Below are 72,089 nucleotides of genomic sequence, written 5' to 3'. Positions count from 1 at the left end.
GTGGATTTCATTTTATCGTTGAAAGAAAAACAAAATAATCACTGCTCCGGCTGTAACTGTATTATGATTTGGACGTATCAAAAGAATGATTCAAGACAGTTTAACGCAGACAGAATAAACAACAATCTGGGACATAACAGAAAAAATGTCACTCTAGCCTGTTTAGAGTGTAACAGACGCGGAATTGATTATTTGAGTGACTGAGGAGGTAATTGAGTATCAGCCGGAATTACTTGTAATTCTTCTCGCGTAAAACCGCGTTGAGGAGCGAAAACATCAAGCATATAAATTGCTGGTCTACCTGATGATCTTGTTACAGATACTATTTTGTGTGTCGTCACACTCCAGATAGGATCCGTCGCTCTTTTTCTGCCTCCCTCAGCCTCACCGTGTTTATATAGATACCTAACGATGACATCACCGAGGACCGGTCGAATTGAAAAATCTTTTCGACGAATAGGTATAAAAAATTTTGTATAGCTATTGCTGGTTTCATGTTTATCGATCTTGTTATCTCGTTATTTATTGCTGATATAACGCTCGGTATCCTAATGACCCAGTCGCTGGATCTTTTATCCTGAATGAATTCTCTCGCGTATTGATAACCAAATAGTTTTTCAGCTAGTGTTTTGTTAAATCGCTCAGCAATAGCCTGATCGTTGTGGATGTTGACTTTACCACGTCGTATTGCAACATTCTTTTTATTCATCAAATGAGTAACAGCACCAAGGAATTCTCTCCAAGGATCAACCTGAAGCAATCTTGGCCACGTTAATGGACCTCGTTGATATATTTTCTCAAATGCGTTAGCAACCTCAGTTGTTGTTTTCGTTATCAGCGGCTCGGCTTCTTTGTATCTGCTGGCAATATCTACCACGGTTAATACGTATTTGTTTGTTTTATCGTTAACGGTATCGTGTGGTAGAAACATTATATCAGCTTGATGAACCTCATTTGGAACGCTGACATCAAAATGTGCGTATTCGATTCGTTTTGGTGGTGGTAGATAAATATGCCATATAGCCTGTTTAGATAACCACGTGGCAGCTACTGATGGTTTTATTTTAGCAGCTTTTGCTAGTTTCTTGATTGCTGATTTACCTTTCCAGAATCCAACAGGAGAATAATAAATTTCTTCCATATAATATTAACCAGCACCTAGAACTAATATACTTTTCATAGCAGCATTAATTATCCAGCTGGCCAATTTTTCTCTGAGAGTTTTATTTTTTATGGAATTTAATGCATGAATTAATTTAATGTCAGCTTGATGTCGCTGTTGTAGATCCTTACTTCGATATGCGATATCATGAATATAACATGTCCGATCGATTGCGTTTACAGGATCCTCACCAGGATTCGGTTGATCTTGATCATTTAATCTGATATCGAGTCTGGTACCCGGTCCGCAGTAATTATATCCTGGTAGATGTTTTTCTCCGGAGTATTTAGACCAAAAGAATCCCGGTAACGATGATAATCCTGAGGTAATATCACCTCCGTATTTTCTTCTTTTGTTAATGGTTTTTACTTTAACCGGTTTTTCGCCCGATGAAAAGAATCTAAATTTTTTTGTGCCACATATTTCGCATCTGCCAGTGACGGCTGATCTATTATTTTTTGTAACGACATTCGCTACATCCACAGTTGGTGTTCGTGTTCTACACCGCACACGATATAAATTCATAATATAATTATATCATGAATGTAATTGATTTTCCAGCTACAAAGAAATCTGTTCCGGTGAAACATCATGCTGCGTTACCTAATTCGATTAGAATGATTATAATAGGACCATCAGGGTCGGGTAAAACACAGTTATTGTTGAATCTGATTATGAGGTGGTTGAAATGGGATAAGCTATATTTAGTTGCACCATCCGTAGATGATCAACGATGCTATCAGGTTCTTAAAGAATTTAATGAGAACGCAGCGTTGTTGAATAACGGTGAGAATATAATCGATTTTATCACCGACGTGGAAGAAGCTCCTTCGGTTGATGCTCTAGATGGTTCAATTAACAATTTGGTTGTTTACGATGATGTCATGCTAGATAAACAAACGAACCCTGCTAGAATATTCTCTCGTGGACGTCATAAAAATACTGATGTTATTTATGTAACTCAGAGATATACACAAATACCTAAAGTAATCAGAGATAACTGCAACATGTTGGCGATCTTCAACGGTGTAGATACACATACGCTGAGAAATATTCATCAAACGTGGTGTAGCGGCTACATAGATATAAATAAATTTAAAAATTTCTTTGGACAAGCTCAGTCTACACCATATGGATTTGTTACTGTGAATTTATGTGATCCACGAACCAGATATCGAGTAGGCCTAGATAGAATATTTTAATACAATCTGAGAATCTTAAAATTCATTTAAACACGACAGCAGCAGGGAGGGCGCCTACCAACAGTCGGTCGACAAAAATATAATCAATAAATCAAAAAAATCATGAACAGTTTATTCTGCAGCTAGATCTTCGAACCGAGGTTTTATTTCCAGATTGAGGGTCAATAAAGATATAACTCGTCCAGGAAGCCTTTATTCGATAAATAGAACCTTTCTCCGGATTAGATTTCTCTGGAAGGTTTATTTTTTGCTCAGCTGCATTGCAGAGTTGATTTCCTGAAAGCGCATGGCCCAAGGCGGTTGCCTCGTTCGCCTTGCCTTTGGGCCGGGCTTGTGCATGATACGCCAACAACATTAGTTACCATTATTTCTAAGGTGAAGTCCACGTTGTTTCTAAAAACCGTTTTGATGGTTCCTCAACTATCTCTGGATTCTGCAATATGATATATGTGATGTAATACTCCTGCGGCATTTTTTGATATCATTATCATTAAAATAATAATGGATTTATATCAACAACTCAACAAATTTTTTTCAAAATACCGCGTGAAATGAAAATCTCCTGAATAGTATGACAACAAATATTGGTGGATCAGAATTAGCCATGGTCATAAGCTGTTGTCCTTGGGGGATAGTGATTCGGTTGTGGATAAAACAAAAATTATCCGAAAATTTTTTCTGCGACATTTCCGTGCTTATCGTTATCTTTGTTTGAGCCTGTATTGAGTTACACCGAAAAGTATTTTTAGGTTAAAATTGTGGTTTATGATATTTGCTTCGATGATATCCCCAGTTTAGATATTCGCCAGACAGTTATATCTTTGCCCGACGTACCGGTACGATGACTGCATATTATTATCCTCAAGTGTTATCAGTTATTGCCGTCTCCCCAGTTGCTTCTAAAGGTATCCTGCTCGATGTTGTTTTTAAAAAATGTTCTTTTGGTAAAATCCATTCTTCTCTTCATGATGTTAAAATATTCCATAACCGCGATTTTGGTTGGAATAATGGTACGTCTTTGATTGAAGGGATAATTTTTTTCGGGGGGGGGGGGGCGGGGGATAAGACAGAGTGGAATATGGTTGTGTTGATGAGAAAATCTTGATTGGTTTTACTAAATCAGAATTTGGGGACTGATAATTTGGTTTAAAAATTAGAGCAGCAAATTATGTGCTATGATCAATTGCAACTGATTTTCCCTGACCGAAATGTGACCGCTTATATTCCGTTTACATTAAAGGTGCTGCACAAATACCATGTGGATCGCCAAAAACATTATCGCAGTGTCGTTGATTAGGCCTTCCTGAAGGTTACTAAAATGTGCGGACAATTAATCAAACCTAATGGAAAAACATTTATATAGCATTGAAAAATTGGAGAGTGCATCCCGTGTTTATTAATTACGAAGCGAACGAGCCAAGAAAAGTTCATCACGTGCGAGCGAAAACTCCTATTATCACTAAACGTCACCAACACGGGTTACAGCAACATTGGCGTATCAGGAAATGGCATCAGAGCATGGGTTTGCAGATAAAAAGTTGTGTTCGAGGCTCACTGAGGAATCATTCATGTAGGTTATAATGTAGAGCATTTTTATGGGAACAGGCGGGAAAATCGCATTAAAAATATGAAGGTTGTGACGTAACGTGAGAAGGGTCGTCTTGGTTGTGCTAGATATACAAGAAGTTTTAATCGGCCGTACCCTATCGTCACCACCAATATTGAAACCGGAGATTTGTGTGAACATTTGTCCATGAAGGAATTGATCACGTATCTTGAGATTAATAGACAGATAATACATTTTGTCGCTGATTGCACAAGACTATCAGCTTTGTCCAAACATTTTAATACCCGATTCCGTATCTGTTACATTTAATTCTCCGAAATGTTCTTATTATAGGATTTTTCAAATTGTAGTGTCGATATTGGAATCAAAATCAACATGCTGTCATCGACCGATCTGAATTCTCTGATTACACGGCTAATATCAAATTTAACTCCTTTCAAATGCGATCTGATTGTATTTAAAACTTTTTGTTTACTTGATGATGGCTGATCTGGCGCTAATATTTAGGCCTCGGATCAAGGTTCAGTCCTTTTCAGCATGGTCCGCAGTATGCGTCCGTATCCGGACAAAATGAAAGGATGCACCTTGCCTCCTTTAGGTACAATCCCTGCTGTCATCACAATTATTGGTTCTGCTGATAACATCATCAAAAGACACCGATAATATCGATGAGCGCGTTTAAAAGCAAACACCTTTTGGTGGTAATAGTGGTAATAAGATTCTAATTCTTTCCTGCCCTCCGACGAATGATTTTCATCCACGTGACTAAAATTTAACGCTGGCCGCATTTTGTATATTATCGATGAAGCATTTTTGAAAATGATGAAGACAGCTTGGTAATATTTTTTGCTGACATCTAAATTTTGGTCATCAGTGATTTTCTGTCGCTTTGGTGTTGCAGGTGGAATATACTCGATTTTTTCTCTGATTTGAAGCCACTTTCTAGAGCAACTGCGCATATGCGACCGTCCCTATCTGCACGCCCAACAATTTTGAAAAACTGACTGCAGCTGCGACCATATCCAGATGCAAAGGTTTGGCTAACAATTTTAACAATAAAATGTAGTAAGATTAGCCGATTTATTGTGCTTCTCTTTATAGCTGAGGTGAAACCTTACGCTGAGGTTTCATCACCCAAACCAGAACCTGATGTCTTATCCCAAAGGACCATCACCTCGAAGATGACGTCCATATCTTCGTAATAAAAAAAAATTCTTTCATTCACATGAGCACGTAATTTTCTGTTTTCACTAAAATATTTTAGTGACAACATTGTCCATGTAATCATGATCCTTCTCTGCGTCTTTTGACATATCCCGTTTTAACGAAATAAAATTGAAAATTAAAATACGGTGAAATATTTGTCGATGACTTCTTGTAATAGCTGATGTCACATCTCCTTTACCGATTTTAACGTTATTTTGAAACTCCGAGTGGGTAGCTCACCAACGACGAATTAGCCACAAATGATCGTATGCCTCATCGGTTGATTTTAACACGTGTTTATTATTTCCAGCGTAACAATAGTATAACTCGATAGTAATCCTGAAAATTTCGGCCATCTTATATTAAATCATCTAAAGGAAAATGTTGGAAATATCGAGCTGGAGGTGGTGCTGGATAACCCTAGTATCGTGTAATTTTGATTCATATTAATCGACCCTGTCATTGTATCACCCGTTTTATTAAGTTCTTTCTCCAGACCAACCTGGACAAGGCTCCACAATGCAGCTTTAGAAGAGACTAATTGCGGTTTAATTGAGGCAGTGTGCAAACCGTATAATGATCTTTCTTTTATATTGATATTCCATACCATAGTGTCCCCGATTAAAGCTAATTAAGTATTAGTTTTTGCTTCCACTGGTGACCATATGGCAGCGTAATCCGCCGAAGGAGGATATTGATTTTGTAATATGCTAATTACGTAATCTCCCATATTTAAATTTCCGGCCATGGTATCCCTTGTCCGGCTTTTCTTTTTCAATTTCTAGCTACAACGTCAAATCATCAGTGTACGACATTATTTATGAAGAATGAAAATCATTAATTTTTATTATTGTGAAATAATTAAAAGACACACAGACATTAATTTTATTACCCGACTGTCATTACATGATCGTAATCAGAACCGTCTTAGGTCAGATGCCAGAAAAGTTTTGAGAATGTTACATTACACCTCCGTAAAATATGTATATTTTGTATTTATTATAGAAAGAAGTCCTTTTAAACAAATTAAACCTCTACTCAGCTTGACGATGTGTTTAGAACATTTGTGGAACAGCACGCGGTTTTACGTCAACAATTGCCTGAAGATAAAGTGGGTAAACAAGAATTTCAGCTATGTTGCTCAAGAACTTTGTAAACTGGTAATGGCAGTCCATGACGTACCTCAGACGATTCATGATGCCAAACAAGACAAAAATTATCGAAATGTTAACGACGACACAACAATCTCAAGAGCGAGACCTCGAGAAAATTGTGGGTCAAGGTCGCAATCCTGGAAGAAGATGTGGCTCATTTATATGATCGTGAGGGAGCCCGTCGTGAGGGTGTTCAACTTGATAAACAACATGGGACATCTGAAGCGGCTAAAGCAGAAGGTGATGCTATCCTAGAAGCATCGGAGGCACAGCTGAAAGCATGTCGAGAGCAAAGAGAATAATATCTGAGTGAAAAAGCGAACGAAGATTGGATAACCACAATGAAATGCAACCCTCTGATAAAACCAAAACCTGGACAAAGGATTTTTTCTTCAAAGAAACTAAGCTTCTTAAACTGATGTCGGTGATAAATCAATAAGACCAAAATCCGTAGGAAAGCTACTATTATAACATGTAGGCAGCGCATGCTATTTTAAGCAAAGTAAACAGTCATTACTTCAACCTGAATGTTAATCTGCCCGATGGCGATAATACAAACAAGATTGTCTCATTAATCGATGAGATGTAATCGTGATTTCTTTGCACGTCACATCGATCTTATGCGCTCGAATTATAAACTCCTGTTAGTGAAATTTAATAACACAAAGCCTATTTTGAACAGACGCAGATTTACATGCAGCAAAGTACTGTGACTCAGGTCATCATCAAGTGGAGAGTGGTCACACATGCGGGCAGTTTACTTCCAAGGCATGATTTGATAGTGTTTCAGCTCGAGCCACTGCGTGCTGACAAACCAGAAACATGCATATTTTGATAACATCGCTGTAAGCCGAATTTACGTCCGAGTTCGAGGCAATATCCCGAACGAGAACTCGAATGTAATTTCGATATCGCTAATATAAATGATACTGTGGCGAACATGATGCTGATGGAAGTATTGCAAAAATATCAGGGAATACGCAAACATGTCAGGACCTGATACAGGCATTAAATTTATTTTTCCATTTCGATGCTTTAAAACGTCTCCAGTGGCTCAAATATTACCCAACGGATATTTAATACCGGTGGACAGCATCCCTAGCTGAGGATTTTACTTGTTACGCTTGAAGTACCTCTTACATGTTCATAACATTAGACGCCCTTAACTGAAAATTGAATGTAATCATCTGAAAGACCATCATTTTGTAAAAGGAAACGCAATTTTTAGGTCAATGACGTGCAAAATACATATCTCATTTATTTTGTATAAAATTCCACAGCACCTCGCAATAACAAGCTTTTTTTCCGGTAAGAAACAAAAGCTAAAAAGAGAGCGAATCCATTGCTTCGGCTATCATTCATTTTATCAGGAGTCTCGTACGTAAACTGCTAGCATCGGTATTATTAAAAGTAGGTAAAAGTAGCTTCAGCAGGAGTGGTCTCATGAGCTGCAGATAACTCGATTCTGGGTAATGACTTAATGCGAAAAAAGAGAATGAACATCATGTCGCCAAGTGGCTACTGTAACGAAGTTATTTCCAGAAACAGAAATGTTCAGCATTTTCCAAAACGTTAGCCTTCGTTCGAAATAACAGAAGTTATGTTTTTGGAAAATACCGTACATTTCATAAAAAAGATTGCCTTAGCTGCACAATGTAAAAACCAACTTGGATTAAACGCGCTGCGCGCTGCGGAAAGTTCTGCCCCAAAACGTCTTAATACACATGCTGACCACTCGACAGCAGGCTGTGATGTGGCTAAAGAAACGCGGTTAATCCTTAAATTCTCCGCAGTGCAATTACCCAAACAAGGAAGTCTTTGCTAGTTGATATTTCTGAATCTTTTATTACCAAGGCTTTTAGGCAATGTTTTCGGTAGAAGAGGACTCCAACTTCCTGGGACGGCAATAGGACGTCGTTTCATGAAAACAGCTCAAAACCTGCAGAGAAAGGGGACGAGGTAAAACCCCTTCTAAATTTTGGCATTGACAAAAATCACGTACTGCTATTAAACAATTCAGAGGATGATTTTTTCAAAGGATCGACTCCCGAAAAATATTCATCCGGAAGACATTTGTGTGATTAATATTTATATCATTATGGCTTCAACGGGACGCACTGGCTCGCGGTATTCAACAATCCTGCCTAAATGACGTGGAACGCTTTGATTCTTTTGACTTACCCACTCCAGGGGATGTGATACAGTATTTAAAAACAGGTGCCCAAAAATAGCCATGTACAGTTCGCTTCAGACTGAGGACGTGGACGACAGCACTTGCGGTTGGTATTGTGTTGGTTATATCTGAGAGCTGCAAAGAGGAAAATAATAAGGGATAACAGAGCTCGTAACGATAATAACAAGTATTTGCTCACCATCATCAATGTTTCAGTAAATTCATTTCTGGTTATACCTTTGCAAAAAAAAAAACGAGCCTTTATCGTCGACGCGTTCAATGTAATAGAGAGAAAACCAAGAAAATAATGTGCGGACCATAGAGGCGAATTTTTGATAAAACGGTGTCTGATTAGTTCGACAAGATAACATCACGTTATACAGCACAGGAAACCAAGGTAAAGCTGTAGTTATCTAGCGTTTTAAGTCGATAAAAATAAAACGCAAGTGGAAAAACTTCACTAGTGACAACAGTCACCGATACTTGGAATATTTGCCAGATAAATCGTAGACAAATATAATCACACGAAACGTATCAGTATCAGAATGACATCCATAGAAGTGGTAGAAAAAAAAAACGTGACAGGCGCTTTAATTTTCACGCCTACAAATCTAATATTGGGATCATGTAAGAATCAGCAGTTAAATGGCACGTTTGAAGAAGAATACATAAACAACTGGACTGAAGAAGTGTTTCTGGAAGATGAAGTTCAGAAACATTGCCTGTCGCGAACACGCTTAAAGAAGCAGTAGGAGAACCTATCGAAGTTTCCTTCTACAAGCATGAACTACAAAAAACTGACCAGGAATTGTTCAGGATAGAAAAAAGAAATAAATTACGTGTCATATGGTTTGATTATACCGACACATTTAAGTCGTGGATTACGACAGCGGCACTGTACACACTAACATGGTCAGATGCGTAAGCGAAACGGTAATTATTTGATGAGAAGCGGGTGTAAAGGTTTTGTCTGATACTGCCCGACATCTCTCCGCCCATTCTGGTCATCCCATCACATCAAAATACGTTTAAACAAATAATAAAATTTAATAATTGTCATTTGACAAGGGAGTGGAGTGCGTATGATGCTGTTAAGAAAAAAATGTAAAATGGTTTTGGAAGGTTATGGTTTTCACTGTTTATTCAAATGTCTGAATGTGTATGTTTGTGTGTTTCTTTTTGTATTTTTAACGTAGTTTTAACAATTTTTCAGTCATATCTCAACGAATCTGCATTGTGGCAGTTTATGTTGATGTCTAGCACTGGGGAATAATGTTGCATGTGGTATGATGTCCCCCACCCAGTTACGTTATCCTGACACCAGGCCGTCCAGTCCTAACACTAACCTCGTAATGCTGAGCGCCTACCGATGTTGCTGTTAGTATCATTTTTGTAAATCGTTTTGCATGATTCTGCCGGGTTCTAACCCGCGACCTACCGTATCCGATGCGGACTTTCTAACCACTGGGCCATCGGAGCGGTGCGATCGTTGTTTATACTGTAATTACTTTATATTATTGATGAACAATTAATTGAAGAAATCCAGTACTGTATAAGCAGTGAAATTCAGACAACAGTACAAAGCTTTCGCAGGTTTCGATCTTTCATACTTTTTTAAGACCTAATTCTGATCGATGATATCGCTGCTAGGTAGAAAACAGATACATATTTTCAGCATTTCAGGTAGAGGAACACTGCAGCATTACATTGAAGCGTAACAATTACCCACTGGCACCAAAATATTTCACGGTGACAGAAGACATGATGAGCCCTCGTTCGTTGTGGTTAAAAAAATACATGATAATGCAGAGAACAAAAATCTAAATTAGTGCCTAATCTGATGAGAAACAATCTTTATGTCATTCATTACAAAATCTCGGGCAGTGTTTGCCCATTAAGGCACATCAAATCACATTACGTCAATAACGCCACATTGGTGTTTACCGACAAGGACATCTTATGTTACGAAATTAAAACCGAGGATGTGTACTGTGCTCAGACAAACATTTATTTGCTGTTTCAGTGTATCTTAACACGAGTAAATTTCACGATAATTCCAATAAAAATATCGGAAAATATAAGGCTGAGGCTAACTTTGTGCCTATATCAAAATTTGTCTGGTTTAAAATTAAATGTATTCAGTTAAATTAGCAGCAGGAATATAAAACATGATATACGATCACTATATGACACTGTTAGGATGATTTAATATGCTTTCTCATATGAAAACGATCAGATCGAATTGACATACTCGCTCAACAAAGTGAGTTGTTTCTGTTACGATGATAAACGATATGTTATGGAAGGGGGTATTTCAGCTTTGGCGTATGGCGATAAAGATAGCAAAGATCATTTATATTTGGTCTCAGATTGATGTCAACATAATCACGGGAAAAAAAGCAGGTCGGGTTTTGTGGGTCGTTGGTACAAAATACAAAATACGATTACAGGTTATTTTTATACACCATGCCACCAGTGTAAAACATAAAGAAAATGAACATGCTTATAAGATATCATGTTTTTGTTACATACTACTCAGAGCGCCATGTTCCAAAACTTATTTCTATATTCAATATATTTCTATTATCTAATAATGGTCCTCATTCTCAGTGCACAGTCCTCTTATTCAGATGTAAATCGATCAAAAATGTGTTTATATTGTATTATTACCTTTACCCTGAACGATTGCATTAATTCATGTGCATGCTATGCTATTTCTGGCGGAATATATATATATATATATATATATATATATATATATATATATATATATATATATATATATGTTATTGTTAGATCTCGTCTATCACAAACCTTTAATTCAGTTAGATGGCTATTCTAGCAGAAGGTTGAAGGGTTTGTGTAGTACTGCTGTACTCTTCCACCACTACCAGGTTGTAGTACACACGGTACTAATTTTAACAAAACATGGGAACCAGCCTGGAAATGGGTGAACATAAAATAAAGTGCAGGAAAAATAATCTTTCGAGAGCTTATCGTAATTAAAACATAACAGATAGTGACTTTGATTTATTGATGGAATTTCAGTCCTTTAACAATCTTGAGTTTGGAACACTCATTACAGAAATTAGAATCTGACTCTTGAACAATTAAAAACATATGATTCAAACACAAGTAGGGTAAGAAAATGTTGCGGCTCATATCCGTTTTACTACACAGTGAGCTGACTTTCATGTTCACCATTTTTCTGAATACCCGGTACTTGCTAGTAAGAATCAGCTGATGCGATTGTTAGAATCCAAGATGTAAGTGTCTGCAGTTACTATAATGTATCTGTCCAAGAATATTATAGATGAGTACTTTGTATTTCCAGAAAATACTAATTTTAACAACTAGTTCCAGTCAAATGAAATACTGAATAAAACAATAAGATTGATTTCTGCTTCAGATATTTATGTACGAATAAATTTTATTTCCAGTAGAAGAAAATAAACCATGTACTTGACATAGAACATATTTAACATTTTCTAACTAATACTTAATGAAATATTTAGATAAAAGAGATTATCGTACAATATCATAATAAATAATATGATAAACCCCACGTACAACAGGTTCATCTATGTGGTAATGTTCTTGACTAAATTTAAGATATCTATACTAATATGCATCATAGATTCAGAAAAAGACTTGTTCTAAACAGGCAAACGATGAACTTGACTTTGCACAAGGTCCGGTATAAATTACAATTACACATTGCATAAAATTAATTATAAAACTAACAAACAAAGCAAAATAATAGACTTAGCGAAATGTAGCAGAATGAAATTGAAACCAACAATATAAATACAATTAAAAAACAATTGTTTTCCTACAATATAAAATAAAGATAAATTGACACTTACTTTATTATATAGTATTGCATTATATACAGAACTACGTCTATACCGATGGATATTAAAGTCACCATATTTCTTGTAATGTTGTAGGATAATATAGCAAAGGGTTTGGTGTGACATGAGATACAATAGGTAGAATATTACTAATGTCACATTTTCATATGTAATATGACTTATAATGTATTGAAAAGAACTCCATACACGCCAAATGATGTAATTATATTTGGTATTTTTTCTCTCAGTTGACTGAGTAGATTACAACGAAGATTCGAGACCTTGAATATATAGAGCAGATAGATATGAGAGCGTCGGTGTGACGCTCATGGTCGTGGTGCGGTCGGATTCCGGTAAAGGGGCGTATACATGTGATGTCTTCTATCTTTATTTAAAATTTTCGATTTTTTTGGGGGGTGTCTAAGAAACATGGTCAAGGAAAGTGAACACGTTCTGTCAAAGTACATTTGACATAAAATACTGTCTTTAATTTGCAAGACGAAAGTGAGCAAACGCAACAAAATCCCTGGAAACAAATAATATCGGACAAAATATTTAGTGGTATGTAACCTCAAAGGCTGCATATCCAGTGTTGATAAAGTAAAAATAAACTTATTGAAATACAAACATCAGGTCATTCATTTCTCACTCAAAAAATCTAAAAATATCCAGAGAAACCTTCTGACATATGTCATAACTTCGCTAAAAGTATGTGCAATTCAAGAGCGTGGTCAGAAATATTCTGCGCATGACTCCGGGCGGTCATGCTTATCTTCTACATTGTGAGAGTTATCAAAGGCCATATTCCTATTAGGCAACGAAAGGTCAAGCAACAATCACGCATTGTAGACTGTAGATAAGTTCATTGTGCGCTTTTGACTTTATACATTTAAATCAATCAGAAGGATTAGAATTTAAGAATGATATTATTCCTTCCTTCGCTTCTTGGTATCATAGTCCACAACAGGCTGGTATACACGGACTACATTGCAAGAGAGGGGTTGGTGTCACAAAATGCTAATTTCGGGGTGAATCTCTTTGAAATAGTGCGTAAAATGCATTCTGACCTGACACAGTTGAAACAAGATCAAGAGAAGATGAAAGCTGTGCAGGATGAACTATTGACAACAAAGAAGGAATTATTAAAAACACAAAAAGAGTTAGGTACAAGCCAAGAAAAGCTTTTTAGAGCGCAGAAAGAGTTAAAAAGTCGTGTTGATGAGCTTGAGGACAAGAACAGACATTTAGAAGTACATGTGCAAAAACTCATGATCTCATGCAAGGAAGATACAGTTCCAGACAATAGTACATTCACAGGAGAGCTAGGCATAGGTCATAGACGTAACGACCTCAATTCTACTTCAGGCTACTTACAAGTGGATAAAACTGGAAATGATGGAAAAGGTATTGATCACACACCTAGAGCGTTAGTTACCTAATTTTAAGTATATGATATTACTTGCACGTGAAATAAAAGAAATATTTCACCAAGAATGAATATGTTATTCATTTGATTCATGTTTTGGATTTTCAAAAGGATATTTCTCGTAATAATTTATAAGAAACCTACTTACTTAATTGCTATACTTGGTCAGAGGGCATAACTATAAAGCGCATATCCACCTTTCTACATAACGTAAATCGTTCCAAGCGTCGTGACATACAATGTTTTGATATGACTTGGTCTGACACTTAGCAAAGGATTGTAATGACACACTGTTTCGTAACAATCGGCAATGCAAAGGGGTACACTTATAATATTATTAGTGGACACTGTATGGAACAGCTTTTGATGAAAATATTGGACATAGATTGAATGAAAGCGTTTTATCAAGACACAAACATGACATACTAAATCGGGGATAAATTATTAAATTATCAAATCCTTACATTTAGCAAGCATTACTTATACCAGTTCAGCATATCTTGGTACGGTTTTATATAGCTTAAACATTTTCTTTGCAAATTATTCCTTAATGATAATTAGTATAGTTTGCATTTATGGGGACTTGCGAATGTAGTGCTACGTCGACATTTGGAGGATTGATAGGGATAAAAGAAAATGTAATATTAAAACTTCCAATATTGTTAAAATGCTATGTATCTACTGTATTTATAGAGACGATGGGAACTAAACGTCAAACCGTTATTTTGAGGATTAGGGGCAAGGATAAAAACAATGTTAAAAATGTACACGGGTTTAGCATGCACTTTCTCTGCTCAGCACACAATCATGTACCATCCATTGATTTCCCATTTAATATCCATCATTGAGTTATCAACTATTCATCATAGTACAGATTATAAACCAAAACCCATCTAATATCGAATTCGCAGTCAATTACCCATAATCATCCGCGCACTTTCTATCTACACCTCACATTTACTATCAAACAGCCTGCATGAAAACAAAAACACTCATTTATCGACCGGTCTCATATATATCAATTTTCTATCCTTATATATCCACCTTTATGCACAAAGTAAAAATGGCCTTAACTCTATAACATCTTTATCATCCCCTTATAGACAAAACTAACACCGTAAGTCCACCCTTTCAAACTGTATAACGCTTTACAACATTGTATTTGCTTTACTCTTCTTAGATTTTTTTTCTTCACTACACTGACACCCACTTGATATACTTTGGCAGGAAGTGTCTTGAAATGTCAATGCGTTCTGAAGCAGATTTGGTACTTCAGTTTGTGACATAATATCCATTTTAGATTCTTAACACCCTAAATTTTAGTACATTTACTGACCTTTGCTAATCCAATGTAAATATTAAACCAATGAACATTTAAGTATTACATCCCATTGTTTTTGAAAATCCTTTTAATGGTGGATCAGTATTAAATTCTCATTATCCCCATAATTCTTTATTGTTAGACATTTCAACATTACCGTTCTCCTTGTTTCAAGAAATCCTCAAATGGTGGCTTAATGTTAAATCACCATTATCCCCATATCGTCCCACTATGCCTCCTGAAATCATATATAGCATCCACAACTTTTACATGCTTGAACTTATAATGTAACGTTTTTAGACCATATTGGCGTGACTAAAATTAACTTGTACGTGCACGACATTGCATGCTGTACCTTAGCTTCAATGATATGTCTAAAGTTTTAATTATTTTCTCATCATAATATTGCTTCGTCGAATATCAAAATTTGAATATATCTGGTGAAACTCATATGTTTTGTCTGAATTTGTTTTATTTGCAGCCATTATACGGAGGACGACATTAAAAAGTGTTGGTTTCACTGCACGACTCACTGACAATATCTTAAATTTAGGCAGTCAGCAGATTATTGTATTCGATAATGTGTATACGAATACAGGAAACGGTTATGAAGCTAGGTCTGGAATATTTCATGCACCGGTTGCAGGAATGTATGTTATCTTGGTAACGGTAGCGAGTGAAAATGTTGATCTAACTCCAAATATAGAAGTAGTTCACAATGGATCGCCACTGTGCCGTACCACAGCACCGGTAAAAAATTGGGGTGCAAGCCCATGTAATGCAATAGCCCATCTCAACGCCGGAGATGCAGTCTGGATTCGTATTTACTTGCTTCATTCTGGGAGCATGATACGTGGCAGTTATTTTTCAACGTTCTCAGTAGGACTTATTTCTAATGAAGCTGAGTCTAGCTCATCATGATGATGTGACCGCATCTAAACCAGAACTTTTTTTTACCAAATTCTAATAATTATTAGCATTACTCTGACTGTGATGGACAACAGCTGACAAAAAGCATTTCTTTCTAAAGGTCTAAATACTTGAGTCAGCAAGTTGCATAGGAGTTTGATAGCCACTCAATTCTTAAAGGGAGCAGTATTTAAGAGAGAATGTCTGCAAAAGATTCAAGAGGTGGATGGATAGAAAACGGATTATATATATATATATATATATATATATATATATATATATATATATATATATATATATGATACAATTAAATGAGTTCGTTTGCAGTTGTACAGGTCAGACCATCTGCCATTTAATTTAATTTGTAAGGTATTTTTATATTACGCAAAAAATTAATAACGATAAGTATCGATGTGACTTTTCGGCTTGCAATAATCAGTTTCTGGATATTAAAGTTTCTGCGTCTTTCCTTCTTTTGCAAAATTCAAATAGTTTAGTATGGTTTATGTAAAACATGAAGTAGTATTATAATAGGGTTTTTTATTTTTATTACTGATCTAGGACATAACCTTCCATCCCCACGAATTCGTTCACAATGTTTGTAGATCCCCCATATTTATATGCTAACTCTGTGTTATTTCTTTTTGCAAGTGAGACTGGCTCTTCTACAACGATGCATTAAATTCTGTTCTTCACCTGTCGTTCATTTCTCAAAGTAAATTTAGACGTAATGACGAAATGCATAATTACGCAAACATGTACATTTAGTTATTATACAAGATCAAACTAATTGGTAATTACTTGTGTTGAAAACTACTTGAACTTTTTTTGCTGGCAGAAGTGCTGGCAAATTATTTAAGGACATACAATTTCTATGATAAAACAGTATATGTATACCATTACACGGCGAGCTATGTAAGGATATATGTATACATGCGTTATTCCCATATTACCTTACTATCAACCTCTAAGTTTCAAGAATGTCCTATTTCATTTGCCTGCGAAGTATGGTCGTTGATGGAGAGTGTTACCATATAATACTGCTGATCAGAATATATCTGGTTCGTGTGATACGGGCACAAATTATTATTTAAAACTTCAGATATCTTCGATGCTTTAGCTTCTTGCACGTTAAAGTCAAAATGCTGTTACATCATTGCCAATTAAAAATACAAGGCAAGCATAAATATTTTAGACGTGATACGAAAAAACTCTAGGCCTGCTATCCTGTAGTTTCGCGCGCTAAGGGCTAATTTCGGCTGTATTCAATCAGCTATAATTTATACAGACTACACATTTTGGCTTAAGGAAACGAATTTCATATGTAACAGCTTACTATAATAGTGTCGTTCCTATAATCTCAAAGATACCTATTCACAAAGACAGCTTAAGTGGATATGTTTCCTTTTCTTTATAGCAATTACTGTGATATATATACTGATATTGTGAGAGAGAAATCTTTAATCCGTTGATATTAGCAGAATAGACCGTGATTGAATCCTGCGACCGGGAATCTTATTACGTTACCAGTGATAATGAACATTGCAATAATAAGAAACATACTTTCAGTAATAATTAAACGAAATACCGATGAAAGAGATTACATGAACAGTGTTCCAAGTTCCAATGATAAAAACACACACAGCTGTAATATGCAAACAAAAAAACAACATTTAGAATTATATGATTTGATGTTGGTCACTGAAGTATGATGAATGCACTAGGCCAGAAGAATCGCTATTGGTTTTTACATTACTCCACTGAATATTCTCTGAAACGATCTCTCGCGACATTGTTCATCTTTGCTAGCCAAGGCTCTGATATGATAACCCTATCTAGACCTTTGCGGATTGAACATATATGTTAGTGATTTGTCCTAGAGACATCTATTGTATTTCATGAGTTGCCACCTAACCAGTAGCGTGTAACAGCGGTGCATTGTACATCGGTTGAAAATGGTGGAGGCATTTGATTTAAAATGTTACTTTTTAATTTTAACATTGAAGTATGACTACGTACCAGAGGAAAGGCGTTACACATGTATTTGAGTGACATGTATTCGTACAAAACTGACAGGCAGTGGAAAAGTGCATATTTATAAGTCCATTAAAGTTGCGTACTCCCCTTGTCTCGATCATGTATGAACAGTGTTCAAATGTGAACAGCTTAATATGGAGTGGATGCGTTGGATTCACAGATCCGAAGCAATTAAATGTCTGCTTGATACGCCAAAGTGTAGATAGGGTGATAGTATTGGGACCTTGGCTAACTAAACTTAACGTCGTCCAGTTGAGTTAATATAGGTATTCATTGTTGAACGTAACCGGCGCGAATGATTTGTGATGTATAAATACTCTCTGAGTGTCATTGCATATGGTGATGATGCCAACGATTGTGCGTTTTAGTGTGTTTATGTTATAACAACAAACTGACCTCGAGCTGGTATTGGCACCTTAAGGTGGATCCAACTACCATTTTTATTCTTTACAAGATTATATTTTAGCGTCGAAGAGATTGGGCGACAAAGGGACTGGGTCATCGTATAAAAGTTAATAAGATGTTTAAACATTTAAAGATAAATCACGTCTTGAAATATATGTCGTTGTCGCTCTTTAATGAAATTTAACACTTGTAGCTTTCAGCGTTTCTGTGAAAGAACAATCATTTTACTTGTACAAATTTTGCTTGAAATGAAAAGTGACATAAGCGATTCCCACACAGACCAGACTTCCTGCCAAGCTTGGTATATAACTGAAAAGGTGTTTTCATTAAAACCTTTTAGAATGAATGATTAAATTCCTTTTTAATGACATGAGTAAAAAGAATCATCCTTTTAAATCTTTCAAGCAGAAAAATATGCCACGTGGGAAATCTTAGTACAGGCCATTTAAAATTGAAAACACCATAAACAACCCATTATTGTGTCTTTTAAATACTAATAGAAAAACAACGGTAAATATAGATCATGGGTCATCATGAACATGATAAAATCGGCAGAAATACATTGTTTGGTTTTAATTTCGAAATCTTGAACCCGTCTTCTCCTGCCCAATTCTAAACTGTGTTGACGCTCATGAGTAGCTGACTTTCAATAGTATACATATTCATTGACATGTAGCAGATCACAAAGTCGTCAACATACAATGAACAGTCAGTACATGTATTAAGATATTTCTGTATGATGTTATTTTGGATATAGAACAGGACAGTACACACATCTCCTGATGATACGTTTCAGATGGGCGCTACCTACCTCAGTTCTAAAGTTACCCTCTATTTAATAACTGGAGATAAACTTAAAAAGGCGTATCCATAGACCTGGGATGAATAGGTCATGTATTATCCCTTATTTCTATTTGATATAAATTTCCTCCATGTCGACTAATACGGAAATTAGGTACATTGGTCCTTATGAAAGCATCTCTAATAAATGTTTTAAATCTGACAATATAGTATATAGTTATTATCTAGTTTCTGAATCCACGGTGAATGTCAGATTGTAGGTTTTTGGATTCTAGATAACAGAGTAGTCAATAATTTTTTTTTATCCATTTCATTGTTTTTGCAAATGCGACTTACTAATGATATTGGAAGATTGTTCAAATTGTATGTTTCGTAGTTTCCTGGTTTGGATCCTGGTTTCATCGTAACTTCACGCCAAGTGTGCCAGAAGTCGTTAATTTTCCAATTGTATTAAAATGTTTAGCCTTGTATTTAAAACTGTGTCAGGTAAGTATTTCAGTCGTTGAAAGTGGCTATCATCTGATAATACTGTCGTTGACCCGATCAAGAGAGTTTTATAACTATCCGAGACCGGCAGGTTTCTTCAACATGATCAGATTTGAAATTTAGAAGAACCGTTTTGACACCGTGGTCTTTCTCCAAATACTTCTCGTGTGAAGTGTTCTTCAAGAATGTTTCAGCCAACGTGACTGAGGTTCTTGGACGATTATTACCATTTCATTAGATTTCTTTAAATGCTTGATAGAGCTACATGTATTTTTGCCAATGAATTTCTATACCATATTCCACGCTAATGTAATACAGGATAGAGAGTTCAACATAGAGTCACAATATCTCCATTTTCCTATTTTATCTCTCTAATAATATGACGAGCATTATGCAGATATACGGTAGTTTTTCAGACTTATGGCTGCTTTATTGGCAAATAAATATTTAAGGACCATTTTTGTTCCCTGATAGTGTATTTTCATTTATTATAAAACAGCTGTTTTGTAACATATTAAAGAATCGCTGGAACGTTTGGGATGATATTACTAGCTATATTATGGATAAGTTTTGTAAATAGGAGTATTACATCCCCATCATTTTCGAAAGGATCAGCTCGTAGACTTGACTCGCTGAGGAAATTAAAAGTGTCTCAGTCTGCCCTGTTCATTTTCCATCTTGGTCAAGTGTGTGTGATGTGATTTGGGTTTTTAACGTAATTTTAATTATGTTTCAGTCACATCGCCACGATGTCTGCAATGTAACAGGTTATAGTGGTGTCTAGCACTGGGGCATCACGCCGCAGACATGTACCATGATGTCCCACCCAGTCACATTATCCTGACACCAGGCCGACCGGTCCTAACACTAACCTCTTAAAGCTGAACGCTAAGCGATGCAGCTGTTAGTACCATTTTTGTAAGTCTTTGGTATGACTCGGCCCGGTGATCGTCAAGTCCTTGAGGCTTAGGAATATTACTTCTACCATATACTGTAAAGTAATCACTTACAGGTAGATTGTCACCAACTTCGCTTAAGACGTCAAGTAAACGAGGTGGTCAGCGCAATATCTGGGATCTTTCTCTGGATTTGAACCTCGAGAATACGTTTCTCACACTAACGTCTGAGACTATCGCAAAGCATTGATATACATCTGAATACACCTTCGATACTTGAATTGAATCTGTAAATTTTAGTCACCACTGATAATTTTGGAACATTTCTAGTGTCCAAATAGTAAAACCGAGAAATTTGCTTAAACGTATAATAGAATTTGCATTGAATATTATCTATTAACATAATTTATTTGGTGAACATATATATTATCTTTACACTGTCATGTGATAATCGGATTAGTTGATTATATTTATCTATCTGAAATAACATATCATATATTCATTTTCAAACAATATTTATGTGAATAGGTTATCAATAATAACAATAATAATAATAACAATAATAACAATAATGATAAACACTGCAAGCTATGTGAAAACACCATAACATCATAGACATTTACAATATTCCTTGTATGAAAGCAAAACTGGTCTACGCTTATTGATACTATGTGATTAGCATTTAATTACATTTAAGATTTGATTGTTTTTATTGAAGAATTTTTTACATTAATGTAGCACTAAACTGGTCTTCTGTTCACTTTTATTTTAACTCATAAATGTATAGTTTTCGTAGTAGTTCGTGATGATTAACATATCCTTACTCTCGTCAATGCAAATCTTAAACGGAGATTTCAGTACTCCTGTATTTAAAACCTGTATTTCCGACCCACCTGGAGACAGCGGATGAATGCTGTCAGAAGTGTGTCCAAGAGCAGCAATTCTTTCATATCTGTCCACAGCTTCTCCATGTGGGTATGTAAGATTGTCAGGGCTGTATTTAAACTGCTAAACAACCAATCCATGTTAAATCAGACAAGTGAATTCACGCTGCGCACACAAACATAAACTCGTGTTTGCATTATTCATTATTAAGCAGTTGTCGTTACAGTATGGAATACAAGTGTGTGTGATGTGTGTGATGAGTAGACTTTACATTTACTCTCGTGTTGATCAGACTTCAGTGACTCTTGTTATTACCACGAACATCTCTCCCTACCCAGCAGCTGATATGCCATTGAAATTATATCTGGTTGTTATTGTTCGGATTGACCCTATGACTTCACCAACCACTCATAATATCTTTATTTGATTTCTATTAACCAATGACATTGCCACCTCCTGGTCATCCAGTACGCAAATCGTATATGGACTACCTGGTATTGTGTGACTTGTGATGAACTGATAGGAGAGCTTAGTTATATGTTTTTTTAATGCTACCATAAGCAAGCATCATTCTGTCTCCAGGGAGAAATGTGACACCATTATACAATGGTGTCTTACCAGTAGAGACTTTACGATCTATTACAACAGCTGTCTCAACAAAACAGTCTTTCGTTGGCCTTTACCGGCATGTTAGCGGTAGGGTGTTGGATATGGTGGTAGGTGCAACGTTTCCCAATTCAGACGAAGACAAAGACAAAACGGATTATATCGGAAGAGCGAATTCCACCTCTAATGCTAATTATGTAAATTTTCAAATATTTTTCTCCAGTCATCTCTTCCTCAATCAGAGCATTTTGAAACTTGCTACATGATTATATTATGTTTCAAGGAGATGTGAATTTCTCACGGTATCAAGTAGTGACAAGCTCTGATGATACTCGTCTTCTTTCCTGACAATGTCTTTGTAAATTTTGTTTCCCTTTGCTTTCATCCTTTTCTCTAACTTGTTTAAATTTCGTTTGGCTTTTTGTCTTACCAATCTGATATGGACAGTCCATTAATTTGTGGTTCATGTTTACTAACACAGGCCTCGTTCATCTCCATATAATTCTTTAAATAGATCTCGATTTGCCTCATATCCGCAATAATTTCGTCTAGCTCGTTTTCACAATGCAGAACAGGGAGTTCTCTGTTTAAGTCTATCACGCTGGAACAACTTTTATGGCCATTATAATAGAATATAGCACAACATGGGGACTTGTGATACATGCATTAGTATTTTATATCTTCTCCCTGGTGTTCCGAACAGGCAAAGCCTTCCACATATTTCAACACATTTTCAGGGTTACAAGCACATTCTTCTACACTATGATCCTCTGATATGTTCATATTCCTACTTAAGTTCAAGCAATCTCCACACATGGCTTGGTCACATACTACACAGAATCCTTCAGCCGGGATAGCGGCATCCTCGGTGTTACAAGTGACACACAAACGATCTACTTTCGATTTCTCTGGTGAGTCTGTAAGACTTGTTGACTGGAAATCTAGATGCTCCTTCACTTGTCTGGCTATCATTTTTAGTGGAACCTGCAGAATATCTACATATTGGACACAATACATCGTAGCTTCGTATGCTTCATAGGCTGAGTTGTTATGATGTGCTGCAAACGCTTCTCGCAAAAGAGCACATAACAGCTATTTGGGTATGTTGAATTGTTCCAAACAAATTGCACTGCAAGATCCATCTGTAATCTCTTGTAGCAGTACACCATTATATAACTCTGCTATAACACAGATTGCGCCTTTGGCGTGCTGGATTGGCTAGTGCACAAATAAGCTTGAGGCGTGTTTGATGTATTCTGACGTTTCGGGGATTTTGATTGAGATTATGCATATTCCAACTGTGTCAATCCATACGCAAACAAGTCATTGTATGTGGATAGTTCCCCATATCTGGCATTGCATAATAATCAGTGTGCGATTTTTATCCTTTTATAACACTCTTGCTATGATGATACATACATCAGTGCTGTATATCTGTATATTTTCTACATGAGCAACGCCATTTTGATCCTTTCAAAAGCACTAGATTACTCGGAACAGTCCGTACACATTAAGGGACACTGTTTAATAAATTGCTAACATATATTTATTCTTTTTTGTTTCTTTTGGCTGACTCCGATTGTGAAAAAAATTTGTAAAATTACGATGGTGTTCAATGTAGAAATATTTCGTCAAAGATGTTCAAACGTAGATATACGTACTATATTTCCTTTCTCAAAATGCATCATGAACACGAGTAATATGGGTATGTGTCTTCTAGATGTGTTGTTTGAGGCGGAAACGCAGGTAGACGTCGAGATGTTGCGTATTACAATGGAAATAAAATATTTCCTGCTGACCTTATAAGATGATCTCCTTTTGATGCACATTAGCATATTTGCAAAGGAATAAATATGTTTTGCTGTACATTTTTCAAGACCAGATAAAGTAAATCTGTTGTTGTAAAGGGTGATCTTGCGTATAATTCAGCGTTTAACCGTGGGAAAATATTTTGCGTTTATGTTCCTTGAAATATTTATCTCGGTTCTTATTTGGGTACAATTTGTAATTTCCAGTTTTATTTTTGTTAGATTGGAATTATGCATATCCAGACTGAGTTGATTATCAAACGGGCACGTCTATGTAGAAGCTTGAACGGTATACACTAATTTCACTGGTACACAGATAACAAGAACATGACTCCTTTGGATTGTATGATTATACTAGTTTATATGTAGAGGACCCCTATCACTAGCATCTCATCTCTGTCGGCGTGGTTTGGGGCCTTAAAATGGGCACATGTGACTTGCCATAATCTTGCCGTGGGTCAGTGGTCCTTATTCTTGGGGTTTTCCCGGTTTCTCAAGTATACTGGCAGATATGTGTTATGTGGTGAAAAATAGCGCTAAGCCAGAGAAAAAACTTGTTTGACTGTGAGTAAGAATTAGATAACATGACTTGTATTTATTAATTATAATACTACTGGTAAGGTTATTCGGACTAATTTCTATTTAGGCTGTGAATATCTTAACGGGATTAAACATGCAAGTCACTCTTATAAAGTTGCCTTTTTGAAATCGTTTAGAAAAGCGGCTCTGTTAACGTCGTTTCCTTTTGAAGAGTTGGCTCATGCATTGTATCCTTGTCACCAACGTTTCTTTAAGGTATCAATACTTTCAGTCCATACTAGATCTTGAACCGGGGCCCCGAGCGGCCGAGTGGTCTAAAGCACTCTTCGTTACGGTTCACTGCCATCTCACCTCTGTCTGCGGCGGTTCGAGTCTAAGATTCAGCCAATGTGGGTATGTGAGAAAGCTTGCCAGTAGCTTCTCGTGGGTCGGTGGTTCTTTCCGGGGTTTTCTCTGGTTCTTCCTCCACCATTAATACTGGCCGCCATGTATAGCCTATCATGTGCTGCAAAATGGCGTTAAACCCCACAACAACAGCAACAACAAAAACAAGATCTTGAACCTTTGTTTGGCCTACGTAATATTGATATCAGTTATATTTATGCAATAGAATTAGTTTGCATTCTTTCATGGAGCAATTTATTACTTAAACAAAACATTTTTTCACCTATGAAGCAATAAAAAAGTGAAGTAAATGATATGTGATAAGGTCTTATATGTTCCGCCTTTCAAGAAATTACCAAAGGGCGATTTAAACAAAATTAAGAGTGAGATATGAGTACACGTATACGAATACCCCGTTTAATTCTGAGACACAATGAAATCATCAGACATGTATGTTCGTATCTCTAATACATGCTAATGGCTCCATACAAGTTCTGAAGAATATAAATTGCTAAAGTGTTTGGCACTTTTCCATAAATTACCAACGCATTCTACGTAGATGGTAACTACTGAATTTTTAAGAAGTCCATTCAGTTTCCCTAAATGTTTCTTCTAAAGGTACAATAAGCATTTTATTTTAAATCAAACTATATTTGTCTTTTTAAACATCATATGCAATGATAATAACTACAGCTGTCATACTTTGTAGCCTATTTCAACATCCATTTAAATAAAGAACACAAACATGCAACTTACTAATCGGTGAAAACATTGTTCTTTAAAAATCATTTTAAGCTGATGCAATAGCCAGGCTGAGGTATTTTGCTCAAGTCTACTAAACATATAAGCAAAGTATAATCCTAACAGAGCCTAATGCTACGTACCTGACGGGGAAACAATTTTACAAATCTTGACACGCAAATGTTTCATTAGTTTTGAATAAATTAATGCAAACGCAACTGTAGCATGTGCACATGTTCGTTGTTGATCTATTCGGACTATCCAAGGAACTCGTTCTTATCCCAACTATCAATATTTTCAACACTAAAACTAATTTTTATATTTGCCATAAGACTGAAGTGTGTTTTTGCAACATGACGTAAAGAGCACAAGTCATGTTAGATAACCTTAAATCTACGGAAAGTTCAAATCAGCAAATGATATTCAAGAGGGTCAAGTCACGTCTTTTTTATAATCCTATTTTTCGCATGTAATTGTTCAAGCAATATCATTAAATAGATAATGACTGCATATATTAATTTAGTGCTGATCCTGTCTTAGAATCATTTTCATTGCAATAATATTAAAATGAGCGAAATTAATCTTTGAACACCAGCATCAAGTAAAGTTATAAAAAGATCAGACCTGCTTAAGAATTTAGTAAACGACAACCTTGCTTTCATAGTTAGGTCAGGGAAGTGAAATCGGGGGTGGGGCGCAAAAGCTACATTTAAAACAAAATATGCATAATCATTGGAAAAAAATATTAATACGCCGGAAATAAACATAAATTAAGCCCCAAAAGAACACAGTGTAATTAAAGTAAAACGCTTACAATAAACTAAAAGATACATTGACAAATATTGTTGGGCATCGTAATAACACTTTGATAAAATAGTTTTAAATATCATGAGGCATTTTTGAAATATCAAAGCAGAATAACCTGTTATGGTAATATTTTTGACTACTGACTAATTGGCACCCGTATGGCCGAGTGGATATATTAGGAAGGGAGGCGGAAGGCTCAGTAGGTAGAGATTGGTCTGTGAAATTGGACATTATTTGATATATAAATCAATCGACTTTCACCCTAACGCAGCTGGGCAATCACGGTTGCATATCCTAGGTGTCTAAATAACATTTGGCAAAATAAACCTCTCTTTTACTATTTCTTAATCTGATTTCCTTTTCCTAAACATGTGTCAAGAATTATGGTTTTTCTCATTGCATGGATAGGTCATATTGGTTGCTTAACTATATTGGAGTTTTACAAATTGTCACGTAACAACATTTACAAAAATGCATCAGATTCAATGTACGGCTGTGTATAACTAGCAAATGCAGGGCACTTTTCTCATTTTCTTTGTATATGTTGTATTAAATATTATTGGAGAGGAAAGATATGTTGGATTATTCAGTGAGAATAGAAAGTGCACAATGGACTCCAATATTAATTCTGGAACTATTTTGGATTATTAAAAGTAGTTTTGGACTACGCCATTTTGACACCATAAGACTGTTGGCGAACCAAGATATTCCTGGATTTTAAATTGATATGTTTTGGGAACAGACTCAATGATGACAATTGCTAAGAACATCTTTTCATGATTTTAAATTATGTGGTTGCATTATTAATTTTTACAAAATTAGTTTGAAGCCACAAGTCGCAACTTCGACGGAAATCATCAATGTGTCTAGGTTTGTCGGTTAGTTGTCTTTGCTCACTGGCACATAAATCAAAGAAAATGTACTATCTATAGAAAGCCAATCTGATTATCCTATAATAAAAGATTATTCTTAAAAATTACTTTTAGCTCAGAGTTTGAGAAGTGTTTGGTTAACTCACTTATTTTGTTAAAAGTACAAAAAGGCAGCGAACCAACTGTTATTTAACTTATGCACAAGTTACTATGGTTTTGTAGATGAATATCAAAAGTATCAATTTGCAATCCAGTCTATGGTTTGGTGTACTAAAGTTAGAAATTGTCAGTGGTCGTATTACCAAAATCCCTGTTTTCCGTAAATAGATACACCCACACAGCATGCATGGCGACGTACTTGATCTTGGCTGTGAACCTATTCAGTTGGAAAGAATAGTCTTGTTCGTTCATATGCACTTTAATGCTTCAGTTCGTTGATGTGGTAATGTTTTTTTTAGCTAAATGAATCTATACGTGCTGTTATAACTTTTAAAGTATGATGGATAAGTTTGTTTTCTTCTTCAGAACGGGTCTATTGTGTACTGTCAGATAAGTTTGTCACTGTAAACATTTTGCCTCCACTATTGCTTTATCCAACTTTATTCTCGCTTCAGCCAACCGTGTAAGCAAATGGTTAGTCCCGTATCTGATCTTTATGTACCAGTCAACTTGGTATCACGCAGACGATTTGGCATTGTTGCTAACACTTTACGTTTAAGTCATAATTGTTCTACGTTATACACTAAAAGACGTATCATCAGATATTTATGTTTGTGAGTGGGAGACGCAAATATCTTAAACTCTTGGCACATATCGACTCCTTTCCATAAATTATTCATGATAATATAGGCGAACATTACTTACCCTAATATACTCTTTATAATAAATTGTAATTCAAATGGAAGTGTTTCAAGTTTTGTTGATCTATACTTCAACTGGTTGAAATGCCATGCAATTCATCGATGCCGAAATCAAATGATAAATACCATTATATGAAACTAAACAATCTTTGCACTTTTTTAATGTTAGCACATTTTTATTCTTTTCGTTAAAGAAGCATACTTCGACGTGATCCAATGTCGGCATTCCTGGCTTCCATTGCATTCCACCCAAATGATATGGATGTAAATACTTTAGTCAATCCTTTTGTTTTTTGTAATATTGTTGTCGTTAAGATTTTTAATTATTTTACTTTTATTTCCATGTTAAAGGTTTCTAAGCGTTTCGTTCAAAATGTTTCGTTCGTGCATGCGCAAGGTCTTGTCCTATATTGCATGTTATAAGTACATATTATTTATTGCACATGCACACGAAAGCATTTTTTCATTGCTCACGTGGATTTTTTTAAATGTGCATACGCACAAAGAATTATGTTTAGCAAACTTTACAGCCGCCCATGACGTCATATAAAATCCTTCAAAAAGTGCTTCACCTTTGAAACACATCTCTTGATATTCGCGGCGAACCTAAATTTAGAAAAGAAACTCGATATTTGTTAATTATAAATGCGTTTGAAACGCAGTATGCAAATAAGTAAGGAGATGTGTTATTGTCAGTGTGAAGTTCCCGTTAAACACACAAAGTGACATCCTAATGTTAATTTCCTCGAAGAACGTCTTACCGATACTGTTCAATTATCTTGTTATTGATAATCAAATCTAAAGGATTTTCGTTGTTTTTGTACCTTAATTTAATTAACATGTTGTATAATGGCTAAGTCGAAAACGACAGGACTGTACAAGTTTGCTTCACACCTTCTCACATATTACTGCAACCTTTATACCTATGCCCCACCAATGACAGCCACCATATAAATAAATAAATAAATATATATATATATATATATATATATATATATATATATATATATATATATATATATATATATATATATATATATATATATTGTAACATGCAACTAATGTTAGATATATATCTTTTTGACTGCTACAGACCTATGGCAGGCAATACAAGTTTCCAACAAAAAAGACAAATAGTTATTCGCACGAAAGTACATATTACTCAAGGCTTTTCGTTGAGCGGACTCTGTTGTAGATTCTTGCGGTGTTAGAGATTTTGTTATGTAAGGTATATTAGTACTCTTTTTATCCAATGAAGAAAATGTCCTTGCATTTACTCATTTTTGAAAATTATTCTTGTCTTGTCATGGAAGATATGTTTTATGTAAAGATTGTGACATAGAATCGTCCGCTTTGTAGCATAAGTTTACCACGGTGGTGTTATGTTTATCATAACTGTGTTGTCTCAAAGTTAGTGTTCGATTATTTTCCAACAGAGTCTGCTACCATTGAAACAGATGGTGGAAACAGATGTTCTGTTTTAACCGTTTGCTCCCACAATAAAGTTTGCATATATTGTAATTCTTTCATTTGAACTTGATACAGTTTTATTTGCACATCCGTTACATTTCTGCTAAAGTATGTCCAGCCTGTTGGTTAACCGTTTTGTGCGATATAATTGCTTTCGTCAGCTTACAATATTCTCCAGTTCTCTACATTGCCTACTTCAAATTTCTAATCACATATCTAGGCTATTTGTTCAGCTGCATAAATAGGGTTCCCTACCAATGGGCAGTTTTATGCTCATCTACCCTGATTAAGTAATTTCTTGTTAGTATGTGGTGGAATTCTAAAATTGTTGATGGGTAATTATGTGGTGTTGTTATTTAATCTGAATGCCTCATCATCCGGTATTTTACATTACGACAGCAATTATCTAATCTTGAAAAACCCATTAAACTATTCATACTGATTTAACGATCTTTAAATAGCGATTGCAGATTTAAATGCCGGTAATAAAGGCAACATTCACCAGTTGTATTGATTCTACTTGAGTCTCATGCAACATACAACCACACTATTAGTATGTTAATTTGATTACTACATTACCAACAGACTCGAATTATTTCACAATACTGTATATGGCAAACTGTTTTGCTTCTAATGGCACACTTAATCGTTCTTATAAGGAATCACTTGTGTGTTGCTAGTGTATGTCAATCTGCCTTGCTAGCTCACGTCGATGCAGCTCTCCAGCCGATGAAGCTCCTTGCACGTGGAGTACAATCATACACACACATGTATGCAAACATATTCATTGGGGAAATGATAGGAGGAATCATTAAGTGGTTTCTTTCTGGGAAAACCAAATTTATCAGACTGTTTGAACTTCCCATTGTTACTCTGCTAAATGTCATATGTACTCAATGACCAATGGAACATTTAATTCAAATCTACGTTCCTTGAAACATGGAGGTCTAAATTTAATATCAATGAAACTATATATATATATATATATATATATATATATATATATATATATATATATATATATATATATCGTATGATTTAAGCTGTAAAAGGGCCAGTTTGGCGACAATTTTGGCAACCATCTTTTGTCAGCTTACAAAGGGCTTCTTAACTTTCGGATAACATGATGACAGGATTTACCCTATAGGCAATCCGGGTCAAATAACGCCATTGACCTCGACATTTTACTTCAACGCTAGTAAAACAATGTTAACGTCACATTCGAGAATTAAACGTCAACGTCCGTCATCACTCTTCCCGGATGAATCCATACATTTCGAAATAACGAACATTGCATGGATTTAGTTAGAAAACATACTTAAAAGAGCGTGTAGCTGCAAATATTATAACTTCTGGCACTGTCAGAAATGTATCGTCTGAACGTTTTAATTCCAAATACACATACGGGAAACCATATGACGTGAATGATATCCCGAGGCTTTTTAACCCAAAATAAAATACTATAATTTTAATGAAGTTAGAGTAAGTAAACCTGTAAATGGTAGCGAGTTTATCCAACATTGAAAACATTATCGGATGAGCTGTGCGTGTGATTTGGTTTTTAACGATGCTTTAACAATTTGTCAGTCATATCGCTACGATATCTACAGTGTGGCAGTTTGTAGTGATGTCTAACATCGGGGCATCGTGCTGCAAACATGTAGCATTATTTTCAAGCATTTTTTCTCGTTTGGTAGTCTTATTTGAGCACTAAAATAAAAGAAATTTAAAAAAAAATGTTTCGCCGAAAGACTTTGGAATCTGTTTCAGCATTGTTGAGGCAATCCTTGGAAATGTGCAGTTGCTGGGCTGATCTTACTAAAGTATAACATGTATTATTTTCCAATTTGTTGTTAGTTGACATTGAATTCCTAGTGTAAAAAAGATGTGTTTTCTCACCTCTGACGCTACGAAGAAAATTGATTATTCAGTACACACAGTAAATCCCCCATTAGGACGATCTTCTAACTCTTGCCTCTTGATAGGCTGTGCTTGAATGACAGATAAAAAGAAACGTAACGTCATTAAACTAAGTAAAGTTATTTATCCATATGCTTGATCGTATAATGTCTTCCTGAATGTCAAATTCTTCCTATTTATCTGTTATTTTGTCTCACTTTAACCAAGGCATTGAATACTCTTTTAAAATGGCCATTTAAGCCAAGCAGGACTTAGGAAGCTGATTACTAGTCTAAACAATTATGGTGCTTGGGATGCTCTGGTAGAGGGGTGTTACCTCTGATGGGGGACATTTCATAATCCTTCAGGAGTAGCTCGTCCACCTTTGGACCCCACCAGGGGCTCGGCTGTCACCATTGGCTCCATGCAGGCCACACCAAGGACAACGACTTCGACTGGGCGGCTAAACCAGGTTGGGGTTAGCCGACGGTCCTCAAACGCTCGATGGCTTAGGAGCTTGCCTATCATCGCATGCAAAAGCCAGCTTCTACAGACTGGGCGGAATAGATCAACTGAATGATCCATTGGTCATGAAGGTGAAATTGCAAACGCTTTGTGGAGAGCGCAGGGCATGACAAGACACTGAAGGCGCCATGGCCATCTAATTCAGCAGAAGTAGTCCCAAACCGTGAAGAATATTCGTACCACTGATTTCCAACTATCAGAGGCTGTTTCACTTTAATCTCCTTTACACACAGGTTATGTTGCGCACCTATCATTCTTCCTCATCACACCCATCGTTCCTTACCTGCTTCTACAAATGTCCTACGGCCATGGGCGACAGGTGAAGCAATATGTGGAGATGACCACTGGAAGTTGCAGTCAGAGAACCGCACGTCGGCGGCACTTGGACAAGTGGTAGCTCTTATCTGTACCCAGGGCAACTGAACAGTTAGTCAGCATCCAGGGCGACCGAGCATACCTTTGCAAGACAACGCTGCTTATCCTGCATAGGGAGGGGCCTAGAAAAGTGGCCTAAAATAGCCTGCCCTTCAAAATATGGCCAGCTTGCCATGGGTTGCAAGATCTTCCATATCTTTGGTCAAAACTATCAAAGAGAAAACTTCTTATTGGAGCATGGAACATCCATACTCTCACTGACAAACTGAACGTAGCAAGACCTCACACGAGAACAGGCTTAGTTGCTAAGGAGCTTTCACGATATAATATTGACATTGCAGCCTTGCCGGAAACCAGGTTCTTAGAGGAAGGATCTCTGACTGAGCTAGCAAGCGGATACACCTTCTTCTGGAAAGGAAAAGCTCAACACGAGGACAGGATCCACATAGTCCGCTTGGTTATAAATTCGAGTCTTCTCAAGCAGCTTCTGGACCTGCCTGTTTACATCAATGAGAGGCTAATGAAATTGTGACTACCTATAAGTCAAAAACTCCACGCAACGATCATCAGCGCCAGCGCCCCTAACCTCTCGAGCACAGCGGAAACCATTGAGCAGTTCTATACGGATCTCATCTCTGTACTTAGCTCAGGTTCAGCTGACGACAAGATCAAACTTCTGGGGGACTTCAACGCCCGTGTTGGTTGCGATTATTGTCGATGGAAAGGTGTGCTTGGAAAACACGACGTTGTCAAGATGAACAACAACGGCCTGTTCCAACTCAACAAATGCGCACAATTCGACCTCCTAATCACAAACTCAATGTTCACAATGGCGAATAAACAGAAGAACAAAGGATGCACCCCAGATCTCGCCAATGGCACTTAATTGACTATGTAATAATCCACAGTGCTACGCCCATGATGTCCTCGTCACCAATGCCATGCGAGTAGCGGAATGCTGTAGAGACCACAGACTTGTCTGAACTACCTTAAAGGTGCGCATTTCCCCACATCATGCAATGAGCCCTAAGCTTGTACGCAAAGGCTTCAACATTGTCAAACTTCAACAGCCTTCCAACCAGCTCAATTTCCAGAAGAGCTTAGATGACAAGCTGTCCACCAATCGACATATACGTGGAATTGCCTCTGATAAATGGAACAAACTCAAGGACAAGATAAGATAAACAGCTATGTCGTCTCTGGGCCCTAAGAAGCGAACCCATCAAGACTGGTGCGATGAGAACAACGGTGCCATTGAAGATCTGCTTGCCAGAAAGAAAGGATTCATGGACTGGCGGAATGACACAAACTTCATCCCCAGAAAAGGACCGCTTCAGATCCTATCAATCTGAGGCTCAGAGAGAAATCCGAAACATGCATGACCATTGGCGGGAAAGGAAAGCGGATGAAATGCAACGCTATGCCGACACTAACAACTCCAAAGAGTTATACAACGCCATCAAGTCAATCTTCAGTCCTTCAAAGTTTGGCTCTTCCCCTTTGTTTGCTGCAGTTGGTAGTACATTAATGAAGGACAAGGCGAGCGTTAAGGACAGATGGAAAGAACACTTTAGTCAGCTCCTAAACATACCCTTATCGGTCAGCCAATTTGTTTTTTTACCAAGTACCCCAACAGCCAACGAATGACCAACTTGCTATTCCGCTAACGATAGATGAGTTTAGGACGGCCATTAAACAAATGAACTGTGATATGGCCCTAGAAAGGATGGTATCCTAGCGGAGGTTATATGGCTGTCAGTGAAAAGACTCTGGAGGCATTCCACGATGTGCTAATCAGCATCTGGACGGAAGATGAGATATCAGAAGACCTCCGCGACGCGTCAATTGTGACCCTCTATAAGAATAGAGGCACATGTGCGGACTGCATTAACTAAAGGGGCATATCCTTGCTCTCCATAGCCAACAAAGTACTTGTTCGCATCATTATTGTGTCAGTGTAAGAAGATAACCTCCCAGAGTCTTGGTGTGGTTTTCGGTTTGTCTCTTTGCAGTGAGACAAGTCCAAGAGAAGTGCCGTGAGCAGAACGAGAATTTGTATGCCATCTTCGTGGACCTGGTAAAGGTTTTCGATAGATACAGTCAACAGGGACGCACTGTGAGTAGTACTCAAGAAGTTTGATTGTCCTCAGAAGTTTACCAACCTCATCCGGCTCTAGCAAATGGCATGACTGGAGAGATTCTCTCAGACCGTGAATCCTCTGAGAAATGTTCCATATGTAACGGTGTCAAACAGGGCTCCGGTATTTTTTCAACCTCTTGTGCACACAGATACTGCTCCATGCCATCTTTGACCTTGACCTTGGTATATACATTAGAGATCGCGTGGATGGATCAGTGTTTGAACTAGCTGCAAAACCCACGGCGCTAGAAAGACTCATCACTTAAGCACTGTTTGCTGACGACTGTGCCCTCATGGCAATCGTGGAGAGGTTCTCTGAAGCTTCCAACTTATTTTGACTCACCATAAGCCTAGCAAAGACAGAAGTCCTCTTCCAGCCCACCCCCAAGACCGTCGCTCCACAACTCTGCATCACCATTGGCGACACGTAGCTGAAGAATGTGGACTGTTTCAAATACCTTGGCTGCACAAAATCCAGTGATAGATCCCTGGACAAAGAGATTACTGCGATGATTCTAGCCAGTCAAGCACTCGGACGACTCCTAACCAAAGTCTTTGATCACAAGGACATACGTCTGTCAACAAAGATGAAGGTGTAAAATGCAGTTGTCCTCACGTCTTTAGTGTATAGCTGTGAAACGTGGACTGTCTACCGAAGAAATATCAGTCAGTTGGGACACATCCACCAGCGCTCCCCGAGATCCCTCATGCGGATCGAGTGGATGGACCGAATCACCAGCCTGGAAGTACTTGATAAAGCCAGCACAACAATCATTAACGCAAAGCTAATCCAGGCCCAGCTTCGTTGGACTGGCCATGTCATCCACATAGATCAAAACAGAATCCCATAACAGTTGTTCTTTGGCGAGTTAGCCCAGTGCAACCGAAACCAAGGCCGCCTTCGCAAGAGGTACAAGGACATTCTGAAGACGCACGCCAAATGGACAGATCTTCAACCCCACCAGTTCGAACTCACTGCCTCAAGGAAGCCTCTGACGAGCCTTGACCAGTAAAACATGTTCCACCTTCGAGGTTGACCGCCGATAGTGAAATTGTTGCAGCTCGTGAGAGACGTAACATAACTGCATCCCAACCACATCCAACCACCGTCCCATGCCCCACCTACAACCGCCTGTGTTCATCGGAATTTGGATTCTGGAGCCACACGCGCGTTCACCGTCGATGAGATCGAACAACTTGTCTTCCTCGGGTCGAGAGACTACCAATAAGACAATTATAATTTGCATATGGGTGGAAGCGCTAGTCCTAGCAATATCAAAGTCTTTTTAGGTCCTAGGAGGTGCACATATGATCATTATTATTTGCAAACTGAGATTCCAATGACTATCACATACAAATCGCGGACGTGATGGAAAACATCCAGATAAAAGTTTGTTGTATATTATATTGGTATTAGCGTTATTTGCTGTTAACTTTAGTCTTATTATTTATCAGTTAAATTGCTCTAATCTCAAATGATTATTTATTAATTAATGCTATTTCTAGTTGCTCGTATAAAGAGGTTGTTTTGCTTAACTTGACTGTCTTGTAATGGTTGCTTTTCTTTTATGGATTCCTATTTGTAGTGCCTTAGCACTTCATGTGTAAAACGGATTGAAATTCAACATCACGCGGACGTGATGGAAATCATCTTTTCCGTGATCTTAATCTGTTGTGTTTAGTATTGTTTGAAGCACCAAAATGCTTCCTTCGAAAGTGGATTGAAATTTTCCATCACGCCGACGTGATGGAAAACATCTTGTCTGATTGTATGTAAGGTCATAAGGATTAGTGTTGTTTGGTTAGATAATTTCTCTGCGTAGTCATTATTGGGCACAGTTCAGTTGCTCAGCTCAGTGGAATGCCGTGGTTGATACGTCTATGTGTTCCTGAGGACATGTCAGTTAGTTTTGAGGGGAGATCAGGTGTCCGTGTTAACGGTTTCTTGTTAAATTCGCCAGAATTATTTCTTTAGTACGACAGAGGGTAGCCGCAATAGAAGATTGATAATTTGTTGTACACGTTCTCATTAAAGTTTTTTCTAATCCGAAATATATTCAAAGAGAAAAGGTTAAAATTTAAAATAAATTGTATAATCTTTCAGTTGTTGTATGGTACCTTATTATCCTTGGCTCCTGTGTACAGGATGGCCGCTATCGCTTAACCGGCTTGAAGCAGCTGTTCCGTTTTTTGTGCCGTTTTCATGATATATGTGCTTGTTGCCTGTTTTCGTCTTCGTTATTGTGTTCATCATGTATTGGCTGTTCAGTTCGTATGTGTTTCTTCATCTCCTCCTTTTGGAAACGAGAACAATTATACTTTTTCTCAGCTGTCTTGCTCCACTTCTACAACTTCCCTTACCCGTTTATGCTATGACGGACCCTGATTAATTGTTTTAAATGACCACTCCTTGGCTCTCCACACTACATTGTGCTCTAGACTAAACGAACTGGGTCTACATTCATCATTACTTAAATGTAAACAGAAGTGAAAAAGAAACGTTGTTTCAAAGCTGGCCGGCGTAGAACAGGACGAAAAATTCCAGTTATATCCGTTATGTCCTTTCCGGCTCAACAATAATTAAATAATTCGACCCTTAATTTAGATAACCTAATTCAAATCCCTATTAAATCGTCAACCTTTGTATCAACTATCCAAGAGATATCTCTGCGTATAGCATTATTCAATGCTCAATCAGTAGGACCACCGGAAAATCGCACAGAAATAGTTAAATTAATCAACGACCAGACTATCGACGTCTTTTTCCTGACATAAACATGGCGACAAAAAATCAGGCGATGAGCCCACGTACGCGGATCTAACACCCACTGGTTACTCCGTCAAGTCGTTCCCCCGCCGCTCTCGCGGAGGTTGAATTGCTGTCATCACAAAGAACTCCATGATCAAACGTCTTAACCACACCACAACATTCAATTTCGACCACACATCGTTTGAACTAGTCCAAACCACACTCACACTGGAGCAAAGGTGAGTCCATTTTTTCTGCCTATACCGCCCTCCTCCTAGTTGACAATAACGAGCTGACTGAATCTCTCTTTTAGGAGCAGTTTCCGAATCTCCTGGAGTATGGAAATTCGATAGGTGGCAACCTGATTATTTTTGGAGATTTCAACTTTCACTTTGACTGTCCAGGAAACCCAAACACATCAAAACCTCTAGATTCCATTAACGTTTTCAACCGCAGACAGTCAGTTAACCAAACCACCCATAAACATGATCACATTTTAGACTGGATTCTTTATAGACATGATGATAACATTCTACGGTCCTCCCTGGTAACCCACGAACTTGCATCAGATCACCTCTGCATTACCATCTTGACGTATCAGTCCCTAACCCTCCACCTTTATCTGCTACTAAGAGAAACCTCCGTATGACAAATAGAACCAAACTAATGCATGATATCCAAGCAAACCTAACAACTTGCTTACCTCCTACAGCAGAAGAACTCGATAACTGCCCGCGTTCATTGCTAGACAAACATGCCCCAGCTACCAAGTGCAGAGTATCAGTTCAAAAGTGTTGTCAATGATATAGCAGTGTTACGGACCAGCTTCTCACTGCTAAAAGAGACCGCCGTAAAGCTGGGAGGCTTTGGGTTTGCACCAGACTCACCTATTCATAAGCAGATCTCTGAAGCCGCTAAGAAGAATGTCACAGATATAGTCCATGCAGCGAAATCAGCCCACTACACTACTAAGATCATAGAAAGTTCCAGCTGCAAACAGCTCTTCGAGATTGCTAACAATTTAATGTCAAGGAACAAATGTACACCACTTCCAACTACCTTCTCTCCAGTCGACCTTCCGGACGTGTTTGCAGATTTCTTCCGTGACAAAGTACAAACCATTAGAGATAAGCCCGACACCACAATTTCAATTGACTCGTTGTCACCATATAGTTGGGATACAGTATTTCAGCGGCAACCATTACCATAATTTGAACCTGTACTTATGGATTTCGTACGTACAATCCTGCTGAAGAGTGCACCAAAGTCATGTAAACTTGATCCAATTCCAACATCACTGCTGCTTGAGTGCTTAGATCCAGTATTGCCTTCACTAACTGATGATATTAATACCTCTCTTTCATCCGGGGAATTCCCATCATTTTTCAAAACTGCCTTTGTAAAGCCGCTGCTGAAGAATCCAACACTAGACCATAATGATTTAAAAAACTACCGCCCATGTTTTAATTCCCCATTCATATAAAAAATCTTAGAAAAGGTTGTTCTATTCCAGCTTGTGTCTCATCTGAATTCAAAGTATTTTTAGTAATGTACAATCTACATATCGCCCTTGCCACAGTACTGAAACTACTCTTCGAAAAGTAGTTAATGACATTTTCTCTACTTTGGATAGCGGAAAGGTTACAGTCCTCACCCTCCTTGATTTGTACGCATTTGAGACAATAGACCATGATATATTACTTTACAGTTTCCAGCATGTATTTGGCATTCATGATACAGCCGTACAGTTGCTCAAATCCTACTTGGTCAACATGAAACAAAATGTGTCTTCAAATGGAATACACTCCGGCCCAGTTAAGCTATGTATTGGTGTTCCACAGGGGTCTGTTCTTGGTCTTGTTATCTTCATTCTATACACTCAGCTGCTCTCAAGTGTCATAGGTCATCAACCTGTGTCTCACCAATTGTACGCTGATGACACCCAAATATACAAATCTAGCCACGCAACTGAAGTTGACGCTACCATCCAAGGTGTAGAGAGGCGCATTTCTGATGCGAAATCATGGATGACGTGTAACAAGCTGCAGATGAATGATGCTAAAAATTCAGGCCATTCTGATCACAACACAAAGACTTTCTCATTCACATCCTTAACCTCAGACAATAAGTATCAGCTACACCAATATTAAATTCATACAGTCAATACGAAACCTAGGTGTTACTCTTGACGGTACTCTCACACCAACATGTCATGGACATATGCAAGGCGGCATATCTTGAGCTAAGACGCATCAGCTCCATTCGCAGATATATTTCAGTTGGTGCCACTAAAACACTTGTGTGTTCATTAGTACTTTCAAGACTGGAGTATTGTAACTCAATTATGTCTGGTTCATCTCAATATCTACTCCACAAACTTCAAAAAGTTCACAACACAGCTGCTCGGATCATACTTAGAGTACCATGATCAGAGCACACATCCTCGCTGCTCTGTACCCTACACTGGCTATCCATTCGATCCAGAATCAAACACAAAATTTGTTCTCTGTGCTACGTTTCACTGACGTTTCACTGACGGACTCTAGTCCAACATACCTCTCCGACCTCACCCATGTGTACACACCAACAAGATACTTACGCTCCGCTTCTGACAATCGTATACTCATTATTCCCACTATGAAAACAAAGTCAAATGGACAGCATTCTTTTGCATACCAGGGCACAGCAACATGGAATGAATTGCCCACTGAACTTAGACACAAAGACACTGTGATCCCATTCAAGAGTGCTCTTAAAACTCACTTATTTCGACTGCAAGAACAAACTAATTTCATGTTTTTTGTTGTTGTTGTAATCATTTCGTTATATATGTTTTTATGTTATAGATGTTGTCTAATGTTGTAAAGCGCTTAGAGCTTCTAAAGATTAGGCGCTGTACAAAGCCCTTATTATTATTATTATTATTATTATTATGATCCGAACTTGTTACAAAGGGGTTTTATTGGTTCAGCGTGTTTCTTTTGTATATGATGCTATTTGGTGTTTTAATCACAAGGCCCTCCTTGGACCCCCTTATTAGATTGCCTACATATTGTGGCTTGAATTCTTGATTGCCCTGTGACTATATATGTTTAAACAAGGATCATACTGAAAACACAATTCGTGAGGCGGCGGCCAAAGTAATGGTAGTTTATAAATAAAGTAGACTCTCTCAATGGGTTCTCTTACTATAGCTCACTGTGTGGCTTTTCGCATGAGATTGTCTTTACGTACTGGTGCTATTATTCTAGCATAATGCTTCCCACTTGCTCGGGATTTGAATTTCCAATCACGCGGACGTGAGCAATGTAGTTTACTGTTTGCGATTTTATATCGTGTATTTCCTGTAAATATTTTTGCTTTTATCATATCTAGCCCATTTACATTACATGAGAGTATTTTCAAACTTTCCTTTCCCATAATTCAAAAAATTGTTTGCTTTCCATTTCCTTTCGGTTTTTTTGGTTATACTTTAAGTAATGCATTGGCTTAAATCTTAATTGGTGTTGTTGTTCTTTTTGTTGTTACTGTTTCTGTTGCTTTTGTTGTTGTTAGTGTTGTTTTGGGTTATGTTTTGTGAATTTTGTTTGTGTTTTTGTGTTTGTGTTTGGGATGGATTTCCTGGGTCCTTCGGGTATTTTTTGTTTCTTGGGACTTGTAGGTGGTGTTTTGTAATTTTTTGATGTGTAGTTGTGATCATTCGATTGTGATGTTGTTGTTGCTATTGTTGTTGCTGATGCTTGTAATTCTTGTTCATGTACTTGTCTGGTTCTTGAATCGGTGTGATTTTTGTCGTATTTTTATGTCATCTCTTTCAGAATAGTCATTATTTTCTTTGTTCCTGGTGTCTTTGGTGTTTCTGTTGTTTGTGTTGTTGTGATTGGTGTTGATGTCTCTTGTGCTGTGGTATTTCTTTTTTTGTTTGTATTTTGTTTAGGAGAGTTGGATTTCCTTTTGTTCTTTTTCTTTGTCAATTTGGGTGGTGTTTTTGTGTTTGTGTCAGTCTCCATGTCACTAACGGTTGGTGTTTGTTCTTGTGGTATGGTGACTGCTTGTTCTTCCGGTTCTTTGTCTCCTTGTGTGCTTGTAGTTTCCTGTTGTTGTTCTGGTTCTTTGTCTTTTGGGAGTTTTGTGGGAGATTTTGTGTGGCTTGTGCTAGCTGTAGTTTGTGCATAAGTATTTACTTTGTCTCGTGTTTCTTCATTTAGATATAGATCAAGATCTAATTCTAATTCTTCAAGGTCTTGCTGCTTTTTGCTTTTATTAGCGTAACGCCATTTATCGTGGCCTACTTCTTTCCCAACCACCACATGGACGTATCATGTTGCAGTTGTAGAACCACATTTGCATTGGTAGACCAAAAAGTTTGCAAAATTCTGGGATTTTGGGTGCATCTTGTATATCTATTTTGACAATTAATTTTCCTGTACAAAGTCCTGGCATCGTTTTATAGGTGTCATATCTTGCGTTATGTACTTTGATGCCTGTGCGCCTTTCAAAACCTTCTTGGAAAATGTTTTATAAGGTATTTCCTTGGGAAACCTGGGCACATATTTGTCCGTAATTTTTTTCTGAGTTAATTTGGTGATGGGGGAGGTGTTACCTTGACCGACCTCTCACATAGGACAATATTGCCCCGTGGGAGTAAAAAACCCTTTTTTGGAGGTATATAATGAATATCCCTCTCCCTAGGTTGGAGAGAATATCCATATTATGCTGCTTTTATTTCCATCTTGCCTAGTCTGTCTTGTGCGGAGATTTCTGAAAGGTCTAAGACCTGTGACAATGGGTCACGGTAGGCTTTGAATAAGCGTCCCTGCTCTATTTCGTCCTGTCCAGTTTTGAAGTATTGTTTTAATAAAGGCTTCACCGTTAATGTTGGACGAAGCGTTGGTAGCCATTTTTCTACTCAGGTTTATAGCTCTTATAAGGGCTTTTATAATAGAAAAATTGGGCTAAATTATGGTTTCAGTTGTTCAAATTTTTATGTTTCGTCAGGTGTGTAATACAAATTGTTGTTTCCGTGACTGAAAGTAGAGAAGAGAAATATCTCTCCTTGAGTATATAGTAAACTTGCGATCTTCAAACCTTCTAAAGTTTCTCCCTGGAGCCTACTTGGGTGACATTTTCTACTGTATGCGCAAAAATGAATCAAGTCCTTGAAGCAGACTGCTGGCTGACAAGACGCATCCATATTGTAAAGAAATGTACGTACGGTGAGTTATTTATACATAGACATAGTCTGTGCATTGCAGGCATTCGGTTCATCCCATCGGGAGCACTTCGCACGTGCGGCATGGGATGAACCGAACTCACTATTTCGAAATACGACACAATATACATAAATCACCCTCGGGTATCGTTGTACACAAAAAACAAAACCCGAGTACACGTATTCAATGAAAAAAATAATTTTATTCCGTGACAGTGTCTTATACACACAAATATACGTTGCTGTTTATTTACGGTACAATTATAACCGTCATATATAAACGATTGTTTGCATGACGCATCAAATGCTACTTAAATGTTACTTAAATAAAAATATTGTAGTTGTGTAGCTCACAGTTTAGTACCAGATGGCAGGAAAAGGATGCTGAACTCTGGCTTAGAACGAAGAATATACTCATTGTTTATGATTAAGGTCAACCAAGTGCGAGTTGCAGCTTTTTCTAAGTGTTATTAAACGAATATCAAGAGGTAAACACCGGATACGTTTCCACGTAACTATTATCAAAGTTATGCATTTGGCCTGATTGTATTTGTTTTACAAGGAAGAAGACATTTACTGCTGTATCAAATCAAACTGAAAAGTCAAGTAGACGCCTTGAGGTAAATCTCTCTGTCTCTATCAGTACATATATGCCTGTCATAGGAGCATAGGGTTAAGGTTAGAGTTAGGGTTCGGGCTGGGTGTGTTTGCAGGCTCGAGCACTACTCTGAGTGACAAGGTCGATGCGTCATGGCATGGCATTTCACAAAACATTCTTATACTGACGTGCTATTGGGCAAACACGTCCATCTCGATGCTTCTCGATATCTGCCAGTGCTCTCTACCAGTTTTATTAATTCATGCCACCGTTATCAAGCAGGACTACGGCGAACCTGCTTTCTTCGTCTTCGTATTCGGATAATCAACTGCATTATTAACAGAAGTGAAGGTAGATAGGATATCCTGGTGTTTTGTCAAGATCACTGACAGGCGAATTGCTTGACTTCTTCAATTTCAAGGGACACTTTTATTGCCAAAATATAATGAGCACCATCAGAAAAGGGAAAAATTGAATTTGTTTAAAAATGTCATTACTTGTTCTGGAAAAAGTAACTAATTTATTTTGTATTATTCATCCTAATCAGTGTTACTACCTCTGACCTTACTACTACCACTACCACTATAGATACTACTATTATTATTACTACTACTAATACTGATAGTAATACATTTATCACTATGCTACTACCTCGTCGTCTTACATTATTAATGTTGCTGCTGTTACTTCCTCCACAAGTAAATCCAGAGTTATTGATGTTACTACTAATATCAACATACCTGTATTGCTACTTGTAAAATTGCTACTATTGTTACTGCTATCAAAACGGATGTCAAATGCAGAATAGCCCGCTATAACCTACGCATCACAATTATGTTTATCTTTATCAGTAAATGAAGGGCAGCAAGTCTGATGATACAGAACCTAAATCGGGATTACAATATTATGGTAGTTACCTCCCTGTAATGACATATTTACATATTTGAAGTTATTTCTCTTGATATTTCAGGTAGTACAGGACATCATGCAGCTTAAACTCTTGCATATTATCGTAATGGGTGTCCTACTATGGCAGCTTGTTGTTGTGGGCGCACAGGTCTTCAAATGCGTAAGAAGTGAAAACGGATGTGTGAATAATAGTCGGCGGGGATGTACTGGAAAGTGTGTCAAAACTGGAGGAAATAGATGTAGATGTATCCCGGCATCCCGATGAATGATGAATGATGGGACGCTGGTCCATACTGTGAAAGCTTGAGGATGAACATGTTTAAGAAGACTGCCGTATTCATCTTATGCGCGCACGAGGATTGTTTCATCTACATTCTGACAGACATTCAAGCTTCAAATGGAGAACAGGGAACTCCTCGTTATAATCTAATGAATTCATATTTCAATGTATTTTCCAATTTTACTTAAATAACAGATAACTGTATATTGAACGATTGTTTCGTTTCTTTATGTCTTTCAAAGAATGCACGTTATTATCACGTCAGTGATGCGCATGAGATCTCTCTATCGAGGCTGTTTGCTGATGAAGGGTCCGAATTTATAACCTTTTGAGAAACAGACAATTTCATGTAGCATAAAGTCCAGCACGTATGAAAGCTTATCTTAATCGAAAAGTTAATGTGCACATTTTGGTATTATAATAAATTAAATAAATATTACAGTGAAGTGAAAATTATATAGATAAGTAGAGGACACAATGCCGTGTCAAAATAAGTCCAAATATAACTCTTGAATGGTAGTTAAAAATCATTAAATTTTAGATACATTTAGGACAAGTCAATCCAGTTATTATAGGAAGAGAAAAAAAGTATGTTTTTGTTAGTGAATGTATTTGACTATGACCAGTATTTCGAATTCACAGCATAATTCGCAGAAATTATGCAAAAATGAGTTACGGTAGGTCTTAAGTGGCTAATCATTTCCTACTTATCTGGTCGTCGAATTCATGACTGAGATGGAAACAGACAAGCTAGTTGTAAAGAGCATGACTTCCTTTGTATTGGCATTCAACTTTATTAGCCATTGAGGTTAGAATGAGATTCAACTTGCGATAGACTGGAATCAAAATTTCCTAGCCATGGAAAATATCTTAGAACTTCAGTCGTTACTATTACCATGCCGTTATCGTTTTAAGCTCATTCTCGTCAAATGCTCAATGTCATTTACATTTTTAGGTCAATATATCAGTAGAGAATCATTTAACTATAAGCATTAAAATCAACACAATAGTTTACATATTGAAGAAAAAGCAGCCGCCATGAAACTAACAATGCGAAACCTGACTACTGTTTCTATATACGTGCATTTAGCCAAACCCACTGTATTCACCAAGAAACGAAGAAAAACAAACTTTCTAAAACATTCTGAAAGTGTATATCTAACTCCAAAGGTTCTCATGTTGTATAAAAGACCACCATGACAAACCCAACTGAATAAATATTTTCGTTATTGTTTATATCTCGTACTGTGATGATAAATAGCTGTGAGATGGCGACTGCACGGTAGTCTCGTTCAAAGCAGACTGGGCTTCGTGAGAGTTTCGCCAGTGTCTAGGATGGTGTGTGTGTGTGTGTGTGTGTGTGTGTGTGTGTGTGTTTTAAAACAATTTTAACGTAGCTGTAACGATTTTTTGATCATATGATATATTGCTACGATGTCTGCAGTGCGGCAGTTTATAGTGATATCTAAGACTAGGGCATCATGCCGCAGTCACGTAGCAGCAGAAAGAATTAAAATTTGAAAGAAAATTGGCATTAACTGAGAAATTCCCGGCTGATTTTATAGAGGTTGGGTTCCTCAATTTATTTCAAATGCATAAGGGATACTGTAGAAAGGACCAAGTCTCTACATGCATCTGATGCTTTATATGGAGGGTCTAGCCACAATTTAATTGTGATATTAGAGCAAGCAGAACAAATAATTATTAAACAAAACAAATAAAATTAAAGCCACCAGCCCATATTCGATCCCATATATAGTACGCATTACAAATACATTCACTTCTATGATATTATTATTATTATTATTATTATTATTAAATAGTAATTATATCTACTATCATCAAGCATTATCCTATATACTCCAGAGATAGCACTTTCCTTTCTTTTTGGTGTATATTTGCAATTATCTATAGTTAATTATATATACCTTGATTTCTTTCGTAAGGGTCAATAATGACTTTCTAAATAGATGAGAATGTATTACTAGGTCGCCATACGAGTGTCTGCTACGCACGAGTGCAAACTGTTATATAATTACAACTTGTTTCTTTCTATAAGATGCAAGCAATTCCTAATATATTTTGGATAAATATAACAACTTAAAGTCTAGGTTGCAAGTAAGTTCAATCAGTACACATTACAGTTGTACATGTAAGCACTATACGTTGCTGCTGCTGATGGCCTTAATAATAATAATGACCACAGTATACACCATCTGTTAACGAAGTTACTTTTCTAAAGAATTATGCTTTTAATAGCACTGATGTATTACTCATCACTATTGTGTAGCTTAGTGTTTTTCGTGCCAGCTACCCTCCCCCCCCACTGTCAGATTGATATGAATACATCCTTCCAGGGAGTGTATAGTTGTCAGTATGATATAATCCCTTCATGTTTCAGGCTTGTGACATGCATATAACCATAATCTTTTTCATTGACGCCATTCTGTAGAGGCCTTATGCTTAGGTATATCACCATGAAAATTGTTCATAGCGAGGCTTTACAGCACCAGCGATCTACTTTCGATAATTAATTCGAATATTGGTGTTACACTATCCTTAATTTAAATTATGTTCCGGTAACATTTTCTTCCTTTTGAATTAGTTTTGTCCACGGTACATATAGAGTTCCTTTTGTTTCCAACTTCTAGTTGTTTGGGGACAAACTCTTAGGATGAAACATGAAACTAAGTTACTGGTAAATCCTTGTTTTAAAGAATAAAAAGACAATTATTGTTATTGTCCTTGTTCTCTTCAACTTATCAGGGTTGATCAAATTTTTAGTTTTACCCACTTGTCCAGGACAAATTGTTTCAGAAAATTCACCTGTCCGACCTTACTTTTCATTTGTCCTGTATGCGTTCTATCCTGAATGTGTAGGTTCCATTTGCAATACACTGGTGGAATTACCTCGCTGTGCCAGTTTGGGGCTTCGTTAATAACTGCAAACCATCTTCTTTCTCAGTCCGGAAGACACATCTGGCATTTGTCTTGCATATAGATATGTAACCTCCTCCACTGGGTCATCTAGGAGAAAGTCACACGTCGGATTGTCCTATTCCAGAGAAGAAGAACGTTTTACCATCGGTCAAGGTCCAGACAAATAGTCCTCATGGAATGTATTCATCCTGGCTCAGTAATGTATCCCATTATCTTACTATGGGGGAAACCTCAAGTATTTAACTCAGCAGAGTCTAACGAAGTGCAATGCAAAATCACCCATTTATCCATTTTCTTTTCAAAACAAGAATCAAATCTTCGTACGCGTGTGTAACTAATTATCCTTAAAATACATATAAGTCTAAAGTTTACGTCACGAAAGGTGTAGTTGTCTTTAAATAAATATTTATTATTGCCATATTGATAATAATAACAAAATTTCTGATGTACACGATCATGCCGTATTTCATTGTTTCTTCGACAGAGTAGACGATCGTTGCCACTCATAGCCGATCATTGCCGATTAGTGCTCTCGGCAAAGCAGGAAATCACACGGGTGAGCTCAGCATGCTCGCAATTGGACACAAATTGTTTATGTTTAGATATTCTTGTCAAGGAGCTGTTGAACCTTTGGCTGAATTACGTTATGCCCATATCTCTTCCACAACTCGCCACTCGTCGAAGGTATTCCCTTTAGTAAGAGTCATTAATCCACTATTCATCGACTGCTAGCTTCCCAACATGCATTTGCACAAATCTTTTGCTTGCTGAATATTTCTGATAAAAGAAAACTAAAAACTATTAATGTTATTTGTCAAAGCGATTGAACATATCGATATATAATTGTTATGTATGTTGAACATATTTGGTTTTTAAAATGACATATGCCATTATTAAATAACATTTTATGAAGAACGCACAACGCACAATACCTAGATGGTTAGATTGATGAACTCCTATGATGATTGACATGCTTTAATTCCAATATCAGGACTTATCCTTAGGCTAAACACATTGTTCTTATTGCCCAACACTCATCAATTAAAACCACGTGACAAATAACCTTAAAGGATGTTTAGCCGAAATGAACAAGAAATGTCGTTGCTAGACTCGTTTTACAACGGTAATTAAGTATCTGTGTTATGACCACTTGCTGGACTCCTAAAGAGTAGGACTTGATTCGATTTTCAGATGAATCCTGGTCTGCCGCCGTCCTGTATCCATAGGAAAAACGGTTTACACTTATCGCCCAGCAAGTGTACCAAAGCCATTAGGCAGATCACTTAAATAGTCTTAACCCAATCGAATCAAGAAACGTTTGTGGGTCCCTGACCCAAGCCAATCGCTTTGGAGTTTTTGTTTTGGAAGCTAGAACTAGTGAAAGTTTGGCAAGCTCAGCTATAATTAAAGCAATTCGCTCTTGAGTCGCAGCACGGTGGTTGTTCATATAGCAGCTTCCACTGTAAGATACAGAGCATTACTTTCTAGAGAAGGCGCTGTATTGTTCTTCTGGGATCTTAATAAGGACACACCCGTCCTTCAGAACTTGTAACGGAGAACCCAAGTCTTCAGGGGTTGTAAGAGGGCTGATCCGGGATGCATCAACCTATTTATATGATGTGACCAGTTCTGCATCCCATTGCTGTTGCGCATTAGAAGGAAGCCATTTCTGAACGTAGACGTTTTAATTCGAGAATAATACAATCAAATGATAATGTATGTAATATTTCACTGTTTCTTTTCTCAGTGCTGATATTTGCCGAGGGGGATATTGACCCTTGTAACAATGCTAAGTGCGATAAATTATACAGTTCTCTGTTTTTGTCCAGCAATTGATACGGCAAGTGAAAACATAATTTCATGTAGTTTTCAAACGGCTGCACCAAACTCAAAATACCTAGTAAAATATATGAACAATACATTTAGCACTTAAAGAACTGATCAACAACTCGTGGGCTAGCATCTACGCTCCGTGCAAAAATCATTTTATTTCAAATGTTACCATTTTACCGAATATCTGTGATAAAGCAGCCCATAACGAATTCCGATGTGATAAAAGCTTAATAGATTTAGACCTACCCATATTTCTATTTTAAATGGTTTCCGTTAAGGAGGTCGCTGATGTTTGTTTTGTATTGTTTATATTTACTCATTTCGGCGAAGGCGAGTATATTTTGTTACATCACCCATGCACGAATACGACGGTCGGTATGTCCGTGTACCTGTAACAGTTATCTTCATTATAGATCTATCTTTATGATACAAGCGAATACAATAATTATTTTGAACGTTGAAATTGGGTTACTTATATATATATATATATATATATATATATATATATATATATATATATATATATATATATATATATATATATATATATTAAAACATTTGGAACTGTTGTATTTTTAGTACAATCAATACACAAACCTGCATTTATATATAGCTTTTCTATATTTTCTTTTCCATACTTCTGATCTTGTTAGCAAGGGTTACTTCCCTTTAGCACCTCTTAAACATGGTAAATAATGTTATCAATTGTTATGAGAATCTTTATTTTTTGATGAACCATTTCAAGAAAATAAATTGCCTCCAGCACTGCATCATATGAACTTCCAAAAATTAACGTGTATATAACACTTACCTTTAGGTCATTGTATTTAACTGTGTTGTCCACGGGAACAATACGGTAGACTACCTGTGGAAATTCTATTTTAAGACTGAACATACACCATTGTGTTCAGCACATTAATCTCTAGGCCACTCCTTCGAATAGTTTGCCTTTTAGGACGTGCGGGTTGGCGAATCGGGCCTATTTTTTTAAATCCCCAATTACACATGGCGTTGAATGGAGACTTTGCGTAACCCGAGTAGAAAGGATCGTGAAAGACGCTAATGCAAACCGACTACTGTTTTATGTCGGAGCTAATAAAGTCCTTTGTTATGATAAACTAATCCATTAAACACTTGTTTACGTACACGAATAAACAGTTTAGCTTTTGATTAAGCTTGAATGCTCGGTTATACCTCATTTAATTGTTTGGTGAGGAGAACAAAAACTCCATTTGAAACCGCAGACAAAACTAATATAAGTGGCTGGTTCAGGTGGGGTTTATTAGCAGTAGTAGCTCAAATAATGTAGGAAATATTTGTAATCACTCCGTGGGATGGGACCTTCCTTTACTAGGTATACGTATTGCTGTTAAGAAGAGACAAGCGTGACCACAGTTGTATTCCAAGGCTAAAATAATTAGTACCATCGCACGGTCACTCCCCTTAAATTATTCCTTATTCTCGATGTTTATATATATATATATATATATATATATATATATATATATATATATATATATATATATATATATATATATATATATATATAACATGTAAAGACCTACGTGCCATTTATGACTTGCTATCAATGTTGATGACTTAATGAATTTAATACCACCAATAGTAAAGTTATTTGAAACAATTCGAAGTTTCTATATATAACTTACACTAGCATCATATGGACTTGTAAACATGTTTGTTTAAATAAAAGACAGTGATGTGTACACAACAAGTATGCGTGTTACAAATGAGTTCATATCGGTTTGCAAACAACACCTTCTCCGTCATTTCAATATGCCGTAGGTTATACGTACTCGATACGTTGCAAAATCCAATTGACCACGGCCAAGCTATTTATATTTCGTCCTAGTCTGAGTAGATATTAACCAGCATTGGACGGGTCTGCTAGAATCAAGTTCACACACTGCAACTGAACCATACTTATTAGCCAATTATTATGCTTTTGACATTTTGGCAAATGTCAACAGCTATCCAGTCATATGATCGTAAATCCTTAGATATTGTTCTTTACAACGTTAGTATTTCAATGACACGTGATTCATTTAAATGTTTGTTTTTAATATCTTTCAAGGCGTACATAACTTATTTGAGATTCATTTGTATAAAATGTGATACAGACGTATTCTATAACTTAAATCCATATCTCCTTAGATTTTTGTCGTTGAGATTTCTTTATAAAAGCTATGCAGTTGTCTTGAATTTAATTATTTTAAGAACTTTCCGTATTCATTAAAAGAAAATCATGCTAAGTAACATCTTTGTCTCAAATAACTTAAATTTGAAATGGATCGAATTTTAGTGTATTGCAATTAAGGTAGATCTTTCTAGCTATTTTAAGTACCTTAGATATCGCATAAATATATGCCAGGTACAACTATGCACATGTTTAACTTACAAGAGACGCTATATTATAACCACTTAAAGGTTGAACTTTTGTTTTTGTGTCAAAACCTCTGTGTCCCACTCCTAATATATCGAGCCTATTTGTTCTGAAAATTACACACTTAACCTACACAACGTTTTGTTCTTCTGCCTTGTAATTTATACATTCAGTAGAAGAACTGACACTATTATATTTATAATTATTATTGATATAGCAAATATATGAATTTCGATTTCTCTAAACGGCATATCTTCAGTTACACTTGACTTGATGAGATGGAGGAATCCAGCATGAATACAACGCTGCACTTTCTCTTGAAGGAATCATATGCATGTTACTGTTGTTGTTACAATATTCAAAACTGGTGTTTGATGGGCCTGGAGGGTGGTTAATTGGTAGTGTGCCACGTCAAAAAAATGGCAAGATTCGAATCCTCCCATCAATCTAGCCTGAATCAGCTAACGTGGTACATCCGTAAGCAAGGCAAAACCTAAACCAAAATCACAATGGTCATCGCTAATTGCTTTATCTGGAAAACCTTGAAATTTTACACTGAAATATGTTCAACATACTTTCGACTGATTTGACCAAACAAATTGTCTACAATTTACCATATCAGGAATATAGCTATTATCTTTCTTTGGTCCGCCCGTTGAAGACGTCCAAAGCAACGCATATTTTGTATGCCCGTCGCTGAGGTAGAGTAAACCTCTTCAGCGGAGTTTTATTTAGAACCTACAAGCCTACATTTTACAAAATCAGTTTCACATACATTCCTTGACGGGTGCATTGGTGAGCGTTAAATAAATGAAATGAGTTATGGCTAGATACATACATCTGAACTATAAACTTTTGTTCAGCAGGAAGGCACAAAACGTGCTACTTCATTTATTCCTTTCAGTTTTAACCATTATGTGAAATGTGCCTTAAATCCATATTCAATTGATCTCCGTTCGTGCATCACTCCAGAAGACAATATATAGTTAATGTCTCAGCCGCAAATGCAGGTGGGCATAAATATCAGACCCAATTCAGACATACAAATCAGCCCTTAATAAAGTAAAATGCCTAGTTGATATAAAGATAATAACACAAACACCATATATTTAAATGAGATGGAAACGTGTGTTTGTCTGCAAATATGTATCTGTCTTCTTATTTTCAGCAATTAAACATGCAGTGTTACGTTTAAATTAGGATTCAGGCGTGTCGTCCTGTATATCTAAGTTGGAATCTTAGTAATTTCTTCTTCTTCTTCTTCTTCGTACGATTTGACGATTGAAAGCAGTATTTTGCAAATTTTTCTAATTTTTGTTTCCATGGGGGCAGCCATGAATGTATCACGTGATTCCCCTCTGCTGTTAGTGTGAAAGAAAATTATTTCCTACGTGTTGCTTCTAAATATCAGTAATCATCTCAAGCAGTCATGCAAACAAAAAAACCTTTAGCAGGAAATTGACATTAAAATTGAATAAAATAATTCCTTTGTATAATCGATTATCGTGAATAGGAATTTAGTGCAAAGGAAAAAGGCGTGGATGAACGTATTGCATGTAACATGGAGAAGACATGCAACATGTTTTAAATATTCAATAGGATGTAACATTTATTGGTCTTTCCACGGGTTCCTTTCCTTTGTGAGGACCGCTCCGGTGGCCTAGTGGTTACAGCGTCAGCCACGGATGTGGGAGGTTGGTGGTTCAAACCCGGGCCGAGTCATATCAGATACTTTTATAAATGGTTTTTACAACTGCCTCTATAGGCGCTCATCATTAAGAGGTTAGTATAATGACTGATTGGCCTGGTGTCCGGATAGTGCTACTGGGTGGGGTTTCATTTTACATATCTGCGGCCTGATGCCCTAGTGCACGAAAAACTGCCACACTGTAGACGTCGTAGCAATATGACTGAAAAACGGTTAAAGCTACGTTAAAAGTCCAAGTCACACACTTACACACACACCTTTCCTTTGTGATGAAACAGTTCCCTACTCCTTTCGCACTGTAGGCTTTAACCCTTTTTGTTTTAGATTTAATCAAGTCATCAGGATGCTTTATTATGTAAGTTTCATGATCGACGTATAACAAGTTTACTGACAAAATACTCCGTCAGCAACGTATTTGATTATTATAATGCCATTGTATAAATATTCGTTTAGAGTATGACCTATTATTGCAATTATCCGTTTAATGTATAATTGTTTTTACAAAGATAATGCCCTTCATTCCATTAAAATACATTAATGAATTGTAAACATTTAAGCAAGTGCATATTCTATAATTCCAACCATATTCACAGTAACTTGCAATTTAATAAAATCTTGGAAAAAGTGTTAGATTAAGCACGAATTTGACATATTTGCCTAGGTTCTTCCGGAAAGGAGACCAGAAACCAATGGAAATATAGAATAATAATGAAAGTACTATATTAGAAAACTTTATTCTGAAGTATCATCTGCGACCGTAATGCCAATATTAAAATATTGGCCTATCTTCTAGGAGCTGAATTTCCGTGACCTCGTATGCCATACTTCTGCGATTATTCGGTTACTTTCGGGATGTGACGTCATATTAGCGACTCGAGCAGCCCAAGTGGGAGTTGCCAGAGAAAAGAATGCCGTTTTGCGTTGCTTATGGGTGTAATAGAACATTAAGAAAAGCATGGGGACAACATTATTATTTCTTTTTCGAAAGATAGAGGCATAATGAAAGAATGGATACAATATTACAAACGAGTCGATTTCAAACCAACACCATACAGCACTCTGTGCTCGTTACATTTCTCATAGGAATGTCAAGAAAGAGATCATGAAAAAATGGCAGCTCAAGGATACGCAGATGTTAGACCTAGCCTAAAAGTTGGCGTTGTTCCAGACATACCGTTTGATGTTTTAAATCCTGGGAAAAGTGTTAAACGTGCAGTTACGAAAATAGTCAGAAGGCCGAGTAAGTGACCACAAAATGCCCCAATCAATTCACAGATCTTGTATCAACACCAGCAGTGTTAAAAACAAACCTGATAGCCCGACACCCTGGGCCCCTCTGGTTTTAGTTTTGGCCCATCCTTTATTCAAAGTGAGGTGCCCGTCAGGCTTGTTGAAACAAAAATTGTTTGCCTGAGGAAACTTTGATCGCGCTGGTGAAATGAGTAAATGTATTTTCAAGATGTTGACATACATGCCTTAACACCGCACAATCTAAATCAAATCACCACTGTCCTAAGTGAAATTTAGATTTGATTTTAATCAAATGGAAACTTTGCTAAAAATAAGATTCTGAACCTGTCGTGTTTCGAGAAAACATAATTTTCAGTAATCTTATAAAAATTAAAAATTTAAAAAAAAATGCATTGTATGCATATAGTATGCATAAACGGTAATCTGTAATAATTGGAACTGATATAAAACTATTCCTTGGGCAGTTTAAAAAGCAGCAATTAAAAAAAGAGGTCAAAGTTTCACATTAACTATCTGACAATAGAACGGGGGAGGGGACTATTGACCCCCCTTTGCCCCAGTGTGCGACTGCCCATTTGACGTGCCTTTTCTCCCTGTGATACGTCTTATTATTCCCCAATGACAAGCTCCTTTTGCACATTCATGTCAGTTCTGGCTAAATTGCAAAATAGCTAAAGTTTTGATTTAAGTAAACAAACGATAAAGCCGGTGTTACTAATCCTTATCCTTGCATTGATCTTGTGAAAAGGACTGCCCTTCGGACATACTTCAAAGAAACCATGTTCGACAGTGTGTGTATGCGTAAGCACCAGCAATTGATTACCAAATAAACGACCTAGACTAAAAGTTGGCGTTGTTCCAGACATACCGTTTGACATTTTAAATCCTGGGAAAAGTGTTAAACGTGTCAGTTACGAAAATAGGCAGAAGGCCGAGTAAGTGACCACAGAATGCGCCAATCAATTCATAGATCTTGTATCAACACCAGCAGTGTTAAAAACAAACCTGATAGCCCGACACCCTGGGCAGAGGCGTAGCTATGATATTTTGCGCCCGGGGACGAACTATAAAATTGGCGCCCCAGCCCCCTCCCCGTTTAATCACATTTTTGAATATTACCCTTGTTTGCTTATTATAATGTAACGTTGTAAGCCTCATTTTGGCGCCCCTGTACTTTGGCGCCCGGGGACATATGTACCCCCCTGCCCGCCCCTCCCCCCAGCTACGCCTCTGACCCTGAGCCCCTCTGGTTTTAGTTCTGGCCCATTCTTTATTCAAAGTGAGGTGCCTGTCAGGCTTGTTGAAACAAAAATTGTTTGCCTGAGGAAACTTTGATCGCACTGGTGAAATGAGTAAATGTATTTTCAAGATGTTAATGCCTTAACACGGCACAATCTAAATCAAATCACCACTGTCATAGGTGAAATTTAGATTTGATTTTAATCAAATGGAAGCTTTGCTAAAATAAAATTCTGAACCTGTCGTGTTTCAAGAAAACACAATTTTCAGTAATCTTAAAAAAATTAAAACAAAAAAAGTTATATTAAAAAACGCAGTGTACGCCCGTTACATGTAGTATGTATAAACGGTAATCTGTAATGATTGGAACTGATATAAAACTATCCCTTGGGCAGTTTAAATAGCAGCGATTAAAAGAAAAGAGGTCAAAGTTTCACATTAACTGGCTGACAATAGAAACTGGGGTGGGGGAGGAGACTACTGACCCGACCCCTTGCCCCAATGTGCGATCGCCCATGGGACGTACCTTTTCTCCCTGTGATACGCCTTATTATTCACCCAGGATAATCCCCTTTTGTATATTCTGGTCATACTTCAAAAAAACCATGTTCGACAGTGTGTGTATCTAAGCACCAGCAATTGATTGCCAAATAAATGCCTTTTTTTGTTGCTTACGATGCCATGGATTTCATTTTAACAGTTCAAATCTACAGTCACAAGTTACTGTACATGTGGCAACTGTTTTTCACACGTTTTATGCCCCACCTTATTTCCTTAGGTTTAAATCTTAATGCATGTAACACTGTTTGCTGAATACAATATTTATTCTGAATTAGTTCTTTAGGGGCACATATACTGCCTGGTACTTTTTTTTTCTTCCTTGTTTTAATTTAATCGTGGTAATTAAACTTTACATATACGGTAGAGGAATGTCAGGTGTTAGCTGGCCGTGTCTCTTTGGCGGAAATGGAGATGGGATTTTGTTTGCAGAAAAAAATTCACAACATTCACGGTGATCATTAATTTAAGCTATTGGTAACAATTTTATTCCTTTAATTTTTTTTGTTTTACTATGTTTACTGAAATTTATTGGAATAATGTTTAGTCTTCACGTTCTATTTACAGAAGAAAAAACAAACTGTTTTGTGATATTAATTATTTCGTCCAGTGCCGGATTTAGACGTGTGTGCGTGTAGTTCTGAATTTTTAACGTAGCTTTAACAATTTTTCAGGACACACGGTACTAATTATACGGAAGAACTGTGAACCAGTCTAGAAATGGGTGAAGAAATGATAGAGCATTTACAGGTTTGGTGGTCCATAATTGGTTAATAATGAAAATTAAAATTTTAGGAAAAATATCTTTTGAGAGCTTGTCCTATATGTAATGTAAAAAAAATATTGACAAATTTCTACTGATACAATTTTAGCATTTTTACAGGCTTGACTCAGGAGTACTCAATACTGAAAGTAGCACCTGATTCATTTGGTACAGAATCAATAACACGTGTTTCATGCACATGTATGTAAACAAATTGCCGCGGGTCATATGGTGTTCTCCACACATAAGCTTGCACCAAGGTTAGATGTGCACGAAAAATTATAGGTGTCATTATCAGCACCCATAAATTTTAAGTTATTGAATTTTGAATATGACAGTGTTTCCATATGTTTACCATTGGAGTGGAATTAGTACCGTGAGTCCTTCAGTCGTATCTCTACGATGTCTGCAGTGTGGCAGTTTAGACTGTGGATTGCATACGTTATATCTATTTATAAATGCTTGGGGTTGTTTTGTTTTTTCTTCTTTTTCTGACAAATGAAAATTGACAGACATAATGTAATAATCGGGACTTCGCTGCGAACAATTGAGAGATATTTTGAGATCGGGATCTAGATGAGGAAATACCCCCCAAATCGGGAGGTTTTTCTCCCGGATTGAGAGTTGACAGGTATGAACTGTCCGGGCTTGTGGAATTTCAGTCAGGGCTTGAGTTTATTTAAGTCACCAGCCCCGGCCTGTGCCTAACAAGTTTCTTTTATCACTGACCAGTACAGTACATAAACTATTATATCAGACAGCAGAAACAACTTTTGAATGTGTAACCCAAATGTGGTCTCTTCCTGTTTGCCTCGCTCGCCATGTTTATGTTTGTATTCGAGGACTGGCTATTATTTCGTCACGGGACTACGTGATATGTCGCCTCATCAAAACTTGGAAAAACTCGGCAATTTACGGAATCGTGGTATCTTCCACGCAATATAATCACTATCCGCTCACGATATTTAATTTATAAACATTACAGTCGAATTAAAATCTGTAGAGAATTGCATACATAAAAGGAAAACTTTGATTTCTAGTCTCCTTTAACACACTGAGATGATTCAGATATTTAACGTATATACTAAAGGAGCACCATCTAAATACGTTGATGAAAAAGACTGTTTGATAAGTTACAATTTAGACGTAAATACAGATGCAGTTATGCTGCTTGCAATTCCATATCACCGATAGTAAAGAGGGCAGTAAATGCTGAAAATCCTAACAGAAATGCTCGATATCAACGCATCCTGCTAGCTTGTACCTTGACTATATAATTTATGATGAATGTTGTTTATTTTGTTTGCCTGTGTCAGTGTATCATAGTATTATCCAACTTTGATTTAATCTATTAGCGCATAATTTTACTCATACCTGAGTGCGCCGCATGCAAGCCCTTTGCATTATTCAAATTAATTCTACGGAGCACTCGCGTTTTAAGTTATAAGCTTTTGGTTCGTCCCTGCATTGTGTTTCAAGAGAGAGAAATGTTTTGAAGAATTTTATCTCATTACTAATGACCTGTGCGGATCAACAGCTTATTACATTGAACACAATCTTGCCTGTTTTAGATTCATTTCCTGCTTCAGACGTTATCGTAAAACACTCAGTTTATAACTTCAGTGTAAGACGATTTTTCAAACGGATAATGGCCATTGAGATAGCACAACAGGATGACGTCTGTTGGGGACTGAAACTTGTACACATATTCATATTCTACATTATTTGTTGAACAAAAAAAAAAACCCAACAAAACACAATGACTTTGAGTTAGTATCGTTGAGTCAACCGACAATCCAAAGGAAAATCTGATTTATCTATCTTGCACTCGTATGAAAACCTATTATATCCATAGTTGAAAAAAATAAATATTATAAGGTGAAACCAAAACAGATATCCAGGCTCTAACGGAAAGTACAGGCCCCTTCCTTCCCTGCATACATTAAATGGTCATTTCCCTATAATCCTTAGAGCGGAATGTCGCGAATATTGTCTGCTCCAGCTTTGTGAATCAGGGTTGTTCTAATAGGTGGTGCATTACTTTCCTGAGCTCAGTATTCGCAAAATGTAAATTATAATCCGTGTCATACGTAAAAGAGTTTTGTAAAGACAGCCAAATAAAATACGTGTGTATATGTTCGTGTTTGAGTCATATATCTCAATGCCAAAACCTAGTAGATAGAGCTGGATGTTGTCATGGATGCGTATAATACAAACTGTCGAAACCTATAGGGACATTGATTGGAATAATATCAATCCAGTGGGTTTTTATTGTTGCAGGAGCATTGAGAATCAAGCGGATATAGGCTACATTTTGCGGCTGTTGTACTAAAAAAATGATTGTATGATTTATTATAGGTCAGATTTGTTTATTTTTAATGTTTCATACCTTTTCAAAAGATTTGCTTTACTATGATTTGTCATACATTTCATTGGTTTCCATTTATCCTTTCTTATTTGCATCAACAATGCATACACGATCCATTAATTTCAATTCATTTTGGTTTAAGAATCGATTTTGAATGCTCTACATTTTAATGTTTTGAGTTTGATATATTTTCCATTTAATCTGATTCCACATTGCCTCCAATAGCGTCTCTTTTATTTCATTATGTCCATTGAAGTACAAATATATTAGTTGCTTTATGATAATTAAAAGAGTACACGGGTACAGTGACTGATCAGAAGGAGATACACGCTAATGTTAGAAAGGGGATTAGATAGATCAACTTCGTTGTCGCCGTCCTAGTCATTCATCAGTTACAATCGCATTTCAACCAAGTGAAGCGTGTGTCAACAGCTCTTGTTAAGTACTCCACTTGTTTGTGGCAGGATTTCATTTTGTCGTGACAATGATCCGTATAAGCGTAGTCTGACTGAAGCAATTATAATGTAATCTAGAGTCAATAACGGCTGTCAAGATTGTGAAGTAGTGGTACAAATTTGGCTAATATATCTTCGGCAAGTCAAAAAGGGGAACTTTCTATAAAACACCACGATTCAGGGACTATTTGACCCACAGCAGCGTCAGTGCTCTAACGTTCTCGGCCGATAACGAATTCGGGCTACCCAAATCCTATAATTAGGTACAACTAACTCGGCGTGATCAATAACTTAATATTAGTATATGAGTGAAAAAAGACATAAACTATACTTGCGGATGAAAAGTCATTCATAATATTATATAAATCATATGCTTTGAACACCCTTGCAGACATAATCATACCTTGTTCATAGTTTTCCAAATTCCATAGTTTGATATCGTTCATGAGAGTTAAAATATTGCTGATTTTTTATTTTGTTTAAATTCAAATCATTGGTCATCGACGTTGATATATCCATTTAAAAATAATATGTGTATATAAGTTCGATAGGTTAATTTGTGTTTGATTACTAGTCTACGTTACAAGTTTTAATAGGTCCTAGTTAATAACGATTTAATTTCCTTATTTCAGTTATTTAACTCTCTATACACGATTCTGTTTGATTCTGTTGAATCTATTCTCGGACTTTATGCGCACGTGTCTGATGTCAGATTCATTCATCGTTCAATTAAATTATTATTAGGCATCTTAGTTCTCATTCACGATCTTGCATTCAGTTGTTTCTATAGATTATAATTCCAATCTGGCCTTATCCTGTTAAGATAAGGTCAAAGGTAAAACAAATTCCGAAACCGACGTTGGTAGATGATATAGGCCGATCATGACACTAACCTAAGTTTAAAGTTAAATTTGTATTGAGCGAATCGGTGATAGGCCAACATAGTTATGGATCGACTCTGGAATCTGCCGACCTTGACAGTCATGACTTCTAAACTAAGTTTATAATGACTAGATCTGTACTGGGCCTACTCAGGAATCGGCTGAGTATGTTATCGCCAGTCACCCAACATTGCTTGTCGCCTATGATGTCAGTGAAACATGAACCCATCCCTGTCATAATTATCGGGGTCTACATCATACATTTCCGGACTAGCAAGAGCAGCATTCCTCTTCGCCCTCTCTCTGTAACGGGATTGCTAGGAATTCATTTAAATACATTTTGCGATATCAATGTTTCGGCATTATTGGTTATTAATGCATTTGGAATAACCTTGAAAGCATTCGGATCAGAATTGATATAACATTTGGGGAAATAAATTATATTTTTCATTTATGCCGAACGTGTTGGTTTAGATCTTTCTTGATACCTTTATTAATACCATATATTCGTAACTCTGTCGTATTGTATTTATCGGAATAAATATCACGCACAATGTTAAGAATTACTTTATGGGTCATTCTACCATAAATCAACTATTGATTTGCCAGACTGTGTCGTGTGCTGCACTCTTACCAATATGAGATTCATACACATTTAATTTTAATTTTAATGTATGTCATGGGTGTTCCATAGTGATATATATATATATATATATATATATATATATATATATATATATATATATATATATATATATAAATCTTTAGTATAAAATATAGTCTTAGCAAATATACCATATCGTAAAAACCTTATGTCAGATAAGGCAATATCTCCTAATACCGGAAAAGTTTTCTGTTTCATATCATGCTACTGTGTTTCCATATATTCTTGACACTGAATATAAATTTAAAATATAAAGACAACAATATATTGACAACGTGGGAATATTCACGTGATCAAGTCTTCATATTACTTGTTTTTACGTTTCAAATAAACTCAGCTAGTCTAGCCTTTGTTGCAGATGTACATACCGTGACCTATACCTGGAAAACATATTTATGATATGTCGTTAGATTTGTTTCCTGCATAAACAACGTGTACCATTTGGTTCAACTATGGCGTCTAACCTGGTTCATCAAGCAACGGAGAGACAACTACTACTAGTTGAAAATGATCAACTGCCTGAATTATTCAAGAAATCAAAAGAAACAGACATATCACTCTTGGTTGAAGGCAAGGAGATCCACTTCGCAAAGTATCCACTTAAAGAGGGATCTGATATATTTACCCAGATGATTGAGGATAACGAAGACCAGTCAAGACTTCAACTCGATGATGTGGCTTACAGAGACATGATAATGTTCCTTGAATGTCTACATCCCAAGATATTTCAGTCGATTACAGGTAAACGTTGTTATCTCTATATTATCTTATTGTACATTTCACAGTAGGTTAGTTACCATTTTTATGTTTATTAGATTTCGTTTCGTTTAATATGTTGCGCATAGGCTTGAAGTAAAGTAATCAAAACAATTATGCAAATATTAATAATATTAATACAAAAAGGAGGACGCGAGTAAAATCGCACGAAAAAGAGTTGTGATAGTTTCTCTCATGTATGAAATCAGTCAAAATTGAATATTTTTGTTTTCTTCTGTGACGGTTTTAAATTCCCAACAATTTGATATTTTGTGCTAAGCATGAACCGACACAATTTTTATTTCGAATATTATGCATCCCTTGCGTCGACAGTACATGGTTGAAAATATTGACACAGCTACATTAACAACACATTACGTTTTATGGACGATAATTGGGGCGACTACGGTAAAGCATAAAGTTTCCTTACCATGCAGTGTCTTTGTTAAGGTTTTACATATAAATGAAAAGAAATCATAGTTCCCTGTTCTAGATATGTGGTATTGGAGTGTGAGGACAAAGCGCATTCCTAATCGACAAAATGCATTCGGTGAATACCTTACCTTAACCAGAGGATAACAAAATTAGAATACCTTGTATTGAATCTTACCTGCCTAATATTGATATGAAGAGAATCTATCTTCCCATTTATAGCAACGAACATATATTTAGTCTTTATAAAAGAAACAAAAGAACGAGTTCATTTTAATGAACGTGGAGCTTTTCCTAATACAAAATCTGTGTGGAAAAGGTCAGATGAAGGTCGAACTAAAAACAATGAATTCGATGTATCTGCGTACCTAAGAATTCCTGGTTTTCTGTTTCAAAATAATTATGACCGCTGAATACATTTAAATAAAGTATATTTTGGCTGCAAACATAAAACATAAAATGTCACCCTGCCCAGTACATCCTTCTATACTGTGTATAATGAATATGTGTATTACGTAAACCTTCTATGAGAAAGGGAGGAAAGGAGAACAAAAAGTGAATTATTTTGAAAGAAAGTCTTTGTCTTTTCATTGTAAAGCTGTTGTTTTAAAATATTAGGAGGACCACACCTACTACCTCCTTAACGACGCATAAAGCAGAATAGGAAAGGAAAGATTTCTCTTCGTTCGGTACACTGTCCTATAACATCACGTGTCCGTGTAAAAAAATCTAACATATCAGTCTGGTACGCTGTTGTATATTACCCTTAGCATATAATTCAAATCAGCTATCATGCTTAATATAAGTAGTGATGGAGCTAAACGTGTAGGTAAACTCGAATACATGACTGTAAAAAAAGTCATTCCAGTGTTTGATGTATTCTGTATGAGGTGTACACACACCTGTCTTAGCTCTTTTTTCATCTTCATGCCTGATTAAATATGATATATAGTGGTGAAAAGGTAACTCCTCTGACAGGAAATGTTTTCATCGTGTCAAATGCTAACATAGTTATGTCCCTTACGTTCTGTTACAGCCCGATATTCGTGAAGTTAAAAATCTAAAATTGCCTACTTGCCTCCTGTACGATACGCGTGATGAAATTTCGCAAAACAGTGGTAGAAATGTCTTCGAAAATTCAAATAGTAGTGTTATACCCACATATGATTGTCTACAGTGTATCTTTGCAATAGCGGACACGGACGTTTACAGTTCAAAACAAGGTTCCATTTCACTAAGTATGTAAGAAAATGATATACCTCTGGGCTGTTGGTTAAATATGATTACAGTCTAAATCTTTGCAATAATGAATTGGCGTGTCTACAACTAAAACTATACCAGTGATCTATATTTTTTATGTAAAAACGGAAAAAAATCCCACTGATAGCAACTGCATATATATATATATATATATATATATATATATATATATATATATATATATATATATGAGGAGGTTATGAGATTGTAGGGAGGAGCTGTGTATGTGTGTGTGTGTGTGTGTGTGTGTGTGTGTGTGTTCTACCATAGTACCAAAAATAAAAAGGTAAGTGATGGTAATAAAGAAAACATTACAAACTGGCGTGTTCACTCTCTTTTATTCAGATACAAATCTAGAGCCAGTGTTGTCCATTGCCCACAGATTTGGACATGAAGGGATCCTGAACAGATGTGAGGAATACATTCTTCAACAATTCAATTTGCAAGGGAATCCTCCGGACGGAATGTATCCACAATTTTTCTTCCATCTTCAAGTGGCTGAACGATATGGACTGGACAATGCGGTTCAGGTAGGGGTGTCATCCGAGAGAGTCAAGAAGGCCTATTTTAGTGTGAGTAAACAAGGAATACTGAGTCTAGTTCACCATCCAAGAGGGTACAAAGACGACGAGAATTTCAAAGAGTTATCCTACAGAACAAAGTTTTTAATTTTAAGTACACGGCTTACCATTGCAGAAGCTGCGATGGACCTGGAGGATCTGTACCTAGAAACGAAAAAACATCACATTTAAGGAATTGGTTAGTAGTGAAGAACTCGTTTGCTACTAACATACTCCATCATTCCTGACAGTTGGATGATGTAGCTTTATAATTGAGAAATTCTGCCTTCTTCCTTAATTGCAAACGATCTTGGAATGAAACGTTTCGAAGCGGCCTTTACGATGCTATTCATATTTACCAACTTTCACAATGGTTCAGTTTACAGTGCGTGGTACCTACAAAAACGTTTTATTATTCAAGAGGATATATACTGCTTTTATTAACGCCTTTATTGTATGTAAAGAGAAATAGTTATTTGTATCATCATTGGCAAAATGTATTATTGTCGAGAATATGAGAATACTTGCCTTGATCAAACCCTGAAATAAGTATCATCAATATTCTATGCTCCTTCATCTGTGTAAGTGTATTTTTGCTAAATCTCATTCGTGGTCGCTTAATAACATTAAGGAAGAACATTGGTCAATGGAGGAAGATTGAATTCAATTTGTAACTAGTAAAAGTGATGACATAGAGGATAAAGCAGGTCACTGGCATAAAGTATTTCAAACATCATTCATATTATCTGTTCAAATAGTTCAAACAATTTGTGATGGTTGAAGAAATGTATATTCTATGAGATGTCATAATCTACTCAACGTTTGAAAGGCAAGGAATATAGATGTTGTGAAAATTCTTGAATTGCAGAAACCATTTTGTGGAATGAATTGCCTCAGAATGCATAACGTGCTGTTTCATCCGATTGCCTTTTATGCCAATCATAAATGGCATTAGATACATATTTTCCCTTGGATAATTAATGTTATATGATTGTTTAAAATTGTATCTTTACTTTATGATTATATCCCAGCTTTCCTTTACCTAAGTATAGCTTGATATGATGTTTATTATGCCGACCATTGACAAACGTCTACGGAACCTTGTTTAATGTAAAGTTTAGGATATAGTTATGTATGTTGTCTTTTTGACTGTATTTTTCCTTTCCATCTGTAATGTTGCAAATAGGTAAATAGGTCTGATAATGTAACTCGGTAACATTTATTCTATCATTAATTTTGACCTCAGTTTACTACATTCAAAACACAAAATAAATCTGTGTTTTAATATGGTTACATGCATAAATACATTTTATATTGTACTTGGTATGAAATGATGTAAATAATAAATCGAATTCTATTCAACGCACTATTAGTTTTAATCCTAGAGCGATATAATGAAATGTACATACAACAATAGAAATAAGTGTAAAAATATGCCCTTTTCCGTTTAGTGAGTACATTCCAAAGATCGTTCAAAAATACCGTTGACAGCTCGAATATGAACTAATTGTGTGTGATGTTTTGTCATTGATTTGGCCTAACTCACGACATGAAAAGCACCTACCACGAAATTGATGGATACATAACTATGTTTGGGTTTGGTTTTATAATATAGCAACACAAGTAGGATATTCGGAATCGAAGCAATTGGACAAAATTAATTTACCCTAACAAACACCATTGCAGGCGACCCAGACTGATTCATTATCAGGATTCAAAACCACGTCTTTTCCATTGCAAGTTGAAAATATTATCCACATTCCCTCAAAGTAATTGCCTTTAAAACAATTACTGGAATACGTCTGCATCTAAACTTCACTAGCGAATACCTTAATGTTTTGATTACTTCCGTGATTATTTTAAAAACGAAATATGTAATAAATGAAAACACCGGACGTGATTTGGCGTTAGGGATTGGCGTTATTCTGTATATCTTCAGTAATCGAAGGAAAGCTTAAAACTTGTATATCTTAATTTATGATAATTTGATTATTTGCAATTGAAACACGCACATGTGTCATACAAAGATATTTCACGGAAATTTTCTAGAGAAATACAATTAGTCTGTTTTGTTCGCTCAGTGAAATCGAACAAATGTTATACAGCATTCCTACATTACTCGTAGACCTAAATAAACGTACTTATTGCGTGATAAGTTATGTTATATGGCAATGCTTTTTTAATAAAACAATAATGCATACATCAATCAAATGTTTTTTTTCCTTCTATTGTCGGAAGGAAAATATGGAAATGTTACGTTTATTAACATAAAAGTAGCATTAGTAGCCGATGAACAAGATCAGCTTACAAATGTGGGATCCATCTCAAAAGAGTTGAAAGATTCCGGGAACAATAACGAATCTCAGATGTTGTTGTTGTGGGGTTTAACGCCATTTTTCAGCACAATATAGGCTATACATGTCGGCCAGTATTAATGGTGGAGGAAGAACCTGAGAAAACCTCGGAAAGAACCACCGACCCACGAGAAGCTACTGGCAAGCTTTCTCACATACTCACATTGTCTGAATCCGAGACTCGAACCGCCGCAGACAGAGGTGAGATGGCAGTGATCCGTAACGAAGAACGCTTTATACCATTAGGCCACTCGAGGTCCCAAAGAATCTAAGATAGAAAACGTAGTCTGTAGAAACTGTGAGCGAAAAGGTCGAGGGTTTATGAGATAAAAAGGGAATTAACATAGTTCATATCGACATTGTAACATTTAAGCATTTAGGTGACGTTCTGCACTAGAAAAGAATGTCGTATGACTTATAGGTGCAGGCCGCAGAGACCAATCACCGGCCCTGGGGTAACAAATACTCCGGGTCTCATAGTTCTTGTTTAAACAAAATTTGTCTTTTATAAAATTTAAAACATTCGTTCGGCCCTGGTCCCCTGTACAACCCAGGCCCCGGGAATCTATCCCAGGTTGCCCACCCCTTGTCGGCCCTGCTTAGGTGTATCATAAGTTGTGAATGTTTGCTTTGTAATTGTGTAGTTTTTAAATGAGTCTTTTGTATGTTTCTAAATGAAATTACGCTTTTTATTTGCTTAATAAATATATGGACATCGGATTTTAATATATTAACAGTGGGATACGCCTAAAATGGAGAGAAAACAAGAAGCAGCAGGGACGGTGAACATACCACTTTTTTATAGAAAGGTCTATGAATGAAATAAACCCTTGTAATAAAGATGATTAAATAACGTAAAAAATACCGCTAAAATTGAGGCTTCTAACCACTAGCGGAGGCTTCTCTAATTGGGTTAGTTCATTTTATTATTTTTTTTTCTTTCCGAACTGAAAATATAAATATATACTCGTATGTTACGAAACTGGATTAACTCGGTGGTCGCACTCTCCCTGCTGCTGTAGATATGTGAGTAATTAAATCAATCAATCTCTCAACTGCCGGTAGCTTCTCGTGGGTCGGTGGATCTTTCCGGGGTTTTCCCGGGTTCTTCCTCCACCATTAATACTGGCCGCCATGTATAGCCTATCTTGTGCTGAAAAATGGCGTTAATCCCTATAACAGCAAAATATAACAACTCAGTTAAAGATTTTATCGAGACTTATACGATATCGTGATCGAGGATCATGTAAATGTATCGTGATAAATCCGTGTGGTGTAGATTGCGCTTTTGAAAAGAAGTTTTTAAACTTAATCATGTCAACGTCCCCACTATACACCAAGTCTGATGAATATTTCGCAGAGTATGTGTATCGACTCCATTAAACACAACTAAAGATATTACAGTTATATTTGATCACTTTAGGTATTTGTGTGTATCGCTGAGCAACATAAATCGCATCTGTGTTTTTGTGTCTGACTCGAGAAAATACCCTAGCTGGATTTGATTGTTTGTCCAGCATCACATCATCGTATACAACTAAATTATTAATAAATCCATCAAGGTCGTCTACGGATGGTGCTTCATCAATATCATTTATAAAATTAATAATGTGATCGCCATCTTCGTCTAACAATTTTGCATTTTCATTAAATTCTTTAAGTACATCGTAGCATCTCTGATCAATTGATGGAGCTACTAAATACAACTTATTCCATTTGAGCCATCCCATTATCAAATTAAGTAATAACTGCGTCTTACCACTTTAAGATGGACCTATGCTAATTGCTTTGGTAGAATTTGATAGCGCAGGACGATGTTTAACTGGTTATTGCTTTCGTGTCGCTGAGAAAACAATAACATTTGTGTTCTATAAATATAATAAATAGCATGGATCTATACTGTGTTCGATGTAGAGCATTAATATCCACGCGTGGACTAGCAACAATAATAATAAAAATAAAAAGCGTGCACTTACATGTAAATGTGTGCGATGTGGTACAAAGAAATATATATTTATTTCTACCAATAATAAAATTGGTGGCGATATCGCTACTTCATTAGGAAAATTACCAGGAACTCCATGGGCTAAATACTCTGGAGAAAAACACCTTCCTGGATATAATTATTGTGGTCCTGGTACTCGACTTGATATCCGACTTGATGATCAAGATAAACCATGACCTGGTGAATATCCAATAAACGCTATTGATAAAGCATGTCATATTCATGATGTATCTTATAAAAGTAAAGATTTACATCAAAGACATAATGCAGATTTGAAGATGATTCATGCATTAAATTCCATAAATTATGAACCTTTAAAAGAACCATTATCTAATTGTTTGATATGATCTGCGATGAAAGGTAAATTATTATTCGGAGCTGGTAATTAATCAACTGATTATTGTTATGGCCCAAGATAATATAGGAAAGGTAGAGCAGCTGTTAGTAAACTCGCTGATGCAGCAAATGTCACAGAGTTCTGCTGCTGAAGCGTGATTAGCACCACAGGCAATATGGCAAATTTTACTACCACCACCGAAACGAATTCATTGCGCATATTTTGATGTCAGCACCCACAATAAAGTTCATCAAGCAGATATTCTGTTTTTACCACAATATACTATCACAATTGGTAGACGTCAATCAACGTACAAAATACGCTTTAACTGTCACTGACGTTGCAAGTAGGTATAAAGACTACTATTAATTCTATTTACGGTAAATTGTCAAGGATTATTAAGAATATTATTCTTCAACATTACCGTATTACAGGTTGTACAATGATTATTTTGTTGTGTTTTAAAGTCATGATACTTTTAAAATCGATATCAAAATTGCGTTTATTTTTTATACCACTGTTTATAATTAACTAATTTTTTTCCTTATTTTATCATCAACAGCAACTTCATTGTCGTCTTCGAGATTTTTGTAAAATTTACGATAACCTATGTAGCTAAGACATTCTCCTAACTCTAGAAACTGCAAGATAAACTAAATTTGACCATTCGATGCAGTCATCAATAATCCAAATATTAGTATCAGCAATAAATAATCCTTGCGATAATCGAATTGTTATAGCATACCCTAGCGTCCATAGAGATTTGTCCCTATCTCCGTCAGGAGTTAATGCAGCTTCAACAATACCGACGTGAACTAAAATAATATCATTTAGTACAAGATTTTGTTTTTCTGACGATCCTGGAATTTCAGTTTTAATATTTTGCCGTCGCGTATCTGCTGGGCGAAAACACAATGGTACAGGTAGATTTTAAAACTTTTTTTTATGAAACATAACTAATTGTTGTTGAAGTCTATCACGAACTATCTTCCTACTTGCAACTATCAGATCACTTTATTTCCACAGTTGCATAAAATCGTTAATAGGAGTTTCTAAAATTATTCTATGCATTATTTAACATTGAATTTTATTTGGTCATAGTCTGATCAATTTCTTAAGCTCTCTAAATTCTGGAGCAAGACCTTTATGATCATCAGTTATTTCTTAATAATAATCAACAAAACTCCTTATCCATTCATGCGAAGACAATCCAACAAAAGGTGTGGTTGACCATGATCGCCACACATTATTGCTGCAATATTCTTCAACAATAGCCAATTATGAAATAGTTTTAATGTCCTCAGCGGCAATGTGCATATTTCATCCCAAATAATACACTAAGGAATATATTTTTTGACCATTCGTTCAGGAGTTTATGTGTCTCTTTTCCATCGAAAAAAGCTGTGATAAGTACAGGATTTCACTCCTCGTTCGTTTATGTCTCTGGTGAATCTGTGTGTGGGTGTTAAAACAATCATGTCAACACAAGAATTAAAAGAATTCTGGCGATGCAATAATTTGATTACATTTTTTTTCCCGATCTTTCTGGTGTGATGAGATAAGCAGGTTATGTCTAGCCACAAGATCATATACAGATGGTGCTGATGATAATTTTGATATATTATTATTTTTGTAATAAATATATTTAATCGAAGCATCTGCAGATTCGGAATAACTGAGTATCTTCTCATTCTGTATTCTCCATTCACCCCATGATGCATCATTGTATACATTTATCAAGTATGCTTGTTTACTGACATAAATTGAATCAGTGGCGCCTCTAACGCGTACTTAGAAAATCTGGTCACCATCGATAATAAATTTATCGAAACGTACGCTAATATCGAAGATCTTAAATGAGTAAACTGCGGTTGCTCACCATAAATATAACTAACAAGTGAACCTAATTTAGTTCCGTCTGATAAGTTAACATCACTTCGTCTTCTAAACGTATTTATCTTCGTTGTATCAGCAATTATAAAATCTAGTTCAGCATCATCTATAATTAATCTTGTACAATGTCGTTTTTGATCATATGATCCTCCTTGGGTAAATTTACCTATTATTTTTCTGCCAAGATCTTTTGCGATTTTATTCTCATAATTAGTCGTATCAGGATTGTCATCAACTTAATACTTCTTTCATGGTGGTAACCAAACTTGTTTCTGCGAACTATATGATACAATTGCTTCACTTACAATCAACGATATGAATAATTTTGAATCAAGCAATACTATTGGTACCTACATTTTCTGTAAAAGGTTTGCCAAACCAGATATAGCAAATTTCATGGAGATCTTCGGCAAACTTAAATGACTCGATACAAGCAAATCCAGTCAAGTCCAAATTTTGTAGAGGTCCATGTATCGATACTCTTCATCTCGTGTGTGGGATGTCCAAATCGCTCTAAACACTCAGAACACTCTCCCATTCTAGAAAACTTCCGGGATAACAGGCAACAATATCGAGTGATATCATACTTTTATAATCGTATGTAGTCTTCCATAATCCACCGTGTATGCATTCGACACAATTTGATGTTATATCATCTAGAACATGAAACCGAGTCCATTTCCACGAAATGTTCTCTCTAGCAAAATGAACCACAACAGATGGAACAGTAAAATAATTATTAAGTAAAGACATCGTCAGTGTATTTCAGCGCATGATATTTATTTCTTCGTGGATAGATTCTGGACGATAAATAATGCCATTAAGCCGTACTTGACGGTTCGATCTTGTCGAAATATTGTCACCGCAGAAGTCCAAGCATGCGCAATGTCATCGACAATATTTGTCGGAGCGCCTTTCGATTTATATTTCGATTGGTATAATACTTCTTTAGTTATTGTTTTTAATGTTATTGGGAATTTTATTGGTTTTCTTCTAACTTAGCAACATCGTTTATTGTAGCTCCTTTATCCTCGACTGATTCAGTCCATTTGTATGTTTTTCCCGTCGTAGTTCTGTTAGTTTATTTTCACGTATCGCGTTTGTGAAGTGTTCTGTAATTGTTTCAGCTACACAATTTAGCCTGTCAAGGACGCAAATTTCATTGGTTTGAG

The 72,089-nt window shown here is 36.5% G+C and overlaps 2 protein-coding genes and 1 long non-coding RNA gene across 6 annotated transcripts; 2 read left to right on the top strand and 1 right to left on the bottom strand.

Annotated features, from left to right (window-relative positions):
• The first annotated feature begins 13,216 nt into the window (after positions 1-13,216).
• Positions 13,217-44,470, top strand: LOC149783998 (uncharacterized). 4 transcript variants are annotated; one of them, XM_089932102.1, is made up of 2 exons: positions 13,217-13,722; positions 44,041-44,470. In XM_089932102.1, exons 1-2 carry the CDS (start codon positions 13,239-13,241, stop codon positions 44,064-44,066), a joined length of 510 nt encoding a protein of 169 aa, XP_089788228.1. In that variant the 5' UTR covers positions 13,217-13,238; the 3' UTR covers positions 44,067-44,470. The 4 variants fall into 4 exon arrangements, 2 of the variants coding, with proteins under 2 accessions (XP_089788228.1, XP_089788226.1); XM_089932100.1 differs by lacking the exon at positions 44,041-44,470 and adding an exon at positions 15,547-16,236; XR_016413717.1 differs by lacking the exon at positions 13,217-13,722 and adding an exon at positions 42,717-43,092.
• Positions 44,471-45,813: 1,343 nt separating this feature from the next.
• Positions 45,814-50,299, bottom strand: LOC149783997 (uncharacterized). Its single transcript, XR_016413719.1, has 2 exons — positions 49,844-50,299; positions 45,814-47,976 (listed from the first exon to the last, which is right to left on the bottom strand). It is a non-coding gene; the product is annotated as an uncharacterized LOC149783997 (long non-coding RNA).
• An 11,366-nt stretch (positions 50,300-61,665) lies between these two features.
• On the top strand, positions 61,666-65,690 carry LOC149783996 (BTB and MATH domain-containing protein 36-like). The gene is made up of 2 exons (XM_089932099.1): positions 61,666-62,061; positions 64,114-65,690. The coding sequence occupies exons 1-2, from the start codon at positions 61,773-61,775 to the stop codon at positions 64,518-64,520; spliced, it is 696 nt and encodes a 231-aa protein (XP_089788225.1). The 5' UTR covers positions 61,666-61,772; the 3' UTR covers positions 64,521-65,690.
• The last annotated feature ends 6,399 nt before the right edge of the window (positions 65,691-72,089 follow it).

This window comes from Sinohyriopsis cumingii, chromosome 14 (genome assembly GCF_028554795.1).
Source record: "Sinohyriopsis cumingii isolate HCF-2022 chromosome 14, ASM2855479v2, whole genome shotgun sequence".
Taxonomy (NCBI): Eukaryota; Metazoa; Mollusca; class Bivalvia; order Unionida; family Unionidae; genus Sinohyriopsis; species Sinohyriopsis cumingii.
Note: the sequence above shows the minus strand (reverse complement) of the source record. Positions and strands in the feature narration are given on the sequence as shown.

Excerpts from the sequence above, each read along its gene's own strand:
- LOC149783996 (XM_089932099.1), top strand. The coding sequence starts at position 61,773 with ATGGCGTCTAACCTGGTTCATCAAGCAACGGAGAGACAACTACTACTA. Across the intron at positions 62,062-64,113 it reads GATATTTCAGTCGATTACAG|ATACAAATCTAGAGCCAGTG; the intron begins GTAAACGTTGTT and ends TCTTTTATTCAG.
- LOC149783998 (XM_089932100.1), top strand. The coding sequence starts at position 13,239 with ATGATATTATTCCTTCCTTCGCTTCTTGGTATCATAGTCCACAACAGG. Across the intron at positions 13,723-15,546 it reads AACTGGAAATGATGGAAAAG|CCATTATACGGAGGACGACA; the intron begins GTATTGATCACA and ends TTTTATTTGCAG.